The sequence below is a fragment of the Ictalurus punctatus genome, chromosome 18 (genome assembly GCF_001660625.3).
Source record: "Ictalurus punctatus breed USDA103 chromosome 18, Coco_2.0, whole genome shotgun sequence".
Lineage (NCBI taxonomy): Eukaryota > Metazoa > Chordata > Actinopteri > Siluriformes > Ictaluridae > Ictalurus > Ictalurus punctatus.
In genome coordinates, this window is record NC_030433.2 from 19,544,979 (window position 1) to 19,617,067 (window position 72,089).

General features: G+C 38.8%; 3 protein-coding genes across 6 annotated transcripts in view; 1 reads left to right on the forward strand and 2 right to left on the reverse strand.

Annotated features, from left to right (window-relative positions):
* Positions 1 to 8,538: 8,538 nt before the first annotated feature.
* On the reverse strand, positions 8,539 to 47,559 carry si:dkey-1d7.3 (transmembrane protein 132D). The gene is made up of 9 exons (XM_053687973.1): positions 47,550 to 47,559; positions 46,027 to 46,885; positions 26,568 to 26,714; positions 19,939 to 20,113; positions 17,573 to 17,716; positions 15,336 to 15,544; positions 13,961 to 14,231; positions 11,815 to 12,006; positions 8,539 to 10,944 (listed from the first exon to the last, which is right to left on the reverse strand). The coding sequence occupies exons 1-9, from the start codon at positions 47,557 to 47,559 to the stop codon at positions 9,694 to 9,696; spliced, it is 3,258 nt and encodes a 1,085-aa protein (XP_053543948.1). The 3' UTR covers positions 8,539 to 9,693.
* Positions 47,560 to 67,364: 19,805 nt separating this feature from the next.
* Positions 67,365 to 72,089, reverse strand: part of rimbp2a (RIMS binding protein 2a) — a 20,336-nt gene continuing 15,611 nt past the window's right edge. For all 4 annotated transcript variants that reach the window (XM_053687823.1, XM_053687822.1, XM_053687821.1 and 1 more), the window contains 5 exons: positions 71,848 to 72,017; positions 71,579 to 71,747; positions 70,453 to 70,553; positions 70,254 to 70,325; positions 67,365 to 68,107 (listed from right to left, as the gene is read on the reverse strand). In XM_053687823.1, coding sequence (XP_053543798.1) covers positions 67,937 to 68,107; positions 70,254 to 70,325; positions 70,453 to 70,553; positions 71,579 to 71,747; positions 71,848 to 72,017 — 683 coding nt within the window. In that variant the 3' untranslated portion in view covers positions 67,365 to 67,936. The remainder of the gene's footprint in view (positions 68,108 to 70,253; positions 70,326 to 70,452; positions 70,554 to 71,578; positions 71,748 to 71,847; positions 72,018 to 72,089) is intronic.
* rpl17 (ribosomal protein L17) overlaps positions 67,947 to 72,089 on the forward strand; it is a 214,496-nt gene continuing 210,353 nt past the window's right edge. The window contains exon 1 of the mRNA XM_053687612.1: positions 67,947 to 67,950. The gene's annotated coding sequence lies outside the window, so the exon portion shown is untranslated. The remainder of the gene's footprint in view (positions 67,951 to 72,089) is intronic.

Below are 72,089 nucleotides of genomic sequence, written 5' to 3' on the forward strand. Positions count from 1 at the left end.
CGAGCTACTTTCAAAAATGCTGTTAGATAAATTTAGCCCTATTGTAAAAATCTATTTAGAATCTATCTTCTATTTAAAATCAATTACATTTATTTAATAGATATACTAAGGAATTTATTGAAGGATTTCATGCTTCAGCATGCAAATTGTTTTGATTGAACAGCAGGTCTGTATGCTGGAAGATTGTGATTAGACAGTACAGCTTGAGTATGTACTGTACAGTGTGTTTGCATTATTCATGTATTTGACTCAACCATAAACATCTCGCTAACATAGCAGTCCTGAAAACAATGAGCTTTACAGAATGTGTTCTGATCTGCTTTTCCCCTGCAGCACCTGGCATTGATCTTCAAGAGGACGTGCTGGTTCTGGTCAGTGACCTCTGACCCCTCTTCTCCTCACAGAACACGTTTGCTTGTTCATTATTCTCACTCACAGCCTTTACTCAATACTGTTTCACTGCTTCCTCTTAAAAAAATCAATGGTTTTCGTCTTCCTCCATGTTCACCACTTACCTTTAACCCTGGACTGATTTGTGAGCAAAGAGTCTGGTCACAGGGACTTGTATAGTGAACAGTACACATAAACAGATATTTTAAAAAACATGTGTAATTGTTGATACATTTATTTAACGTTTAAGGAAGGAGACTCCAGTGTCAGCATTTTGGAACAGTCAGAAGTAAAGCTGTAACTTTATGTTTTATGGCATGCACTGAATATATTGGAGTAAGACCAGACTAGCCACAGTTCACCAGGAAATGGATTTAAGTTCTTTTTTTCCCCAGCATTTTAAACAAATCCCCTAAGTCTTGTGTTTTAGTTGCATTATTTGCTTTACATTTTAGGGCTGTCTCACTCTCTGCCTCATAATTCAGTATTATAGCTTTCTGCATGCTCTTAGCCAGATGTCTTATTTTACTTAAGGGGAAATATGCTACCCCTCAATCTTATGATTTCTGGCCTGCTGAAGTGGCACGTTTTCTCTATTTGGAGGATTGTATTGTATTGTATCATCATATGGATACTCATATAAAGATACGTTTCTTCACCATTTTTTGGTGTCACTGTGTGTACACTGTGTGTACATATATATATATATATATATATATATATATATATATATATATATATATATATATATATATATATATAAATATAAAATATTGTTTTGCAGTATACCAGCATTTGAAAAATCTGCCCAAATCAAGCAAGAAATTAGAGAAAATGTGAGTTAGGTGTGCGTTAAGTGAGGTGAGATGAAAATGGTTTGACATGGAACTGGGGAAGAAGATATCTGCACTGACCCCAGTTGACCATGGACACCAACCACCTCACACAAGGGATGTGCTGTGTTTAATTGTGTCTTGGCGACTGTTAATCATAAGTCTCAAGTGCTGCAGCTTTCTTCAATCTTTCACCACCTTCCACAATTCTGTCCTAAAAATGCCAGAGGGCATGTGCCAAAAGACAACCTGATGTATTCAAGAAGTAGCCTGATGATGGCATTCACCACACTAGAGAGTATACCGCTCATAGCAGGTTGAAACATACCAAATCAGTCACTTATTTTTCTTTGAAATGTGCCAGTAGCAAGAAATCCCAGCACTGACAAAACTTGGGCACTTGGGGAGAAACCTGGGGAGAAAAGTATATCTACATTAAACCCAGGTGTTCATGGACACCAGGCACCTCACTCAGGGAACATGCTGTGTCTAATATACTGCAGGTAATTTAATATAAGTCAATTTATCTAATACTTCACATTGAGATTATTCTATAACCAGATTATTTCTAGATGAATTTCAAGTTTGAAATAGTTTTATGTTATTGGCATTTTTCTTATATAACTTTGCTTGTTTTTAAGCAAAATGATGTATTTGTATTTTAAAAAATTATATACCAGTAAAGACTATTTTAAGCTGATAAAAAAAAATTAAAATAGCATTTAAGAAATACATGCCTGTAGGTATAAAGAGTCATTTTATATTTGTGTTATAGTAATGTCATAATCAGAAAAATCAGATAAATTCACCTGTATTCGAGATATTTTTTGTGAATATTTAGTATACTCACATAAGACTCATAACCGTATTATTACTAGTATATCTAAAAGTAAACTGTTAGGTCAATTCTCTCCAAATGTACACTTGTGTAAACTTAAATAAATATTTCATTCATCCATCCATTATCCTTACTGGGTCGTGGGGAACCTGGAGCCTTTCCACACCCTGGACGGGGTGCCGATCCATTGCAAGGCGTAAACATTTCATTATTTTATTATTAATGTATTAATTAATGTGCTGAATTAAATGCTTAATCTTTGGTAGACCAAGTGATGTCATTTCCTGGACTGATGAGTGTCACGATTCCCCCTTGAAGCAGCATGCTCTAAGCGCGAATGCGCGAGCACCTGCTTTTCCGTTGTTGACCGTAGTCACATCTGGACACGTGTGTTTTGTTTGTGTTTCTATCATGTCTCCTCCCTGTTCTGTCATTGGCTGGGATTTCACGTGGGTCTGTATTGCTCTCAGCTGCTAGCAGTTTAGACGCTGATTATGTCCGCATATATACCGCCCGCCTCCCAGCACACAACGCGGAAGATTAATACTTTAGAGCTAGTTTAACGCGTATCACAGTCACAGTCACAGTCACGGTCCATGTTTAGAGTTAGTTCGCGCTGGATTATCCGCTTCCAGCCCCTCGTCATAGTTTGTTTCTTGTTTTGTTTATTGACCTAGATTCCTGCCTTGCCTGGTGTATGCCTGTTTGCCAATTGCCTGACCTCTTGCATGTTTGTGGATTACGTTTTGGATCACGTTTTGGATTTGTCTGCCTGTCTGTCTTTCAAATAAACAACTGTTCATCCTGCACTTGCATCCGTCCTACCTCTGCTCCGTCACGATTTGTGACAGAATCTTCCGCCAAAACATGGATGCAGCAGGAGAACGGAGGAGACGCAGAACCCGGAGGTCGACGCCAACCGTCCCCGCTATGGACTCCATCCACTTCCTACAATGGACATTTATGGAGCTTCCTGATCCATTTGACAGATTTTTCGGTGCCCCTGAATATTTTCTGGTAGACTGTCAATACTATTTCGCCAGCCTGTTAGACCCTAAGCCAGAGGAGAAGCAATGGCTCCGATTCATGTGGTCCCGGTTCTTTGGACCGGCCCGTCAATGGGTGCAGCTCAAACTGGATAAGCACTGTAAGAACCTGGACAGTGTAGAACAGTTTGTGGGGGAATTCATGATGCGATTCGGGAGTCCGGAGGTGAAGGACGAGCTAGAACAACTTCTCAGGGGGGTAAGTCTGGCAGGCGAACCTGCCCTGCTGTTTACCCACTACTGCAGGCAACTTCATGCAGAGCTCAACTCTGAAATCCAAGTCAAGTCTCAAGTCCCTAAGGTCCAAGTCCAAGTCAAGCCACCAGTCCCTGAGGTCCAAGTCAAGCCTCCAGGCTCTGAAGCCCACGTCAAGCCTCCAGGCTCTGAAGCCCAAGTCAAGCCTCCAGGCTCTGAGATCCAAGTCAAGCCTCCAGTCCCTGAGATCCAAGTCAAGCCTCCAGTCCCTGAGATCCAAGTCAAGCCTCCAGTCCCTGACGTCCGAGCCAAGCCTCCAGTCCCTGACGTCCTAGCCAAGCCTCCAGTCTCTGACGTCCGAGCCAAGCCTCCAGTCTCTGACGTCCGAGCCAAGTCTCCAGTCTCTGAGGTCCGAGCCAAGTCTCCAGTCTCTGAGGTCCTAGCCAAGCCTCCAGTCTCTGAGGTCCGAGCCAAGCCTCCAGTCTCTGAGGTCCGAGCCAAGCCTCCAGTCTCTGAGGTCCGAGCCAAGCCTCCAGTCTCTGAGGTCCGAGCCAAGCCTCCAGTCTCTGAGGTCTGAGCCAATTCTCCAGTCTCTGACGTCCGAGCCAAGCCTCACGTCCCTGAGGTCCGAGCCAAGCCTCACGTCCCTGAGGTCCGAGCCAAGCCTCACGTCCCTGAGGTCCGAGCCAAGCCTCACGTCCCTGAGGTCCGAGCCAAGTCTCACGTCCCTGATGTCCGAGCCAAGTCTCACGTCCCTGAGGTCCGAGCCAAGTCTCACGTCCCTGAGGTCCAAGTCAAGCCTCCAGGCTCTGAAGTCCAAGTCAAGCCTCACGTCCCTGAGCTCACGTTCAAGCCTGCTGATCCAGTTGCCCAAGCTCTGCTAATATCTAAGCCTAACGACCAAGCTCTGCTCACGCCCCAGTCTGCTGACACGCCCCGCCAAGCTCTGCTCATGCCCGAGTCTGCTGACATGGCCACCCAAGTTCTGCTCGCGCCCGAGTCTGCTGACATGGCCACCCAAGTTCCGCCCACGCCAGAGTCTGCTGACACGGCCAGCCAAGCTCCGCCCGCGCCCGAGTCTGCTGACAACGGCCAGCCAAGCTCCGCCCGTGCCACAGTCCGCTGACACGGCCAGCCAACCTCCGCCCACGCCACAGTCTGCTGACACGGCCAGCCAAGCTCTGCCCATGCCCAAGGTTCACCTGGTGACCTCAGAGCCTCAGCCCGCCTGTTCAGCTGAGGACGTCGCTCAGCCCACCTGTTCAGCTGAGGTCGTCGCTCAGCCCGCCTGTTCAGCTGAGGTCGTCGCTCAGCCCGCCTGTTCAGCTGAGGTCGTCGCTCAGCCCGTCTGTTCAGCTGAGGTCGTCGCTCAGCCCCCCTGCCCAGCTGTGGTCGTCACTCAGCCCCCCTGTTCAGCTGAGGTCGTCACTCAGCCTTCCGGCTCCATGGCAAACGTCGTTCCCACCTACTGCTTCAAGGAGACCCACGCTCCTCTCCCTGGCCGCACGGAGACCCACGCTCCTCTCCCTGGCCTTACAGGGGACTTCGCTCCGCCTTCCAGTTCAGCTGGGGTCGTCGCTCCGCTTTCATGCTCTGCTGAGGACTTCGCTCAGCCTGCCTGCCCGGCTGTGTTGGTCGCTCTGCCTTCATGCTCCGCCGAGGACTTCGCTCATTCTGCCTGCCCTGCTGTGGTCGTTGCTCTGCCTTCATGCTCCGCCGAGGACTTCGCTCAGCCTGCCTGCCCGGCTGTGGATGTCGCTCTGCCTTCATGCTCCGCCGAGGACGTCGCTCTGCCTTCATGCTCTGCCGAGGACGTCGCTCAGCCTGCCTGCCCTGCTGTGGACACGTGTCCACAGCAGGGCACGTGTGGACACGTGTGTTTTGTTTATGTTTCTGTCATGTCTCCTCCCTGTTCTGTCATTGGCTGGGATTTCACCTGGGTCTGTATTGCTCTCAGCTGCTAGCAGTTTAGACGCTGATTATGTCCGTATATATACCGCGTGCCTCCCAGCACACAACGCGGAAGATTAATACTTTAGAGCTAGTTTAACGCGTATCATAGTCACAGTCACGGTCCATGTTTAGAGTTAGTTCGCGCTGGATTATCCGCTTCCAGCCCTTCGTCATAGTTCGTTTCTTGTTTTGTTTATTGACCTAGATTCCTGCCTTGCCCCGTGTATGCCTGTTTGCCAATCGCCTGACCTCTTGCATGTTTGTGGATTACGTTTTGGATCACGTTTTGGATTTGTCTGCCTGTCTGTCTTTCAAATAAACAACTGTTCATCCTGCACTTGCATCCGTCCTATCTCTGCTCCGTCACGATTTGTGACAATGAGATCATCGTTAAGGTGACAAATTGCTGAATTTGTGAAGTTTCTTCTGCATGTCTCAGTTTTAAAGTTTTCTCCTCAAGGTTCTTCTTTTCTCTCGATCAAAGCTTCATGGGTGGGGGATGTAGCACAGCACTGCACAGGGAGTCCACATCGAGCCGTGTTTACATCCACTGATGTTCGTGTTTTCTGTCCGTCGGGACTGCGTGTGGTCCTTCATCTCGCCTCAGAGCTCCACACTGTGATATTTGCCTCCCGGCTTCTCTTTGTTCTACACTGCTTTGTGTTGTCGACATGGAAGAATGCCTGCAGTGTCACTGCTGTTAGCACAACCTCTGATGCAGCAATGCTTCGATTAAAACTTCAGACAAATAAAAAAAATATTTTTAACCAGGAATATAAATAGAAACAGATATACTGGGCACTTCTTTCCCTTGAGAAATCTGAAATGCATGTGTGTGTGTGTGTGTGTGTGTGTTGGGAGGTTCATATACAAATGTATAGTAAACCAGCTAAATCATGAACTAGCATAACAGTTAACAGGCTAGGGATTATTATGGCTCATGGTATGTTGAGACATCTCTCTTTGAAGCATTCTTGTAACAAGAAATCCAAGCATTGACAAAACTTGGACATGCACAGGAATGTCACACGATTGTTATATACCTGAATTAATGGTGGTTTTATTTGTCTTAATGAATGGATTTGTTCTGGCATGGTTTCTTTATTTATTCATATTTTTCCATGTTTAACATTGAATTAATTAATTGCATTAATATGAAATGACTGAGTTACACAAATTTTGTTTTATTAAATCCATATGTGCAATTGAAATAAATAAGCTTGACAGTATAATCCGTATATAAGCTTGCAGTAACCCATGCTACTCATATGATTTAAAGCTGATCAATCCCCCAAGGTTCACTTTAGTGAGTCTCTTTATACAAGGACCCTTGAAGTGGGAATGCGGAATGATAATAATAATAACATATAGATCAACAAAAAAAGAAAGAAGCAAACTTTTACATTTTGTATTCTGAGTAGTTTGTATGTCAGAGATAGTATAGTATAGTTCTTCTTATACCACAGTAATTTGCCAATAATTACAATTTTTAAATTATGAACAACATATTGCGTTATGGAAAGTACACAAGACTCAAATCTTAGGGACAAATGAGATTGTGCTTTCTGGTTTCTCAATAACATGACAAGCTGTGTTTTCTTGTCTCAAAAAAGAGGCAGATGAGGCAACGACTGTATAACAGCAGCTAGCTTCTGTGTCAGAAACTTAGTGACTTGTACAAAATTCCTACATTTTAGACTCCCACTTCCATTGCCTAAATTTTTAACAAATTACCTAAAAGAAAACGATGACATATTAATGATTATACACTTTTCTTTGTTGAACAACGTGATTAACATGTTTTATTCCATGTATTAGGCTATTAGACTTGTATGGAGCACCTACCATACAAGTCCCTGTGAATAAGCTGGAACATGAACTGAATCTCAAGAAAAAAGTGGGTCATGCATCAAGACAGTGGCCCTATTTTGGAATGGTCAAGTCAAGGTCCTGACCTTAATCCAGTAGAAATGTTGTGGAAGGACCTGAAGGAGGCAGATCATGAGAGGAAACCCACCAACATCCCAGATTTTAAGCTGTTCTGTACTGAGGAACGGGCTAAAATTCCTCCAATCCGATGTCCAGGACTGATCAACAGTTACCGCAAATGTTTAGTTACAGTTATTGCTGCACAAGGGGGTCACACCAGATACTGAAAGCATTGGTACCAAGGTTCACATACTTTTGCCACTCACAGATATCTAATATTATATCATTTTCCTCAATAAATAAATGACCAAGTATAATATTTTTGTCTCATTTGTTTCATTGGGTTCTCTTTATCTACTTTTAGGACTGATGATGTTTTAGGTCATATTTATGCAGAAATATAGAAAATTCTAAAGGGTTCACAAACGTTCTTATGGAAATCTTAAACACATCAACAATTACACACATTTTTTAATCCATATATGTGGAAGATACACAATAAAGGTCCCTGTGAATGATCTGCTACTATAGAAACAATAGTGTATTATAGCGAGTGCATTAATATAAACCTGTGATTTGCAGCTGCACCACTGTCAGAGCTGCTGGTATAGAATATTAATTAACACATTCTGGCCAATCAGAATCCAGAATTCCACATCATAGCTGTATAAATGCCCATAATGCAGTCAAAAGTGTTCTGACTTTATAGTTAAGTGTGGGCTCCACTTCACATATTGCTGTGAGTTTGCCACAAACAGGAGAAACTTTTTGGATAGCCTGACTACTTTGAGGAACTCCGGAGATCTCTCCAGAGAAGATGCCATTTCTTCCTGTATTAAATCCACAGATCCAGCGCATCAGATTACCTCGACTGAATGGGTGCTTGACTGAAACCGCCGCTGTTTTTTTACCCATACTGCTGGAATGCAATTTAACAATGCGACAACACTGCATCTCCAACTGGAGGAGAGTTATCTTTACTCCTCTCCTGTGGACGACAGAAGCTGCCTTTCCCCATCCTGGGATTCTCATACTATCAGGATAATGGAGAAGTGTGTGCAGTAGAGATTGCTCTCCTTCCACTCACAGACATCAGAGAAGAAGCAAAAAATGTAGCAAGGTGAGATAAACTCCTCAACACTGGGATGCAATCAACAGACATGAGGTGTGAAGCAAAGAGCTCTTGTTTTTAAAGCCAGGATTTCAACATGCCCCACAAAATCTGAAACGAATCAGAATTTATTGAAAGAAAAATAACAACATGGATATAAGTGCTGAAACATAGTTTATTTAATGTTGTGACAATAAAATGTTACTCTTAAGATGATATTGTTTCTCAGAAGTAGGCCCTGAGTCCTTCAGCCAAGAAGTGTTTGGGGGCTGTAGTCTTCTTATTTTGAACTAACAGTAAATGCAATGATGTCATGTTTTAACGGCATAAATGTAACAGTATATGTAACATTGTAATGGCATAAAGGTCATCATAAATGTAACAGTGTAATATCATAACCACTGTTGGGTAAGATAGTCAAAAAAACAGTAATCCACTACAGATTACTAATTACTACTTTAAAATTGTAATCTGATTACGTTACTGATTACTGCACGTAAAAAGAAATCAGATTACTAATTACTTTACTTTCAACCTACTTTCAAAACCTACAAATCAAACCTACAAAAATACACTACAAAGTGAAACTCATAGTTCATTCAGTACTTTTAGTGTGCATCAATGTATGACATGATCAGAAAAAGTTGGATTTATCATCAAACATGCCTCAGGTGTTTGTAGGACTACCAGACCAATAAAATATAAAACGTTTCTAATTAGGCTAGTTTGGTGTTGCTTGCCAAGGGGAGGCACAGCTTAGCTATTATTGAATGGGTTGCAAAGTGCATTATCTTCCTTATGCTCTGCTCATATCATGTTCACGTAAACTGGAACTCATATAGACATGTAAACACCTGTTTTCCTGCTGAGCATCAGAGGATGTTAGTGTTTCAGTTTCCCCTTTACTGGTTTAAAAATAAATAACTAAATAAAAAATCACCATATATACATTTTTCCTCACACTGACTGTGAGCTAGCGTTTGGCGGAATCGAGAGACTGTCAGCCAATAAGACATGAGTGTTTCCAAGTATTTTCCTGTAAACCCGGTCTGATTGGTCTCGCCTCCGTTCACTGAAGATATAAAATTACAGGCTTTTATTCTTTTACGTCAGTTACATAGTGACAAAGTGAAGAATTAATCGGGGCTAAAGAATAAAATCTTCGGGGCAAAACGTGATTTATTTTACTTAATATTGTTTTCTTAACAATAAATTTGTAACACAAGTAACGTAATTTTGTTGACTAATCAAATTACATAAAGTTAAAATGTAATGCATTACATTACTGTGTTATCAGAAAAACTCATTAGATTACAGTAATGCGTTACACCCAACTCTGATTCTTTGAATTTTTTAAATAAGTTCTGATTGTAGAGAAATATATGCACACATATATGCTCATTTCCCCTGTTCCACTGGTTTTACCACTGGCCATGGAATTTCAGAAAGACCTTCAGTCTCAGGACGCTCTACACATTGACTGGCTGCCCCATTCACACTGAACGGATCTCCCTGATTAGTTGCTTGATTTGCTCCTTGGTTGGTCCAGCTAAAATCCAACCAGTTCCTCTTGAGCGCTGCTAAGTGCTTGATGTCGAGAGTGGTGAAGGTCGTGAACTGGACCTGGTTCCTCTTGCTGGTCGGGGAGTGAAGTGGTTCATTCCGTGCTGGCTTTGCCAGTGGACCGGCTGATTTGAGTAGCAAAGTAGGGTTGGTTTTCAGAGGCAGAGTGCTGCACCTTCTCCCCAGGGTTGCAGTCTTTTCTGTGGGGTTCTCCATAGCAGGGCTTGGTCCTTCCACTTCTATACTTGGCACCTTTTGCTTCTGGTTGCTTGTAGTGGTGATTGGTACATCACTGGATTGTTCCACAGCCATGCCCAGGCGCACCCAGTGATGCCTGTGCTCATCAGGGCCTTGGCACTGCATGAACGAATTCCTACCACGCGATCTAGCATTCTGTGTGCCACAGTTAATCAAGAAGATGATGATCGCCAAGCAGGAGAGTCCCAATAACAAGTAGATGCAGACCTCAACATGTGTAAAGATACCAAATGTCCACACCAAATCTTGCTCATGTATAGGCACTTCCTGTTTGGGATGGGATGGGAAGTCTGAGATGTTAATCAAAACTTTAGCTGGATTGACTGTAGTAAGAAATTTTTCAGTGTCAGGCTTTGTAGCAATCATACCCTTGATGCTGTTGATCACCCTGATGGTGGAGAGAGCCCCTCCCATTGCCTCTTGCAGCCTGGACTTGGCTGATGTTGTAGAGATATCTCTTGTGGTGTTCTCTTGCATGCCAGTAGTTGAGTCCCTCCAGAGTAGACCTTGAAAGGGGGTCAGTTTGGCTTCAGTTTGTGTCCTTTTATGCTCAGACGAAAGGAATTTGACCCTCACGTTGCCGGCAACAACAGCGAGCTTACTCTTGCGTTTGGACTTCTGACAGGCTTCACAGATGGCAAGCTCAGCTCTGAACAGCAAGCCCCATCCCTCTGACTCGGCCACCATGACAGGGCCTGGGACTTTTCTTATGGACACCACCCTGTTATCCAGCGAGGAGACTATGAGCTTGTAGCTGCTGGGATCAAACAAGTTGAGATGAGCCTGTGAGCCGTCACTGAAGTGCAGCCAACATGCAACCACTGCCTCCTGCAATACAACACAGATAAACTCATTTTTAAAGCTTCTTGGAAATGTGAATTTCCCTCACCATTTGTGCATTCCTTTGTCCCTTCACCATTTGTGCATTTACATACCTTCCTGTTTCATGCAATTATACCCTTCCACTTAACCAATCAATAGTTAACCCATTGTCCCTGTCGTGTGTCAAGCCTGATATATACTCTGCCTTTCTTTGAATAAAATCAGACATCTTGCAATTTGACCTTTGTGTGTCTGTGTGTCATTTGGCAAACTTTTCCAAACTCTTTGTGTGGGAAGTGTTTAGTGAGGCGAGGGCGCCTTCTTTCTTGTGTATTTTCGCTTTCTCTCTTCTTAAGAATCATAACCCGGAGGTTCTCTAGCTTCAAATCCATGAAAAACATTTACTAATTAGCGGAGTCTGGATGTCAGCAGTGAGTTCCACATAACCAGAAGGATCAATATTTATGTACAGTAAAATCCATCTGAGCTCCAGAGGACAGCGAGAAGAGTAATCAGAGTAACGAGATGTTAAGTGAACACCCACATCTGCTTGATGAGCAATCACCACCACAGGCTACCCTATATTATGCATAGCCTGTGGAGATACACCACCAGCTTAGTGGATGACGCCTCTCACTGAGATCTAATAGCCCAATATTGATTTGGTTAAGCAAACATAAATGCACGGATGCTGAACTGGCTGTCATCCTAATTAACTTAGATTATCTAATGCCTAAACCTTTCGTATAACAGCACGTAATGCACAAATGCTATTAATCTTTGAATGTTATTGCATTCCCAATGTGTTCTGTTATGTATATATGAAGAAATATGAAGAAATAAAAACGGATTATTTCTCTGCCACTTGATGATGACCTGTTTGGGGTTGTGCATGGTGTCCTGAGTGGTGGCTATGGCTGCGATGGCCCGGTTGCTGCCCGGACTGAGCTGCAGTGACAGTGAGAGACCTGACACCAGCTGCACGCTGAGATCTGTGATGCTCACTTTATCATCTAGCACTTGCACAGTCCTCTCCCCCAGGACCAAGTCAGACAGGGGGGACATCACCTGAGTGACAGGAAATAAAAACATGGATGAAAAAGGGTTGGGATTTTTTTTTTTTTGTATTTATTATGGCTACATAATAATGACTTAAATGGTAATCACACTTATTTCACTGAATTCTTCAGCCAGCTTTGGAACTTAATACTTTCATGTTATCAGCTGAAATCAAAAGAACCTAGGCTTTTCTTTTACATTATACATTTTACAGCATATCCTTTTCCAATTATCCTTAATGTCTCTTAATCAGAATATTGTGATAATAATAATGATAAGTCAATGTAAAAGTTGATCACTGTCAATGCATATAAAGATATGCAAATATCTGATATGCATATGCAAACAAACAAATATGCAAACATATAGTAAATCTGGAACATTTTTTTAAAACTTGAATACAAGCAAATCTGTCAAATATTTCACATTATGAGTACATTTACTAATTTTTAAATAAATATAATTGTGTAAACATTTACAATAATTTAAGTTAATTTAGTTAAGTATTTTTTGGTTCAAGTTTGGTTCAAGCTGACAGTAAGTTAAATAACCACTATTGACAATTGTGGTGAGCAGAAAAGCATCTCAGAATGCACAACATGAACAACATGAACCTTGAGGTGGATGGGCTACAAGAGCAGAAGACCACACTGGGTTCCACTCTTGTCATCCAAGAACAGGAATGCTGTGACATGCAGATGGTAAGGTCCGAATTTGGCATTTGGCATGTCATGAATTCAGGCAAGTAGTGGTGGTATAATCGTGTGGGGAAGGTTTTCTTGCCACACGTTGGGATACCAATCAAGCACAGTACCAATCAGTGTCACAGCCACTATGTAGGACTTGTTTTACTGATTTACCTACAAGATGTTTTCACTTGCTAATATTAATTTATGTAGACTAGTTTGTGGTTTAATGTATAATTTTTTTTTTTACCCTTATATTTAATGTTAGCAGATCAGATCTAACCTTACAGATTGCAAGGTTGTGTATTCAAATCCCAGCACCGCCAAACTGCCATGCTTGGGTCCTTGAGCAAGACCCGTAACCTTTAGCTCAGTAGTATCACGCATCAATTGTCACTTTTATTTTAAAAAATCAGCCAAATGAGGAAATGTACTGGATTATGTGTTATTTTACTATGTAAGATATAATAATACATTCCTGTAAATATGTTTTACAGTTGTTTACTGCTAATTTTACAGTACAATGTCGCTATACTACTGTAGCTATATAAATACAGCAGCTTTACTCAGTCTTTCCTTCATGAGCTTCTCTTTTTTCTCTTGAAGTTAATGAGACTTCTTCAAACCACAAACTGCAAACTTTTCTATCCTGAAGACTTTCCCTTAAAGGAAAACTTCAAATGAAAGCTTTACCACTGACCATTACAAAGCGCTGACACTAGAGACTCCTTTCATAGATGTTACATAAATGTCTCTTTACAGAAAAGTTCAGCATATCAATGATTACACACATTTTTAAAAAGCTCTATGTGGTGTGTCTGCAATTCAAGTCCCTCTGAATTAGCTGTTACTATAGAAACGATAACGGCCAGAATCCAGAACTCAACAGCGCTGTGGTGTAACTATATTTGATAAACTTGGGGGTGGCATTGGAGACTTGGCGGTTAAGGCTCTGGGTTAATGATTGGAAGGTTGGGGGTTCAAGCCCCAGCACTGCAAAGCTACCACTGTTGGGCCCTTGAGCAACCCTTTCTGCTCCAGGGTCATTGTATCATGGCTGACCCTCAACTCTGACCCCAGCTTCCTGACATGCTGGGGTATGTGAAGAAAAGAATTTCACTGTGCTGTAATGTATATGTGATTAATAAAGACTCATTATCACATATTCGCTACCATCTATAAATGTACCTACACTTTTTCTATTTAATTAAGAGCTTTCATTCAGTGATGTGCATCGTTGTAAATGAATAAAGGAGGCAAATTAGTGAGAGTTGGACCTGGACAGTGGTGACTCCAGGAGCTCTGCCACTGAGCACGGTTTCTCTGTGCAGCTGAGCGATGCTTGTGTCCACAACCTTCAGAGAGTAGCGGACCAGCCGAGTCACATCCACCAGCCACTCAGGACCCAGGAAGTGCATAGGAGAGGAAGCACTTGAGTCCGACACCTCTGTCATGAAGGCTGTGAGTACTTGGATCTGGCTGTGTTGATACTGCACCGTGCAGCCTCTGCCTTTCTTCTCATTATCCTCCTCACTGTCCCAACTCAGTCTTCGAGATACACAAAGAAAATGAATTCAATACAATGAACTTTCAGCTCTCCTCTTTCCTGCAGTCCTTCTGCTCTACGCACTGTCAGAAGAAAAGGATATTATACTGTACTATCACTGGGGTGATATCCTCAAGTGTACATCTTTTTACCTTTTATGTTTGTTTCACCTGTAAATGTTCATACAGTTACATCTTTAAATGATTTTGGGTACATGGATTACTAATTAATTTGTAGAAGAAATATTTAAAAGTATTATACATGTACCTTTATAGAAGACATATAGCCTAATAAAGGTAGGATATGTATCTTATTTTTAATTTTTTCTTTCATTTTTGATAAAAAAAAACAAACAAAAAACTGTGGTGAGCAAAAAAAGAAACCTTCCCATGACAAGGTAAGGTACAGTTTGGTTCTATTTTGAGTGTGTGCGAGTGTAAACAAACATAGGAAACAAGTTTGTGTTCATTCAGTAAAAGTAAACCCAAGCAGCACTCACTGGTGGACTCCAGGGAAAAAGGATGTTCTTTAATCAAGTAGCTCAATTTTGTAAAGAATAATGATTTATTAAATAAAACCTTGACATTATGACAATAGGTCTAATGGCATTATTCCATAATTACAATGAAGCCAGAAAGACAAGAGTTCTATAAGAATATCTCTAAACTTTTTTTTTTTTTACTGACACTGAAAATATCTGTATGTGTCTTTGCATAATTTGGCATGACATCAAATTAATTAAATTTGTATTACTTAATTAAGAACTTAAATACACCCTGCCAGTCAAAAGTTTTTAAGCCCGTGGAGTTTTTTTTTTTGTGTGTGTGTTTTATTATAGTTTAATGACTATTATAGCCACAGACCAAACACAATGGTATAGAATAGTCATTAAATTAAAGAAACTAAAGGAAAGCAAAATCGTGGTGGAACTTATTAACTCACTCTCATATCCTAATGGAATTCTAAATGAGAGATTTATTAAAGGAAACTGAAAACAAACTTGAGGGTAATACTGTTAAGCCTGTAGATAAAAGACTCGTAGACAGTCAGGCAGTCGGAGTGTGTACCTCAGGATTGGGAATAATTTGATCCGAGTATTGTCTAACCTATGGTTGCCTCCGGAGACGGGGACCCTCCATCCCTTGATTTGGCTGAGCTTGGGGTCGGCCATGTTGATCTGCAGTGGGAGGCGGGGCATCCACACACTCACCTCCAGCTGGGCGCTCAGGTAGCTGTAAGTGAAGTTCAGCATCATCCTCATCCTCCCTCTTGTCTCTTTCCCGTTCACATACACATAGTCGCAGCTCTCAGACACCTGTGTGTGTGTATGTGTGTGTGTGAATTACAGAAGGAAAAAAATAATTAGCATGATTGGGATATTAGACTTTTATATATAAATATATATATATATATATATATATATATATATATATATATATATATATATATATATATATATACACACACACACACACACACACACACACACATATATATATATATATATATACTCAATTATATATATATATATATATATATATATATATATATATATATATATATATATATATATATATATATATACTCAATTTTTCTCCACACATTTCATATTAACATGTAATTTGGTAAGTCAATTATAGTATCTACTTTATTTCCATAAGAGGTCATTTAAAAAAAAAATAGTTAAGACACAGATTTATTTTAGCACACACACATATATATATATATATATATATATATATATATATATGTGTGTGCTAAAATAAATCTGTGTCTTAACTATTTTTTTTTAAAACTATTTTTTAACTATTTTTTATTTAAAAAAAAAATAGTTAAGACACAGATTTATTTTAGCACACACACACATATATATATATATATATATATATATATATATATATATATATATATATATATATATATATATATATATATATATATATGTGTGTGTGTGCTAAAATAAATCTGTGTCTTAACTATTTTTTTTTTAAATGACCTCTTATGGAAATAAAGTAGATACTATAATTGACTTACCAAATTACATGTTAATATGAAATGTGTGGAGAAAAATTGAGTTTGAATGTCTTTAGCCTAGGTGTATATAAGCTTTTGGCCTCAACTATATATTATTTATTATCAATTATTATGAATAATAATTAATTATTCGTTTTAGTTTGGAGTGTAGTGATATCATCCCCCTGTTGTTCTATCTACAAATGTCATTTGAGGAAAGTTTGTAACGCATTTGAGTGAGATACTATATCATTAAATCAGTAACTTCAATGGAAAACTAAACTTCAGACAGCAAACATGTCTCAGCCCATCAACTCATTTTATTTTCTCTCTGAATATATCTTAAGAGGAGTAAAAAGGTTTTTTAAAGATGCTTCATAAAGGTGACTATGATGCTGTTAAGCAGCCGGTAAATTGGAGAATTATTCTGAAATCACACTAATAAACGAGTAGCCAAAAACGTAGCCTGAAACTCTTCACAGACAAAGATTGTGACAGTTTTACATAATATAATATAATATAATATATCAGTGAAAGGTGCTGTAATGGAGTGAGAATAGCTCTGTATGGCTGCAGTGTCTCATTTAGGAAATGTATGAGTGCAGTTAGCTGGCGGTCTCAGCTCCATGCTTCAGCGAGTGTCAAATTCTCAAACAAGTCAGTGCACTATGTCTCTCTCCAGTCATAATAGTCATTAAAAAATCATCACTCACTCCCTATAGGAGAGCACTGTACAGCGGGTGTGTGTCTTCATAATATAGTTGAGTTATCATCGCTGGTCGGTTGACCTCTATCACTGACTCTGTGGTTTTTAGTTTCTCAGTTAGAGCTGAAATAATCTGCAAAAAATAGATTCTTCTTTAGCCCTGACCCTGTAAGTCGCTTTAAACCTTTAGCTAAAGAGCAGCTCAGGAGAATGATCCAATAATAACTGGATAAAGGTCTCAACTCTTGGTAGTAAATGCACAAAAGACAGCAAGTGCGTATTCCGGGTGTGATAAAAGCCCAGCTATATACTCTGTGTCAGTCTCCCAATATTCATCCTCTCTCTCTCTCTCTCTCTCTCTCTCTCTCTCTCTCTCTCTCTCTCTCTCTCTCTCTCTCTCTGTCTCTCTCTCTCTCTCTCTCAGGTCTGGTGTGAGCTTTTCAGCTCTCTAATCTGTAAAAAGCAGCCGGGCAGCAGCAGGTCTTGTCACTTATCCTGCTCTCTGTGTTCTCAGCACTGCCATGTGTAATGGAGATGTCACCGAGTGCGAGTGTTTGGCCGGTAACAAGTAGGGCATGGTGGAGAGTGTAATTGCCGGAGCAGTGGGCAGCAGTGATGTAGGACCTTAAGAGTGTCTTGGTCTGTGGATGAGCAGCGAGTTGAGTTTGTAATGTCACTGATGGAGCCGTCTGTCTCCACTCCCAACACCTTCACCGGCACGGACACCATCTTACCATTCAGCACCGCCGTGTTGAGGAGGTTCGAGTTCTGGGCAGGGATAAACACAAAACTATATAAAGGAATGCTTATTAACGACAGATTAACAATGTGAAGCCCAAGATTGGGTGGAGGAGTGGGTAATGTTTTATATGAGCATAGCTAAAAATGTTCTACATATTGTTTAACTACAAAAAAGTATGAAGGAAGATAAAGGAAGCAATTGCTGGGCCAGAGGGAGCCCCTGAATGGTTTGGCCAAAGGAAGGTCCTGCTTAACCAGAGGAAAGTTTTTTTTTTTTTGTTGGGGGGGTTCAGTATCAGCCTAATTCGATTTAGTTGTTGTTCTCCAGTCTAGCTGAACATGACATTTTTGACACAGCATATATTACTAAAGTTTTACCGTTTTTTTTTTTTTTTCCATGAGACTACTTGTTAATACAGAGCCCTCCACTAATATTGGCACCCTTGGTAAATATGAGCAAAGAAGGCTGGGAAAAATTGTCTTTATTGTTTAACCTTTTGATCCTTTGTTAACAAAATTCACAAAAATATTCTCATGGATATCAAACAATTGCCAACACAACACAGGTTTATCCAAAAAAAATATATCTTTGTTAAATATAGGTGTGCAACAACTATTGGCACTCCTATGAATTCATATGAGAAAAATATATTTGAAGTATATTCCCATTGATATTTTACATTGGTGACTAGGAACAGGAAATTTTTCAACCACAACTTCCTGTTTCACAGTGGTATAAATGAGGTAACACATAGGTCAAATTCCCTTAGTCATTCATAACAATGGGTTAGACCAAAGAATACTGCTGTGATGTGTGGCCTAAGGTTGAGCTTCACAAAATGGGAAGTAGCTATAAGAAAGTAGCACAAGCATTGAAAATGCCCATTTCCACCATCAGGACAATAATTAAGTTCCAGTCAACTGGAAATGTTATGAATCAGTCTGGAACTGGACATGTGTCTATATCGTCTCAACACACTGTGAAGAGGATGGTTCGAGCGGCCAAAAAATCTCCACGGGTCACAGCTGGAGAATTGCAGGAGTTAGTTGCATCTTGGGGTCAGAAAGTCTCCAAAACTACAATCCGAAGTCACCTACATCACTACAAGTTGTTTGGACGGATTTCAAGAAAAAAGCCTCTACTCTCACCCAAAAACAAACTCGAGCGTCTTCAGTTTGCCAGACACTACTGGAACTTCAAATGGGATCGGCTTCTATGGTCAGATGAAACCAATGTAGAGCTTTTTGGCAATAAACACCAGAGGAGGTTTTGGTGCACACAGAGAGGTAGCTATATGGAAACGTACTTCATGCCCACGGTTAAGTATGGTGGTGGCTCTTTAATGTTTTGGGGCTCTTTTTCTGTCAGAGAACCTGGACATTTTGTTAGTATAAATGGTATCATGGACTCTATCAAATATCTACAGATATTAAATGAAAACCTGACTGTCTCTGCCAGAAAGCTTAAAATGGGCTGTGGTTGGATCTTCCAGCAGGACAATGATCCAAACAATACATCAAAATCTGGATCTGGAGAGATTCTGTATGGAGGAATGATCTCAGATCCCTTGCCATGTATTCTCCAACTTCATCAGGCATTATCGGAGAAAACTCAGAGCTGTTATCTTGGCAAAGGGAGGTAGCACAAAATATTGACTAAAAGGGTGCCAATAATTATTGCACGCCTATTTTTAACAAAGATATTTTTTAAAGATATATTTAAACCTGTATTGTGTTCGCAATTTTTTTTATATCCATGAGAGCAGAGTGAACATTTTTGTGAATTTTTTAAACAAAAGATCAAACGGTTAAACAACAAAGACAATGTTTCACAGCCTTCGTTGCTGATAGTGGAGGGCACTGTGTAGTCTTCACCATGATATAAACACATACACACACAAACACACACACACACACACACACACAAACGCATGCTTCACTGAGAGCTATGAATCATTGATGTGGTTATTGTACTTTTAGAGGTCAAGGCATCTTTTCAGAGGTTCAAAATGAAAATGAAAACATCTGGGCTTTGTATATTCCAAGTACAAACTTCCACTTTAAGCATTTAAGCATATTGCAGTGCAGTGAAGATACACGGATGAACTTTATAGGACGAAACTAATAGACATGCATATTTCCTCTCTCTCTGCCTTTCACTCACTCTCTCTCTCTCTCTCTCTCTCTCTCTCTCACACACACACACACACACACACACACACACACACACACACACACACAGAGCTCACCATAATAAGTGGTGCAATGCCCACATAGTCTCTCTGCAGCATGTAAATCCTCATCGTTCCTTCATCCCTGATCGGATTTCCAGGCCGTTCCAGACGCCACGTGATTGTCTGGATCTGTGCCGGGTCATCCTGCTCACGTGCGTCAAAGTCCAGCTGCAGGACCTCCAGCAGTCCCCTGAGAACCAAGCACCAGCATCATCATCATCATAATCAATATGGCCTAGATTCACACAGCACACACACACACACACACACACACACACACACACACACACACACACACACATTAACTCGAACAAACCAGGCAGTTTAATACCAGTGTTTACAGAAAGATAATGAGAGTGAGTCAATAGAGAGGCATAACACAAATAATAAAAGCCACACAAATCAGGACAAACATCAGACAACAGTGACAATGTTATAATGAATGTTGATGTTGATGCTGATGTTCATGCACCACATTCACCATCACTGTTTACAGCTTTAGTTGACTTACAGAGACACGTTTATTATTACATCTGTTACATTACATTATAAAAGACAAAAAATATCATAGAAAGGTATTTGTATGTTAGTGTCCATGGTGCACGGTGGCTTAGTGGTTACCCCGTGACCCTGAAAAAGTATAATCGGTATAGAAGATGGATGGATGGATGTTAGTGTCTCCTTTCTCTTTATGGATGGATGTTAGTGTCTCCTTTCCCCTGAAAAGGATAAAGCGGTATTGAAGATGGATGGATGTTAGTGTCTCTATATTATTATATGAGAGTCCATCCATCTTCTACCTTTTTCAAGGGTCGTTGGGGAACCTGGAGCCCAGGGAGCATTGGGCACAAGGCGGGGTACACCCTGGACAGGGTGCCAGTCCATCGCAGGGCACAATCACATACACACTCATTCATACACTATGGACACTTTAGACACGCCAATCAGCATGTCTTTGGACTGGAAACCAGAGTACCCGGAGGATACCCCTGCAGCACAGGGAGAACATGCAAACTCCACACACATTCCCCACCAGGAATCGAACCCCAGACCCTGGAGGTGTGAGGCGAACGTGCTAACCACTAAGCCACAGCGACCTGACCATCACACCCATACAGTATGTGGATTTTCCCCAAACTGCTGTCACAAAGTTGGAAGCACACAGTTGTGTGAGTGAACTGCACAGAGCCCTGACCTCAACCTCAGTGAAAATACCTTTGGGATGAACTGGAACACCGAATGTGCACTATGTCTCTATGCCTCCACCCAACATCAGTGCCTGATCTCACTAATCCTCTTATAGCTGTATGGGTAAATCCCCACATCCATCCTCCAAAATCTAGTGGAAAGCCTTCCCAGAAGAGTGGAGGTTATTATAACAGCAAAAGGGGACTAAATGTATAATACTTTGGTCCACAAGCACATACTGTATGAGTGTGATTGGACAGGAGTGCACATACTTTAGACAACACAGTATACATCTAGGACTGGATAACAAGGCAAATATAATACATCACAATACTTGAAGAGATCAAAATATAAAGCAATAGTGTTATCTACAAAATAGCTTATGAACAGTAAAAACTACAAATAAATAATATATAAAATAACATTTTTATATAAAATATATTTAAAAAACTAAAGCACTGAACGAAAGGTTAACACATAAACACACGCGCACACACACACACACACACACACACACACACACACACACACACACACACACACACACACACACACATGCACACTACCTGCTCTATGATGCCCTGACAATTTATAATTTTGTTAGTCATATTTGTGCAGTCCTTCATTTACATTAAGAGAAAAAAAAACAGATTTCACTAATCTTTCACACTAAATTATTCATTTTATGATCTCAACACTGATAAAAACATTAACTTCACATTAACTTACAAAACACAGACTCTCTCTCTCTCTCTCTCTCTCTCTCTCTCTCTCTCTCTCTCTCTCTCTCTCTCTTTCACACACACACACACACACACACACACACACACACACACACACACCCAATGCTCTATGATGTCCTGACAATTTTATTATTATTTTTTAAATAAAGTAGCATAACAGGCTAAAATTCATTAGCAACATCTTGTTATACAGTTCAGATTAGGATGATGTGACATCACTTGTTATTTTAATCTGTGCAAATGTGTTTTTATGTTACATTTAAACAACTGAAGGGTTTATTACGACTAACAACATGTGCGATACAAATTTATTGCGATGTTATTTATCGCAATATATCAGCACATCCAAGTCTGCAATTAAGTATAAGAAACTGAAAATAAGTATTTTGCTTATCATTGGAGTATTTTTCATCCTTTCTTTCATCCCATCATCTTCTGCCATGTATTATGATGAATCCTCCCAGGTTTCCTGTTCGGTGGTTAATATCAGGGTTAAGACATGAGATCTTGGCTCTAATCTCATGCTAAATGTACCGGGTAAATGCACAGATATATCAGGGACGATTAGAGAGAAGTGGGTCATCCTGCGAGGTGGGGGGATGGGGGAGAGGATAGTGCAGGGACTGATGGGTAACTGGTGCCAAAGACTGAATGAGGTGTGTAAAGATGTGATAAATATCCAGGATTCAATGTTGTGCATCGAAGAGGGTCCAAGAGCCTCTCCAAACTCAGTGCTGTTGTTCTTTCCAGTGGACATATTATTATTATTATGGGGCTGCCAACATTTTTGCAACTCACAAAAAAGGTATTGCTCAGAGGTTGCTTTTCTTAGTCTTAATGGTGATTCTCAGATATCTCTCATGTTAGTATCAACACGTCTCAGATTTTTCTCCTAAAATTCCTTAGGAGCAATAAAAGTAGACACAGATGAGACATGAGAAAGTTTTGAGAGAAAAGTAGTCAAAACTGAGAATGTGTTGTGAGAAACATGGGCGATCTCTTTATTGTCTTGCTGTCTCTTTCAAGACTCCATGTTAGGAACATCCTATTGCTCAGAGGTTGCTCTTTCAAAGCTCAGGATATGAAGTTGTGATTCTCTTACAGTATGTGCCTCATTCAGATATCAATTTTGTCTTCACATGTTTACCCTAAAATAAAATATGAAATAAAATATAAAAATAGACACAAATAAGACACGAAAAAATTCTGAGAGAAAAGGAGTCCACCCATCCATTTCCTGTACCGCATATCCTACACAGGGTCACTGGGTAGCCTGGAGGCTAGCCCAGGGAACTCGGGGCGTGAGGCATGGGACATCCTAGATGGGATGCAAAACCAATGCACGACACAATTGCACGCACTTACACACTACAGACAATTTACAAGTGCCAATCAGCCTACAATATATGTCTTTGGACTTAGGAATCCAGAGTACCTGGAGGAAACGTCTGAAGAACGAGAGAACATGCTAAATTTTCCTAGGGTATAAGAGGAATAAAACACTTGGGTGTGTAGCTATAGGAAAATAATTTTGGTGTGGCAACAGTAACTCTGTCATGTTTTATTTCTCTGTCTTTGTCCTCAGCTATGATGTTCATATCAACCTAAATAATGACATTTTGCTTTATGATAAATGAGAACAAGATTATACATGGATTAGCATGTTTTTTTTTTTTTTAGATATTTCTTCAAGTGATAACAGACCGAGGAGACTGTATTATGAATATGTAATGCTAATTAATGTTATTTATGACACGTAACAAAAAAGCTTGCTTGATATAGTTATATAGAACTTATTTAACCCCATCACATAGTCTTCATGCAGAACTCACACTCTGAGCTGTCATGGAGAAAACAGGTTTCCCCAACATCGGGTCCAATAAGATGCACTATCAAGCTTTATCAAACAGAAATGTGGAGCATTTTTCTTTCATTATTATTATTTTACTCTGTTTTACAGTCTATTTCTCAGTTCACTCGACTACAGAAGAACACTCTTATGGCAGCAGTGTTCTTAAGCTCAAGCAGAGATCTCACTCCACTGGTTCGATAAAACTGCGAATTCGAGTCCTTTTGGAAGCCTACAGAGTCACTAGTGGAATTAGTCATCATTACGATGTAAAATCAGACTGGTTTCACTGTGAAATGAACTGCCAGCGCTATTCTCTCTGCAGATTGTCTTACAAATCTTTAACAAACTCATGTGGACTTATGTGGACATGTTAGCATAGAGCACTTTATTATGAACACAGAAAAACTTTCTCTCTCTAAGTCCTAATGATGAAAAAAATATTTTTTAATAATGAACTGCCAATTTCACTACCAGTGGAATTTAATTGCATTAGCTATCTAAAACTGAGTTTGTTTAATTTCCTGAATGATTCATTTTCATCTTTCATGCCAATTAGTGCACAAACTAGTTGACTCTTCGAGACGGCGTATTTCAGTGATCTCGGAGATCTGATTCACATTTCTGAAGAGTCAAGAGAAATGGATCAAGTGATGCTTTCACTGATCAGTATTCAGTATTCTTAGTTGTGTAATGCTGTTAACAGCAGACTGTAATCAAGAGTCCAAATAATCCAGTAAATCTTATAAACAACTGAGTCGTTGGTACAATGACCATATTGAGCATAACAAATTAGAGCCGGTTTAAGTCAGTCATCGTTGGTTTACTGATTTGGATTTATTCAGTTTAGTGAATAAATTTAGTGGTTGAGTGATTTGGATTTATTTATTAATATTCAGTACACAATGTGAAACATTTGTTTAGGATAAGTTTCTTCTTTCTCACTTCAAGCTGATGTTTGGGTCATTTTAAAATTCACTCACAGCTTTCTCATGTTCGTTTCTCCCCATTTTTCTTCTGTAGACTTCAGGTACATGTACAGTTGCGATCAATGTTATTTAACCCACATTTGTAATAAAAACAGGTTTACTGTCAAATTTAAAGACTTTCAGCTGTTATGACGAACAAATCAAACAAAAGCAATTGAGTTGTTCCAAACAATGAATGCTTCTAGTGGTTTCTCCAAATTCAACTGAAAATGCAGCTTAGAATGACTTCTCCAGTCTCAAAGTTATTCAACCCCCTGAATAGAACACCTCACAATAGCACAAATATACATTACTTGCACCAGGTGTGCTTGAGCTGGAACACAGGAAATACCTGAACTGGCTAGGGGTAGAAAATGTATGAAATACCTGGACTGGGCAGAAAAGGGAAGCAACCAGATTTCTGAGAAGGCAGGTTGTGAAAAAGTTGTGTAGAGGGACTGCAAAAGACCTGCAGCAAGACTTGGTGGCACTGAGATTTCAGTGAACACAGTAAGGCGCGTACTAAACGCAAAAAGTTTCCACGCCAGAACTCCAAGACGTACACCACGACTGTCCCAAAAGAACAAGAAAAGTCAGTTCAAACTCATATAAATAAGCCACAGAAGTTTTAGGATTCTGTTCTGTGGAGTGATGAAAAAAACTGGAACTTTTCGGCAAGATGGATCTGCGGTATGTTTGAGGGAAGAAGAATGAAGAAAGAACACTCTGTTCACAGTCAAGCATGGTGGTGGCTCGGTGATGCTCTGGGGCTGCTTTGCATCCTCTGGCACTAGAAACCTGCAACGTGTGGAAGGCGAGATGGATTCATTGAAGTATCAGGAAATCCTAAAAGAAAACGTCATGCTGTCTGTGAGGAAGCTGAAGCTTGGGCATCATCGGACATTCCAACAGCACAATGATCCCAAGCATAGCAAGCATCCCATGCACTAGCCAATGAGAATAAATCACTGTTAAGCCCGCCCACACAAGAGGTTTGGGCCAATTTGGCGAACATAAACTTGTGGAGTGTAAACAAAACACAAAAAATTGCCACTGAGTTCACAGTTTTCATTTTCAGTGTTTTTCTTCTTTCCCATTGTTGTTCATTTCTTGAAAAATTAAGTCCAATACTTTTGGCACAAATTTAATTCCATATTCTGGCACCTAGGTTGTGGAATGAACTTCCCCTAGATATCCAAATAACTGAGTCACTGGCAGTCTTCAAACAAAGTCTAAAGACCTACCTCTTGCAGACGTAGCCCTTTAAAAATAAATAAATAAATAAATTGTGTTGTCTGTGTGCTCTTCTGACTATATCACCTCCCCAACAGAGTTTTCAGACTGATGGTATTCTTAGTCTGTGACCTAGTCAACCAGTATCAGAATGTATTTATTTATAGAGACTACAAAGCACTTCTGTAAGTCGCTCTGGATAAGGGTTTATGCCAAATGCCATAAATGTAAATGAAATATAGTGTGACTAACCATAAAACTGTAACAGCAACATAAAAACAAGTCTGGCATAAATAGGGAAAAAGGGAAGGAGGAGTCTGGAGGAATGAAAACATGGCTAGCCTCAACTTTCTTTATTTAAAAACTTTTCATTTTTCACTACTGTTGTCTGCATCCAATACATTCATAACAGTGACGGGACCTTGGTCTTATGTAAAACACAATAAACGGCAATATCACCATGTTAAATTTTTCTTTAAAAAAACCTCATCAGGTTTGGTCACATGTAATTTGTAATGCACAAAGTAAGTCTCAAAATCAGATTGAAAAGTTTAGCAGCAGTCATCTCCATTAACAGCGCTGTGTTCACACTTTATGTCACATTGTGGAAAAAATCAATAAAGGAAAACAATGAAAACAGTCTAGAGAAAAGTGAAGGCTTGCCTTTTTGCAGTGATGGTGCTCTTCCTTTGACAGGTCACAAACACAATTTGGGTCTTGTCTGGTTTTCCAGGATCCAAGGTGATGTCCCATAGCTGAGTATCACTGGGTCTCGCGGTACTGAAAGACAAGCCTCTATGTACTGTGGCTCTGTAACACACACACACACACACACACACACACACACACACACACACACACACACACACACACACACACACACACACACACACACACACACACACACACACACACACACACACACACACACACAATCATTATTTTTAAACAGTAGTGTTACAAGTCTCAAAAAGTGACCTGCATATGCAGTATGCTCCAGTGGTGTGTTCAAAAAAGAAGTTTAAGTTTGCTTTAAGTGGTCAAAGTCATGAGAACGCTGTTCCTAAGAAAACTGGAAATTTATTTGCTGGAATAGAGGTTAATGATTCAGCTAGCTAGCACAGAAATGTCATAAATAACGACATTACTTCAGACATAAAAAACGTGAAAGTGTATTTCCACATGTTATGCCCTGACATTGCCAGGTGAATAATACATGATCATAAAACCACAGGTCCTCCATCTGAAAACGTTTGGGTTATGCATGTAAGCCTCTTCCCTGAGAATGGAATGACCGGTATCTGTCTATCGGTATCTCTTAGGTTGTTGTTCATACAGACAACCGACATGTGGCTTCGCTGAAGACAAATGAGCTGCTGACGTGGTTTACAGGCTCCGTTTTATAGCCACGCGACACACAAAATGTCACGTCCCCTGACCACGGCAGGCCTATAAATAGGCGTGATTTTACACAGACTTCAGATACTGGTCACGTGCGAGGGCGCTTCCCACAGCGTGAAGCTCACACAACGTTGAGTTCCGTTTGCAAGGGGAAAAAAATTGCATGTGAAAATAAATGAATCATTTAAGAAAAACCACAGTTGAAAATAAATTAGTAATAGAGTATGTGATATATGAAAATAAATTAATCATGTGTAAAAATCATCTGAAAATGAATCATGTGTAAAATTCTGATGTGAAAAGAAATGAATAATATTTTTTAAATCCCGTGTGAAAAGAAATGAATTGTCTGTAAATAATCAACTGGAAAATGAATCATGTGTAAAGAAATCAAATATTGTAAAAAAAATAAATAAATAAATTAGAAGTGAAAATAAGTTAATTGTTTATAAATAATCAAATAAAAAATGAATCGTGTTAAAATTAAATGAAAAATGAATCGTGTAAAAAAAAAACCAACAACAATAAAAAAGCATGTGAAAATAAATGAATCTTTTTTTAAAAAAAAAAAAAAAACAACAACATAAAAAAGGTGAAAATAAAGGAATCATGCAAAGAAAATGATGTGAAAATAAATAAATCATGTAAAAATCACGTATGAAAATAAATGAATCGTGTAAATTAACCAACTATAAATGAATCATATAAATAAATAACGTGAAAATGACTTGTGTAAATAATAATAATAATAATCAAGTGAGAAAGAATGAAAAAATCATGTGAATATATATATTCATATAAAAATCATGTGAAAATAAAGGAATTATCTGTAAAGTAAACAAGCAGAAATTAAAAGCACATGTCTTGCAAGTGTCTAAAACCACATGTGAAAATTTGACATCATTGCATCATGTCACATGACAAGTCAAGTGTGATTTTGCTCTGTAAGTGCTGGAATCTTTAAACTTATCTTAAAATCTTTAAACTTTAAAAGTGGGACATCAGTTAGAGAAACATCCTGAATCCGGGTCAGAAAGGCTGGACTTCTGCGTGCTGGTGTCTTGTTGCAGCACAACAACGCTCGGAGTGATTTCCTTGTTTTTAGACTACTAAAGAAGGCATTAGGCAGAAAGACCTTCTGCTCGGATAAAGAAGTGTAACAGATGGTACATCAGTGCACACGCAAACGAAAACCATTTTTTCTAGAGGAATCCAGACACTTGTTAAGTGCTGGAACACTTGCATTGAGCCAAATGGAGATTATGTAGAAATCTCATGTTCTATTTTGTACAAAAGTCTTATGTGCCAAATTCTTTTATTAGAACTTTTCTTATAGATATTTGTTTTATGACTTTTTCATCACTGAGTCAGTACAAAAGCACTTTGCATTTCCAACCAATACAACAAAAATGAAGTGTTACAGACAAATGCTTGTATGTCAGTAAAGAAAACAACATGAAAAAAAGAAGCAAGTGAAAAACCAAAGTCTCCAGAAGAGCTGAGATAGAATCTCCAAGATGCTCAGTAAAATTAGCTGAGATTGAGAAACCGAGATTGTAACAAATACAGATTTTCTCAAAACAGATTTGTAGATCTCATTGTACAGTTTGCTTCTTCAGATTTGCACTGGAGCTACACGGCTAATGTAGGAAACAAGTAATGGAAGAAAGACCTCCAATTTAGCAACATGTAAACTATATGTCTAAATCATCACACACATCAGCTGCAGGCAGTGAGCCGCATGATACGCTGAGGCAATTACACACTTAATAATAAACACAGGACAAAAAAATAAATAAAAAATCGTCTGACAGCAAGACAAGGGAATGGTAAGAATTCACCGGATGAGAGCGACAGCATGGTATAGGAACTAGTAGCCACAAAAAGCAGGTGTTGGGTAATTAGAAGGCTGACGATGGTGAAATCTGATTGGGTGCTTTAGTGCTTTGAGACAACAGCTTGATTAGATGGGGATTTGGGACTCTTATTTGCATATCATCATAATAGCTGAGGCCGGAAAGAATTAGAGTTACACTGTGAGCATATTGGTTTATGCTAAACGTGTTACTCTTAATTAAATGCAAAATATTTGCAAAGGGGATTTATGAGTAAGGATACACTGATTCTGATAGTTGTCTCGGGATCGGTCCGATACCTTGCTCATTTAATCATTTTCATTAAAAATAATGTGAAAGCATGTAATTGCATGTGATATACAGTATGTCAATGAACAAACCGCACGAAATGACCGCGATCTGCATGTATTTCATGTTTAATTACGGCGATCAAAGCAAAGCAGACTGCAAATGCAAATTGTGCTCCGAGAAAATATCAAGAGGATGAACTCCAGCATCTTCCTACAATACAAGTAACATTCCGAGTTAGCACTTCAGTTCTGCAAGCTCTGAGATATGCTTCCTGCACTTTCCCCTCACTTTCCTGGCATCTTGCATTCATTTTTAATGTCCACACTGGCTGATACTGCTCTGCACATATCAGGTCGCCTGTCCTAGCAGTTATTTTATGCTTAGCAAGAAGAAACTTCCATAAATGCACATGTAATAATAATGTTTTTACAGTTTGTTTGTTTGTTTGTTTTAAACTAGATTGAACCTTCAAACTTATTATTTTATTGATTGATTTTATTTTCATATTTGTTCTGTTTAATTCATCTTTTGTCCTGGTGTATTATACACACCACAGAATACAATACATTATACACAGTATATTATGCATTATCACACATCATGTTGGATTCTGGTCCAAACATGTTGATTCATTTTCCACAACAGAAGTTCAGACTATAGTACAGCTGCATAGTACAGTTCATTCAAAGGGGCTTGTAGGGTTGATGCACCACAAAACCAATTCAAAATTGTGTGTAATCTTTGATAGGGTGACATTTTCTATGAAGCAATTTATTGGTCACTTATGGAAGGAATCTCCAGTGTCAGCGCTTTGTAACAGCCAGAGGTACAGCTATAACGTAATCAATCAACAAATTCGGACTAATCAGATTCCCGAATGTATACGTTTCCCAACATAGGAAAGTCTTCAGGACGAGTAACCTCAAGAGAGAAACAAAGGGAAGCTGGTGAAGGAACGACTGTTTATAGCTGCTACAACATAATAGATAACAGGAATTAACTTGTATTGCATTCATCCCACAACATTAAAAGGAACTATAAATACATCATACATTCGATCTTTCATAATAACAATTATAAATGCTGATAAAATTGCTGTTGTTTAAAAGGAATAAATCATTTGGGGATGTGCTATAGGGAAATAATCAGATTACTTATTCATTTACTGTAACAACACACCCTCTCATGTTATATTTATATTTATATTAAGTTCTCCATGTTGGGGGTGTGTCTAATTCTTTTTCTTGCCACCACAAGGGTTTGTTTTCTGAATCCACACATAAATATATTTGCAGAAAACTTTGATTAGTTTCAGACGTCTTTGTAAATGCATGTACACTTTTGATTTATATTGATGAGAGGGTTTATTGACAGCGTGAAAAACGTGTGTAGTGTTATAGTGAGTTCGGTGAGGTAAGGATGATGTCTCACAGACAAGTGAAAGATGTTAGCCTCCGACAGTTGACGTGTCTTATTTATTTCCATCAGTGTATCTCGACTCTGAGAAACCTTTACCATTTACTCGGCTGCTTTAGACACATCCACACACACACACACACACACACACACACACACACACACACACACACACACAAACACACTCAGGAATCCAGAGTTTTCTAGAAGTTTAGTCAAACACATCTGTTTCCCCAGCGTTTTTGAGCACTGGGTGCTCATGGGTACACTGAGTTTCTCCTCTCCGCGTGTGGTAGTGAGAGAATGAGATTGTGTTCATGCACCATTTCACTCAGAGCCGTAATCGCTGTGGGCCGTGCAGCTCAGAGGAGCATTAATCTGACTGTGCCTCACAGCCTCAGCCTCCTCTCCAGTCTTAACATGCACTTTTTTTAGCTTTATCCACCAACCAGCCAGACACTTTGCCTGTACCCGCTGTCCAGTGCACAGAAATGGAAAGTGAGACGTGTGCCAGCATGAAAACTCCTCCGGAACTTATGGAGTGCAGCAGGAGAGCAGACAGCGAAACGGCTAAAGTGGGAAGGAGGAACGAGCACAGCCAACAGCACTCTGACAAGCTCTGCTATCATCTCTCTTCCGCTCTGTCTCTCTCTCTGTCCATACCACTTCATTAAAATCATCTACACAGTCATGCTGTTTATTTCTTTCTTTCTTTATTTTTTGCAATGTGGCTCTACACACATTGATGAGCAACAAATATAACCCCTGGCAACCATTATGGAATCAGCACACTTAGAGATTGCTCACCCGGCTTTTTTACTTTGTAGCAGATAAACAAATCACAGATATGACACAAAACAATTTGTGTTTAATAGCTGAACATTCTGGCTTCATGAAAAATACCTCAAACAAATTAAAGTAAATTGTTTTAATTAATTTTTTTTCCAGATAAAATAGAGGAAAAAATTATGGAATCATCAACAACAACAAAAATCGCAATTAGTACTTTGTTGCTTGTCTTCAGGTTTTTTATGATGGCTTGAACTCACTGATGTATGCACTAATGAAAAACAATATTCTCCATCAAGCTGGTTCCAACTTTCTTGACTAGCGGTTGACAGATCTGCTTTGCAGTATGGAGCCTTGTCATGGATTTCTATCCGGACTGTTTGCTGGCTATGTCACTGAGTTGATCTGCCTGCCCTGAAGATAAGCTTTAAAACTTTCTGCTCTGTGGCAAGATACATTATCATCCTGAACAATGACTTCATCATCACCAAACCTATTTTCTGTTGATAGAATGAGAAAAGTGTCCAAAATTTCAACGTACACCTGTTCATTGACTGTTGAGGTCTCTCCGGGTCCTTTACATAAAACCCCATATCCTTTACATAAAACCCCATATGCAGTTTTGTACTTGGGTCTCCTAGTACAACAAACAGACTTCATATTAAACCACAATGAACTTTCTTATACATTTACATGATCTGTTGTTGCCCAGATGAGGACGGGTTCCCTTCTGAGTCTGGTTCCTCTCAATGCTTCTTCCTCTTAACATCATCTAATCATCAGTTTTTCCTCGCCACAGTCGCCACTGGCTTGCTCAATTGGGATAAATTCACACATTTAAAATCTGTATCCCGTGTTTATATATTTCTGTAAAGCTGCTTTGAGACAATGAAAATTGTAAAAATTGCTATACAAATAAAAATTAATTGAATTGAATATCATAAATGAGTGAGTGATTGTTTTCTTCACGCAGTCATCTTTATATGTTTCATTAGAACAGCACCAGAAAAAAGTTCCAGCATCAGCTCCTTGGCCAATGAAGCTTCGTGATTCATCACTGAATATAATTTTATCCAATCACCCTACTCCATGATTGCTTCTTTTTAGCCCACTCGAACCTTCTTTTCTTCTGTTTAGCTGTTAGTGCTGCTTTTTGTTTGGCTTTTCTAAATGTAAATCCCAGTTCATTCAGCGATTTCTTACAGTTACTATCACAAACATTGACTCCTGTTTCCACCCATCTGATTTTCTTTTCTTTTGTTGTGCATTTTCTATTTTCAATGCATATCGTGTTTGTTTTCTATCCTGCCGCTTCGACGTCTTCCTTGTTCGACTCGTATGTTTTCCTTTTATAACCTTCCCATTTTGTTTATACTTGCACCAAATTCGATGTTCAGCTATTAAACAAAAAAAATGATCAAAACCACTTCTTTCAGGCCGAGTATTAATGTATGGTTTTTTTGGGGGGATTGGATGCTGGTTCTGACACCAAAATGAGTAACCTACTTATTATTGAGCAATCACAACAGTCACAGATAATTTTATTTAGCGCTGTGTACAGTGTATTGATTGCTGCCATGTGCTGCTAGCAATGAACTCCTCGTGCTGAGTTTTACATCTAAGATGTTATGGCATTTAAACAGTATTTATAATAGAGAGTAGTACAGCAGAGCAGTATCGGCGAGTATCAAGTCTGTTAAAATAGACTTGCGGCTATAAAAAAAAAAATCATTTGTTTATACTGATTGAAATTGTCCGATAAGTCAGTTTCCATTCCGCTGACAGAATGGAAGGCCTATGTACTGCGAGAAAAGGTTACGTTTTATTCATTTATTTATTTTGTGTGTTACTATTTTGAAATGTTACTGTGAACAAACCACATTTGTAATGAGCATTTTGCTAAGCTATAACTAAAAATCATTCCTGTTTTGTGTTCATACTGTACGAACGTCCTCAAGTTTTTAGACTAATAATGATAATGAGTCTTTATTGATCACATACATTTCAGCACAGTGGAATTCTTTTCTTCACATACCCCAGCATGTCAGGGAGCTGGGGTGAGAGCGCAGGGTCAGCCATGATACAGCGCCCCCTTGAGCAGAGAGGGTTAAGGGCCTTTCTCAAGGGCCCAAGAGTGGCAGCTTGGCAGTGCTCAGGCTTGAACCCCTGACCTTCCAATCAGTAACCCAGAGCCTTAAACACCAAGTCACCACCGCCCCCCCAATGGTACTCTTAATCCCTGACTTAGTAAACTAGCATAAGGATATGTTTTTCTGCAAGTCACTTTGGTTAAGTCTGCTAAATGCTGTAAATGTAAATGTTAAATATAGAGTGTATGTGTTATTTTAGTTTTTTTTTGCTATCCTGATAAGCTGCACTAATGTAGGAGAAAAATATACACATTTCTCCATTCATTTACTGCTTCTGCTAGTTCCTAGACAACACAATGACTCTGACTCACTGGAGCATCAGAAAATGCACAGAACATTTGCCAAAATATTGAATATGGATTTACATGCCTGACTAATAAATAGGCAAAGCTTGCTGTGTTAGAAATTTTGAAATGTCAATTTGAGGTTGTTTGCCCAAGAAGTCTGGGAACCCCAGGTGTAGATGTTGACGAGCAGTGGGAAAGGAAGTGCATGTGTCTGAGTGCTCGGTGCTCAGAGAACTGAAGTGCTCTCACGTGATACAGTTTCTCTGCATGCTTTCTTCACTGGTACGCCTCGCTTGTGAATGCCTTTGTGTGTGTAATTCATGGCACCTTGCGCTCATTTCTTATAGCTCTGCTCGCTGATACTGCTCTGGACACACAAGGTGAGCAATACTAACAGGATTAAATGTGATCCGATCTTAATTTTAAACTACAATTAGAGACCAACACTATATGCTTAAAGTATTGACAAACTTGTTCTTGTTAAAACTGAATATAACATTTATATTAACCTCTTGGTAATGAATCATTGGCCAACTGGTGTTCCAGTTAATGAGATGTGAACAGGAGTAAATACAATCTACAGAGGGCCTTAGAAGGAGAATTATAGGCCCCAAGAGAAACAGGACAAGACCTACAGAAATTATCTGTTCAAGTCTCCACTGTTCAGCGTTTTGGCAGAAACATACAATGCATTCTGACAATTATGTGATAAAATCTTCCACCGAAACTGCTGTCTGTCCAGTGACTATTCTGAGATAGAAAAGGTTTGTTGAATGGTGCGACACAAGCCATCTTACTTTGAATGTCAGGAAGGCAGAGGAGATGTTTTTGATTCAAAAGGAATTGGTGATCACAGGCCACACCTTCCTGAAAGAAAGCTTGCAGTCAAGATTATGCTTCCTGTAAAGACTGCAGATTTTTGGAGTGAAGCAGAAGCTGATGATTTTGGTTTTATAATGCAATATAATGTGAGATTGGTTTGGTAATCTGATTTGGGAAGATTTAGATCTCTTTATAAGCATTCCATTTATGTTCTGCATTCAGAATACCAGCTCTTCATCTGGGCAGTGAATTTAGGCTAAAACGAATTTTTTATTATATACAGTCAGGTGAAAAAATAAGTACAACCTGTGGAAATTTTTGTCATATTTGGACATGCAAACATTTGATCATCTTTGAAACAGTGCCTATTAATGGAGTTTATATACATGAACAAAAAATACAATGAAAAATAGCTTTTTTTAAATTGTGTATTTAAAAGAAACATCAATAGATGTGATATTCTTCTTTGGAAAAAGTAAGTACACCCTTGGCCTCAGAAGCTATTATTGCCCCCTTAGTCAGAAATAATTTTCGACCACTCTTCCATGCAGTATTCTTTCAGCTACAAGATATCTGAGGGTTTTCTTGCATGTACTGCCCATTTAAAACCCCCACAATGGGATTCAAATCTGGACTTTGAGTAGGACATTTCATAACCTTCCATTTCTATTTTTTGAGCCATTCCTTGTGGATGTGCTAGTGTGCTTAGGATCATTATAATGTTTAAATGTCTGCTTTCGGTTGATGGCCTCACGTTATCTTCAAGCACTCTTTGATATCATGCAGAATGCATAGTTGAATCAGCGAATGCACGCTGTCCAGTCCCTGAGGCAGTGAAGCAACCCCAAACCATAACCTTTCCACCACCATCCTTCACAGTTGGTATGAGGTGTTTCTCTTGAAAAGATGTCTTTGGTCTATGCCAAACATGTCTGCTGTCACTGTGGCCAAACAACTCTATCTTTGATTCGACTGTCCAAAGCACATTATTCCAAAAGGCCTGCTCTTTGCCTATATGCTCACTGGTAAACTGTAGTCTTGCTCTAATGTTCTTTTTAGATAGCAAAGTATTTTACCTGGCACGCCTCCCATGCAGGTCAAATTTGTGCGATCTCTTTCTGATTGTAGAAGCATGCACTTTGACACAAACAGTTGCAAGACTTACTAGCAGATCCTGTGATGAAATTTTGGGGTTCTTGGAGACTTCTTTTTGCATCAGACAGTCTGGTCTTGGGCTGAATTTGCAGGGACAGCCAGTCCTTGACAAATTGACAGTCGTTTTAAATCTGTGCCATTTGTAGATTATTTTCCTTACAGTGGAATGATGTATTTCAAATCATTTGGAGATTTTTTAAAACCCCTTGACAGACTCATAGGCAGCCACAACCTCTTTTCTGAAGGCCTTACAGAACTCTTTAGATTTTGGCATGATGATACCATCCATCCATCCATCCATCTTCTACTGCTTACTCCTTCTTCAGGGTCGCGGGGGAACCTGGAGCCAATCCCAGGGAGCATCGGGCACAAGGCGGGGTACACCCTGGACAGGGTGCCAGTCCACAATCACATACACACTCATTCATACACTACGGACACTTTAGACTCACTGATCAGCCTACCATGCATGTCTTTGGACTGAGGGAGGAAACCGGAGTACCCGGAGGAAACCCCCGCAGCACGGGGAGAACATGCAAACTCTGCACACACAGGGTCCCGGCGGGAATCGAACCCCGGACCCTGAAGGTGTGAGGCGAATGAGAGGGGTGTAAATAACACAGGCTCCTCCTGCACTCCCTAAGCAGGTTCTAATCACTGGCACCCAATCTTCAACATCTGATTCTAATTTTATGGATTTGAATGTGTGATGAATGTGGGGGTGTACTTACTTTTTCCATGTGACTGATCTGTTTTTTTGTTCATTTAAATTGTGAAAATTACCACAAAATGTCAATTTTATGTCTTAATCATGAATGTAGATGTCATATCATGTTTCTGATTGCCTGGTGATGGTGAAATAAATCACTCTGTGCAACAGAGATTTGATCAGTGATCGCTTTACGCACTACAAGTTACGAAATACCTTCTGTGTCTGTGGTGCTACCGAAATTCCACACTGTGCCAGTTTTAAATTGCTCTCATCAGTGATTTAGGACTGACTTTACATCCTGACTTACAAGCAAATTTATGTTCAATTGGAACAATCACACACTCTATGAGAGAAATGAAGAAATCATGTCAACTTTTTAATGTGAATATTCAGGTTCTGACTTTAAAGTAATAAAGCATTATTTTATAAAGCTTATAGATTATAAATCAAGATTCTGAACTTCAACATGCTGTCAGAGGATAAGGACCTATCCACTGTTTCTCAGCAACAGATTGGAATCAAAAGAGCTTATAATTGCAACATCATCCAAATGGTCACGTCGCCACACTCAGCATGTGTTCACTTTGCAGTCTGTACACGCACACATTCTGCTATAGAGTGAATTTTTTTGCAGTCACACTGATGAGTTACTCAGTTAGACAAGCCGGAATAGAGCAAGGGAAGCCGGGAGGACTAGAGACAAAAAGAGAGAGAGGGAGAAAGAGTGAGGGAGTGCATCTATACGTGTGGCTTATTTTCAGCCCAAAGAACAAGCCTCGGATGATAAGTCGAGTGAGGCTTTGGCTGAATAGGAAATGAGGATCGTGTTGGAAGAAATCCCCAATATAAATCAACGACTACTACAATTACAGTGGAACCGTGATGGTACTGCTGGTGGATCTAGACTAGAATAGACTAGAAAAGAATTCATAATGGATACATTCATTTTGATTAAGTATTATATTATGTGGATTTACATTAAGGGATTACATTCTGCATCATCACAAACCCTACTCCGGCACTGAAAAGAAGTAAAAATAAATCAATAAATACTGAACAAAACAGAAAATTGGTGTTTATGTTGCAAAAAAAAATAATAATAATAATAATAAAAATCCACTTTGCTAGCTAACCTTTGAGTTATTAGTATTAAAATTGTTGTTAGTTCCCTTTATTTAATGTTGGTGAAAGCAACACTAATTGAGGCAGATGTCTTTTTCTTTTGTTAATCTTTCTTGTACATTTACTTGCATAATTTAAATAAAATTAAGACTTTGTACTTTTCTAATTGAACTCAAGCGGGAAATCCAAGGACGTCATTACATTCTTTTGGGGGGGGGGATCAATTCTCCTGTTGAAACCTAACTATTGAGCTGCTTTCAATCAAAAAGTATATAATTTATAAATAATAAAAATATTTTTTTTTTATTCAGTCACCGCCACCACTTGAGCTTTGTGTGAGTTTAATTCTTCAATTCAATCAATGAGTTTTTAATTCCATTATTTCCTTATTACTCTGTAATTCTGCACTAAAGTATACTAGGCATTATCAGGGAAAATAGTAATTTATACATTTTGTATGCTTGACTAAACAGGGTTATCATTATTGCATTGGGGCTCCAGAGTGATGCAATCAAAAACCATTTCATTATTGTCAGTAGATTGTGAGTTCAAATCCCAAAGATGACACAGCTGTTTGTGACTGGGAGTCCAAGAAAGCATAAATGGAGGGATGGTATTACACACAAGGTGGAATTGATGCCGATGATAACATCATTCCTTGTAAGTAATAGACCATTGTGTGTGTTGTTGTTCTAGTAAAATACTGAGTAATGTTGTGGTTTGATGAAACAGAGTTATTGTTACCACCTTGAGGTTTAAGATTATTTTAAGTTTAAGATTATTTTCCCATAACATCATGTTCCCAAGTGTTTTATTTGTCTTACACCACAGCAATTTGCCAAGAATTACAATTTATTATTTATATGTCATACATTTTATGTGTTTATAGTTATATTAGATTTTGTGGAATGTCCAGGAAATAAGTTCCTGTTATCATACAATCATACAAGTATTGGAACAGTAAGGCCAATTCTTTTGTTTTTTTTCTATACACTGAAGATATATGGGTTTGAGATGAAAAATTGAATATGAGACGACAGATCAGAATTACAGCTTTCATTCATTTCTCTGCAGCACTCCATACAGGGGAGACTGATAACAAGTGAGGGATGGAAGAATGCAGCCGAATACAGGAACATCCTTGAGAAAAAAAACCTCCTCCAGAGTGCACATAAATGCAGATTGGGGCAATAGTTCACCTTACAACAAACGATGACGCTAAGCATGCAGACAAAACAATACTGGAGTGGCTTTGGGGCAAATCTCTGAATGTCCTTGAGTGGCCCAGCAAAAGCTCAGACTTAAAGCCCATCGAACATCTGTGAAAAGACCTGATGATGGCAGTTCACAGATGCTCGCTATCCAATCTGACAGAGCTTGAGAGGATCTGCAATCAAGAATGAGATAAGCTGCACATATACAGGTGTGCAAAGCTTGTGGAGACGTATCCAAGAATACTTGTAGCTGTAATTGCTGCCAAAGGAGTTTCTAAAATGTTTTGAATAAGGGCCTGAATCGTCATTATGGGCGATTAAATGTAGTGTGATGTTTAAAAATTACAATTATATCCATTCAAAATCAAATCCACAACACAATAAAGTGTGCAACAAGGAAAATTACTCTCAGAATTACTCTCAGAACTGTGACTGAATTCCAGTTACAGAAAATGAATCAACATCTACTGACCAATCAGAATCCAGAATTCAACAGAGTTGTGGAGTAATTATAGCTTTATAAATATACAGTCTGCTTTCTCTGCTGTGATTTGTGTAGGAGTAAAGTCACTTACACGGTCTATTCAGGACCTCACACTGTTCCCAAGCAACCAGGATGATCTTAACCAAATTAAACATGCATTTGTTTCCCATTGCACTTTGTGTAGTAGGTGTGTTTCTTATTTAGTTAATTAGCATACATATTCACCATCTTAAAATGGTGATGCACACACTTTGAAGTCCTACTCCGGTGTTTTTTTCCACCCAATTTCTCCCTACTGAATATGTAGTGTGTGATTACGACAGATTAGAATTTTAACTTGTTTTCCTGCAATGAGGAAAAAAAACACAGAAATCCTGTTTACACTAAACGCATGAAGTCTGAGGATAGCAGTTGAAAAATATTGATAAATGATCATTTTAATAAAATTTATTTTGCTCTAATTCTTCAGTTTATGGTATTATATTACTATTTATTCATTTATTCATTTACTTTACTACTTGGTTGTACAGCTTCTCTGTGTATTATTATTATTATTGTTATTATTATTAATAATAATAATAATAATAATAATAATAATAATAATAATAATAATAACCTGTTATTAAAAAATCAAATTAAAAGCTGTATTAAAAATAAACCACCTGCCACTTTGGGGAAGAATTAAGACTTTATGTATTATATTTTATTCATGTTTTTAGATGTGTTGTACTTTGTATTTAAAGGTTAGTACAGGTGAGTGGTGGGTGCAGAACATGGAGAGATTATTAAGCTGTTAAAGTTGCTGCAATTGTTGGACTTTTGAAGTAGGGATGGCATTTGAGAGCTGTACTGATGAAGGTTATGTCTGAGATTTTATTGCACAGTGCCTGTTCCGTATCTAGCCAAATCTCATTTATCTGACTGGACTTTATCCCTTTGATTATATGTTGGTGTACATTAGTGAGTTAATATTGTTGAAAGTTCGGTGCATGAAGTCCTCCCTGATATTTGCGTCGTTGCAAAGTGGTTAGTTTGATTCTTTGAGGTTTGTTTTTCCAGTAAAATTTAGTGCCACAGGAGTTGAGTGATTTGAACCGAGAGGGGGGAGGTTGAACTGAAAATAAGTAATTAATTTTGGGTAGTATCGTCATTTTTATGGATGCTATTCTGACAATGAGAGAAAGGGGGAGCTTTATCCAGCATTGGATATCATTATTTATGGTGTTCAATAAAGGGTTATGATTGAGTTCATGCCAGTCTGACTGCTTGGTGGATATTTTGTGCTTAAGGGGATAGGTAGAGATTGTATTGTAGTTTCGGGGCGTTTCATGTTGAGAGGGAGCATCGATGATTTGTTTCAGTTAATTGAGTAATTTGAAAGTTTGGAATATTTTTCGATAGTGTGAATAGTTTCTTGTACTGATTCCAGGTTATAGGTTTTTGTAAGAAGAGTATAGCATATAAGCATATAAGCTGATTTTGTGTCCTTTGTTTGCTGTCTGGATCCCATGGATATTTACATTTTGTCTTATTGCTGTGGCTAATGATTCTATAAAAATGGCAAACAGGGATGGAGAGAATGGGCATCCTTGATAAAGCTATCAAATTCCGGATCTCTGTGGTGTTAAAGCGCCATCTAAAAACTGTCTTCTAAAGGTGACTTCTATTTCTAGAAATGCTCAGGTTGTGTGTATTTCTTTACTGACATGACTACATTTACCATGCTGAAGATATTCAAATAGGTACGTTCAACTCTAATATGATCAACTACTAAAGTAACCACTATATTTTGTTGCATTTTTGGTATATTTTTAAACGGTCACAAGTCTACAACTGCCATCTCGCAGCATCTTGCCTTAGTCCCAGCTGAGGAGAAAAAGTTTGGCAAGTATTAAGAGCTCAACAAATTTTCATCCAGCCCTCAGATTATCCATCATAACCCCGGAGGTCTGGACTCAATCTTGGAGAGAGGAGTGAAGTGGACCAGAGAGTTTTCCCAGGATCAAATCAATCTTGGTGAGAAACTGGGTTGCACTCATGCTTAACCCCACTCTGAACAGTGATGTCCATTGAAGAGGGAAGAGGGATATTGAGGCTAGAGTTTCAGTCCTTCTCAGATTCATATCTGGCAAATAAGTGGGCTTCATAGCTTTATAACACTGTTGGCAACAAACAGTGCCTCAAATCTGTCAAGTGTTTTTAGGAAGAGAGTGCAAACTTGGATTTTTCCTGTACTGTTTTGGAAGATCAGTCCATGGACAAACTTCTATATTGACTTTAAAAGCCTCTCTGCTTCTTTTTTCTCTTTTATGTGATTATAACACAGTCCCATGTAAGTAATAAACTACTCTGATTGCTGCTGTTGTAGTAAAATACTGAGTGACAGGGTGTCGTGATGAAGTGGAGTTACTGTTACCACCCCGATGCTGATTACTTACTGAAAGCTTCACCATATCAACCTCTACAATTAATTACAATTAAAAACAATTCATTTAAATGGAGCATCTGTCATACAAGTCCCTGTGTAAGTCATTGCTATTAAAAATGGTAATGCATTATTAACGCATTATGTCAGAGCTGCTGTTATAGAAAATTAAACACCTTCTGACCAATCAAACTAGAGAATTCAACAACAGTGTGGTGTAATTAAAAATTAGATTACAGAATTTATATACATTAACCTCACAGCTCTGGGGCAAAACTTAAGAAGCACTTCAGTTACCAAATATGCTTTGGCTGATCAGCTGCATTTGAGGAATAAGGGACATTATGGGACATGAGGTAGAACATAGAAATTAATTACAAGTTCTTGTTATTAAATAGACTAGAAAGATCCTCATAAACCAACAACTGTTTTTATTTGTTTTAATCTATAAAAATAAAACGGTTTGCACTCATCAGTGTCTGTGTGCTGGGGTTCAGGGAACAGAACCCAATCTCTGCCCCAAGTCATCTCTGCCCAAAGGAGTCGAGCAATTATTGGCTATTTGTTTCCTTGCTCCATTAAGTTAATGCATTATTTATGCACACAACCCACACACACAGCGAGATTAATGAAATGTTATGAAATAAAGTGCTGCCAAATAATTTTCTCCATTATTTTCCTTTGCATGGAATGGTGACTTTTAAAATTTTTTGTTAGAAAAATGAATTGGGCCGGAATTAATGTGTTGAGATTTGTGTTTAGGATGGAAACAAAAGATGCTCTCTGTTATAAAGTGGAGTGGCTGTAGGAAGCCATATTTAGGACATACAGTCCCCTCTGAAAGTATCAGAATTATGGAAGCCCTAAGCAGCCATGCATTATTAATTTTGATTCGTGATCTCAACTTCATTTTCTCATGATCTCGACATAACAAAAGTTGTGTTCTTGTGATCTCGAATTTTTCTGTGTACTCGACATCCATCATCCCAAAGTCAATGTCCTTATTGAATTGGTTTTTGGTTAAATGACTGAAATAAGGTCTGTGGTTAACACAATCTCAAGATATGTTCACATTTTATACTGTCTTGAAAAAGATAGTCGCTAACAAGTGACTAAATGAGACTACAGAGGTTGTCGGGTACATTAAACATCATCACGTCAAACAGGAAAACTTCTATGCGACGAGAGATCGGCATTTCAGCTTTCATTTCTTGATATTTACATGTACAGTGCTTAGAACATGGCGCCTTTGGTGAGCAAAAGTATTGGAACCGATAGTCTTAAAGTAAATTAAAGCAAAAAACAATTAATATTTGGTTGAATATCCCTTGCTTGCAATAACTATGTCAAGCTGTTGACTCACTGACCAATCATCAAAATGCTTTTCCAGGCTTGTACCACAGCTTCTTTTTGTTGTTGTTTGTTTTGAAGGGTTTCTGTCTTCAGTCTCCTCGGTTAAGGACTTGGCTGGTCTAAAACCTTCCACTTTTCCCCCAATGAAGTTTCTTTGTTGTATTAGCAGTGTGTTTAGGTCATTGTCTTGCTGCATGATGAAGTTCCTCCCAAAAGTTCCTTCCCAATGGAAAGTTCCTCCCAATAAGATTGGATGCATTTCTCTGTAAACTGGCAGACAGAATGTTTCTATAGACTTATGAATTCATTATGCTGCTACCATCATGAGTTATGTCATCAATAAAGTTTAGTGAGCCTGTACCAGAAACATCCATGCAAGCCTAAGCTATCACACACCCTTTACCATGCTTGACTGATGAACTTGTATGTTTTGGATCATGAGCAGATTCTTTCTTTCTCCACACTTTGCTAGAAGCTAATCTAACAGAACTTCTGTGGCTCATCTCTGTATTTCTTTGTGAATCCCAGTCTGGCTTTCCGATTCTTACTGCTGATGAGTGGTTTGCATCTTGTGGTATGTCATCTATATTTCTGCTCTTTGAAGTCTTCTTCAAATGGTGGATTGTGATACCATCACCAAAGCACTATGGAGGCTTTTGATGATACCAATGATTTTTGTTTTTGGGTTTTTCTTCACCGCTCTCACAATATTTCTGTCATCCACTGCTGTTGTTTTCCTTAGCTGATCTGTTCAATGTTTGGTTGTTAGTATACCAGTGGTTTCTTTCTTTTTCAGGACATTCCAAATTGTTGTATATGCCCAATGCTTGTGGAATGGCTCTGATTGATTTTCCCTCTTTTCTCAGCTTCAAAATTGCTTGCCTTTCTCCCATGGACAGCTCTCTGATCTTCATGTTGATTTATCATTTTTAACAACAAATGCATTATTCACAGATAAAACCCCTGGTTCAAATCAAGAGTAGACATTCAGAGCTATTAAAGTTTAAACGATCAATTTAATACAGCACACCTGGGCAACAAGAAACACCTGTCAGTCCCATGTTACAATATTTATGATCACTTGGGTAGAAATGGGTGGGGTCAAACAAAAGGTGCCTTTTTGATCTCAAACCTAAATGACTTCGGTGTATAGCAAAACAAAAGAATTGACCTTGGTGTTCCAGTACTTTCAGAGGGGATTGTAAATCACAATTACTACTTAATAATATCATTCAGGCCTGACCAAACCTTTCCCAAAATACAGCTAGTAACACTTTCAGAAATACTACACATGGTATGTTCTATTTGATCAAATATTCTAATTAATTAATCATTATGTAATTTGCAGGTGAATTAGGCAGAACACAAATGCGGGTGACCGGCAAATGTTTTATTAAGGGCAATCCATGGATTATCAGTGCTATAGTAGAGGTCAAAATACAGGCAGAGCTGAACAGGGATTATCCATAATGCAAATGAGAGAAATAGGTGATGGTCAAAACCAGGAAGTATGTACTTTAGACAAACAGAGCTCAGAAAACAAGGCAAAGAAATGCACAACAACAATGAACAAGACTTTCCATGTAAATAATGAAACAGTGGGGTATATATAGACAAAGTAATAAATGAGCTAGAACAAGTGTACACAGTAGAAGACTAAATGAATGGCGGGACAGGGATAGAGACCAAAACACAAGCACATAGCTTTTATCACCATGGGAACCAGTAGTGTCATTCCACTGGTAGGGGTTACCATGCCAACCGGCTGAGAAATTCAGCCCAGATTTCTGAGGGGTCCCCAGACATTCCCAAGCCAAATGTGAGACATAAAGATTTACAGCAGGTACTGGGTCTCCCTCAGGGTCTCTGTCCAGTGGGAAATGCCTGGAGAGTTTTATGGGCTCCAAAACGCCCCTTTTATAACCATGTCAACTGGCTCATCTCAATTCAGAGGAACAGAGCCTCTACTCTGACGCTCTCCCAGGTTGTTTTAGTGCTCACCCTACCACAGAGAGTTAACCCAGCAACCTTGCAGAGGAATCTAGCTTTTGCCACCTGTACAATTCATTAGGGCATGACCAAAGGTGAGGATAAGGACATAGATTGATTGTTAAACCGAGTGATTAATCTGAAAACTAAGCTTCTGCTTCTCTACCACAGACCGGTACAGTGACCACAACACTGCTGCTCCCGACCAGATCTGCCACTCTTTTCCATCATTCGTGACAATTGTTTAATTGTAACGGATTTAAGATCATCACTGTGCAGCATATGGACAAACTTGAACTAAAAGAATCCACATATTTCCTTGATTCTGTACTACATTGCTAAAGTAGGTATCAGGTCCAATTTCTATATAGAGCTTCTTTTTTTTTTTTTTTTTTACCTTGGTTTCTATGTTCAGTGTATTGTCCCCATCCTACCCAGACCATCAATGAAAAGTGACCATCATAGGAGCATGTCAGGCCAGCTCTGGAGGGTGCACCATTCTCAGCACAGCAGTGGCACTGATATAATAGTTTTAGTGGTGTTTGAACAACTATTTGAGGTTTGTAAGCACCTCAGTGTCACCACTGAGTTGAAAAACATTCCCCAACCAGCCAACAGTATCAACCAACAGCTGTCTTGTAGTAAAAAGTTCTCACCTGAGAATGAAACGATCTACCTGGGAAGTACTGGACAAAAAGACATAGAATGTGGCTGTGTCTGTGGTCTTCAGAGGTTTAGAAGAGGTCTGGATGATCACAGCACCACCCAGACGCAGGCGCATGAACATAGGGTTCCCTGGAGGTGATCGCAAGAGATTTATGTAGCCAACTTTCTTCAGGATGGATCCAGATTGCTGTCCACTGATCTCCTCCTGAGTTGGACTATGCCACTGCTTGCTGTCTTGAGGGATACACTGGTTGGTGGGACTGGGTGTGGTCTGATAGTAAAGCTCCACAACAGTCCCTTGTGAAGAAGCTCTGTGCTCCTTGCTGGATCTGGCGCTCCTTGGGCTGAACCACGTTGGCTCAGGCCTTAACTGGGCTAAACAGAAGCCTCCATTTTCAGAAATGGAGCAGGTACCTCTGATCTCTTGAGATTTCCAGAAGGCGTGTGCTGTAACACATATGTACCCCTTGTCACTCTGCCCTGGACTGACTTGACCTGGCAAATCCATCATGTCATCTATCTTGTTTGTTGCATAAAACAACAATTGTATAATGGGGGATGCAGAACGCACCTGACGAGCCAGTATGAAAGCTCTGACCCTGGGACCAGTGTTAATCAATTCTAGAGGGATAGCCTGTTCTACAGATATAGGCCCAAAACTGATCTTGATGGTAGGCTTCCCAGTGAGCCCAGTGATGATGAAGGGTTGTTTCTGTGACTGTTGGGTAAAGTTTGTCATCAAGGCCTGACTGGTGTCTTTCAGAAAGAAATGATCTGCATTGATGATCTGGTAGGTCAGTTCTGGTGAAGAGTTTCTTAGGTCTTCTGATAGCTCCTCCACCTTTGCTCCTACAGGAGACCATGAATTAGGTTCAGTCAACAAATATTGTTGGATATTTCTGGGGATAAAATGATAGCATACATATATTGCATTGGTAAATACTGCTGTACAGGGACATTTCTGTACTCCATGGTACCAAAAAACAATGGCATTTAAGGTCAAAAGATGTAATATTAAATAACATTCAGATTCCACCATATACACCGAAAACAAATTTCGCGACCACCGACCACTTACAGTAATGTACACTCACCAACCAATTTATTAGGGACCCTAGTACATCTGCTCATTCATGCAAATATGTATCTATTCAATCAGTAATGAAACATGCATAAAATCATGTAGTTAATGCTCACATCAAACATCAGGATGGGGGAAAATATGATCTCAGTGACTTTGACCATGGCATGGTTGTTGGTGCCAGACAGGGTGATTTGAGTAGTTCAGAAACTGATGATTTCCTTGGATTTTCATGCACAACAGACTCAAGCATTTATGCAGAATGGTGGGGGAAAACAAAAACCAATTAACTGTCAGGTCTGTCAGGTCTGTAAGTAGAAAAACCTTGTTAATTAGTGGAGAATGGTCAGACAGGAAGGTTACAGTGACTTAATTAACCATTCTTTACAAAAGATGCCTTTTGACTCCTTGTTCTTTGCTGTATAGGCTCACTTTCTGTCATGGCTAGCTAAATGCAAACCAGCTACTAGTCTTTCACTTTCAGTACTAGTCACTGACTATCAGTGGCTACTACTTACAGCTTACATTAAGTTATAGCTGCTAGCTAGATAGCCTGAGGCTAAATGGGGACATGACAGCTCTTACTGCTTATGAAAAGCTTCAGTTTTATAGTGAGGTTTCATGAAAATATTCAATGACTTTCAGAATGAACTGTAACAAAAAAAATATGCAACTGTATCGCCTAATAATGTCATTTATGTAGCCAGTTGTGGTTTAACTTGTTAGATTTGGATATTGTGGCTAATACAGCCAAATTACATCACCTTAGCTACATTTTGTCTGTTTGTTTATTTTGTTGTGTTATTTCTGTTTCACATTGCTTTTATTTACAGGAGCCAAACAGAAATAACCAATAGTGTTAGATTACTAGTGGGGTCTCTGAGGTGCAGGATTTCCCAGCCACTTGGTGTCATCAAAGGCAAAAAAGTGCACAGGCTAAAATAAGTCACAAAACTGGCCAGGCCAGTTTCTCCCGACTCTCCCAATGGCCAATCCGGGCCTGTGCTATTGTATTGCACTTGTGCCATCTGAATCACTTCTGATAATGTGTTATGGATGGGAAGGTGAAACAGAACGTGTCCTAATACAGGAACAATCCAGAGGGTGTTTCACCAAGTATAATCACTTGACATGACTGTCAGCAATAGGCTGTGTGAATCTATAGTCTGTGAATCTACAGAAAGGAAACTCACCGTCTACTTCATATTATTCTGCATGTTTTATTTAAGATTGTTGAAAAAAGGCACTTAGCTCTGCTAGCCCATTTATACCAACTGGCCCCATAAATATTACACACACAACTTGGGAAAAAAGACTAGGGCAATAAACATAGCTGCTGGAAAAATGACTAATCAAAAGGATTGTGCAGGTGGGAGTATGCAGGTGTTTTGTGTTCACCATAAGTATAAGAAAGTGTTTTATATGACTGTCACTGAAATAATACTAAATTAACAGCAATTAAAAGTGATAATGTTAGATTTTATGTAATATTCATGGCAAAGTCCAATTAAAGTTTGCCTGTCACTCCAGGAAGGAGACATGTCCTCTGTGCTTGTAAAGGAGCCCCAGTAAAGGAGGCCTGGCCTTTGTGCCTTTCACTTTCAGAAATGGAGATGGGCCTTTGTGTCTTTAAGTCTTACTGAAAGAGGTGTGGCCTTGTTACGTCAGTCTCAGTAAATAAAGTGCAGCTTATGTGCCAGTCTAGTAAAGAAGGCATGGATTCTGTGCCTGTCAGTCGCAGTGAAGGAAGTGTGTCATTTTTCACAGTCTCTTCATGATGCTTTATTCAATCATCTCAACTGTAAACAGTTAAATTTATCAAAGGGTAAAAAATTTTTTATTCCCTTATAACACAAACACCAGACTCTTCCCAGAGCCTCACTCTGGAACTGTGAAAGTGGATTTCCTCATAGCAGCCCCCTCAGAGAGCAGCAGGAAAAGGAGTCATAAATGCTCTCATCAGGTGTTCACTGCCTCAAGACAAGCAACGTGTCAAATCCTTCCTTGAGCAGATTCTTACCCAGAGACACTGAGGGTTCATCTTGACACTTTGCGCTTCTTTGGAATTGTGTTGTTGTTTTTTTTCCAAAAAGACGTTCCCATGTGTTATACAAAGCATCGAAATATATTACGCATTGTTTTTGTGTCTTTTTGTCATCACTTCTCAGAAAACCCCAGGCACCAAAAAGTGTTCATGAGCATCGCATACAGATGCAGATTATCAACTGTGCACTGATTTACAAAGGACACGTTTTAATACGTTTTTCGCACTATGTCGCTGGCTCCCTATTAATCTGATATTATCTAGCATACATATTGAATTTAGGGTTACAGCAAAGAACCAAAAAGTCCTTTTGGACAGAGAAACGCCATAAAGTCTTTATCAGTGCTGGACAGACAACTTGAATTTCCACTCTATTATTCAGGTTATCTCTAAACCAACACAGCCACGCACCTCAATGACATGCTGCTAATCCATTTGATGAACCTTCCTACTGGCTTCATATTGATTTTAATGCTATGAGGTTAACAAATAAACCCCGTGTCTAAGCTGGGGCTGGAAATCCCATGGGGACTCAAAGTAGGTTAATGGCTACAGCTGCAGGGAGAAGTACACTAACTAGTGCGTACAAGGTTGTCCGAGTATATTAGGCCAACAGTCAAGTTCCAACTGCATCTAATTATCACCATGATCAATGGCTGGTCTTTTTATGTTTGTGATGCGTTACAATGCCATGAGTCAGAGTCACAATTTTTTACACTCATGTAGGATAATACCTACAGTATAACCCCATTTCTAAACATTTATGGTAGGTTTTTATGTATTATTTAGAAATATGTGTATGGGCAGGTTTTTCTGAAAATATTTAAACCTTTAGTTTAAAATCTTCTTTTGTCAGAAGATTTTTTACACGTGTTTACAAGGAAGTTTTTACATAACATTTTAAGACTTTTTTATGGTAATTTTTATTTATTTATTTTTTTAATGCAAAAATGCCAAACATTTTTATGGACATAATGTTTATAAACAATTAAGGTTTGTAAGTAACATTTATAAACATGTTTTGAGAAGATTTTTATTGAACCTTGTTTTGAAGGTTTTTACATAATGTTTATAACCTTGATTTGACAAATATTTTGCATAATGTTCATGAACATTTTTATTTGTGTTATGTAATATTGATAAACAGGTTCTGAGAAGGTTTTTATGTAACATTTATGTTTTAACAATTTTTATGCAACAGATTTAATAAACATTTTCATGATTTTTTTAATGTAACATTTATGAACATGTTTTGAAAACATCCATCCATCTTCTATACCGTTTTATCCTTTTCAGGGTCACGGGGAAACCTGGAGCCTATCCCAGGGAGCATCGGGCACAAGGCGGGATACACCCTGGACAGGGTGCCAATCCATCGCAGGGCAGTTTTGAAAACATTTTTAAAATAATTATTATTAATATGTTTTGGGAAGGTTTTTATGTAATATTTGTAAACATTTTTGAGAAGGCGTTTACGCAACATTAGTAGGGGTCATTTACATTCCACAAAGGAGCTTCAGTTTACTTTCTGTAATTGTTTCTGTTATATGGTTGTTGGACTTCCACATTTATTCCACAGTTTATTTAATTATTTATCAATATTTTTTTGGACATTTGTACAATTTCTACAAAGTATGACGGTCCAACTGATTCAATCTCCATCCTAAAGTTTCAGCCCAGTGGATTTGAGTTTGTGTTCAGTAGGGATATGCTAAAATGCAGGATCAGGTGAAGTTCAGCATGGAGCGGGTGAAAGAAATAAACTGTGTCCCTTAACATAATGGTTCCTATATACAGATACCTAAATAAAAATCCGGTTTAGTTATTGAATAAATGCATTTATATTGCTTGTTTTATAGTGCCTTAATTTGAATATGTACAATTGAAATGTAATAGCACTAACTATAAGTCACAATCAGTTTAATATCAATTTGTAAAGGAAACTCTTACCTTTTATTAAAGGAGCAAGACACATGGCCATGGCAATTTGCAGCATCCTCACAGGTAAAAACTCTGTACTTAACATCACTAAAAACTCCAAATGCACATAAATTAAAAGCAGGCACCATGAAGCTCACTTGCTCCTAAAACTCAACAAGGCCATTGTGCAGATGGAGGACAGTCCAGTGCTCTCTTAGTCCTGTGGAGCCAAATATTCCGTTTCAGGATTACTTTAGGCTGAACGCGTCTGTGGAATCACATGATCTGGAACTCATAGAAGAGAAAAGTACTGTAATACAATAGCTGCAATACCAACAACAACACCAACAACAACAACAATAATAATAATAAGAAGAAGAAGAAGAATACTTATTATATTATTAATATTATTAGTATTGTTGCTGTCATTGCTATTATTAAATACATAATACATGTGTTTACATAATGTAATAATAACTATGTAGCACCTTTCATACATTTAAAATTGTATAAAACTGTATTTGAAATAAAAATAATAAAATAGGCAAATAATAAACGTGAACTAAATAATAGCAGTGATAGAAAGAAAAAAAACTGTGGGAATTTTTTTGTTATATTTTATAACATACTAATAAAATTGCACAAATGTTGATTAATAACAAGTCTAATATCTCCCTCCTCCTGGTGAATGGCATTAAATTATATGAGTAAATTCCCATTTTATTTCAGCTCTTTCTTTACATGTGGAACATTAGAGTAGTAGAAAATAAGAGTAGAAGAAAATTCTTTAGTGGTGTTTTTGTGTTCTGGTTCTCTGTGAGCAGGGCACCACCACAATTCACTTATAGACTCTTTATTTCCTGTAAGCCCCAATTATAAGTACATAGATGTGAATTAAAGGAGCCATAAATTAAAATGAAATGAAATCTAGTTATCATGAACAGGGACCGTAACCTTTTCTTTTCTCTTTATCAACTGGCTTCCTGATCAAAAATAGGTGCTCAAAAAAAAAAAGGAAAACACACCTGAAGCACAGCTGACATGAAATCTAATACTATGTTACAGTAAGACAAGTGCGCCCCCTACTGAATGTGGTTATAAAGGGTCTAAAATTGCATTCCTGCCTAAATACACATAGCCTATTATTGTCTTTGTTAAATGTTTATTATTTCATATTTTTATAACTCAGTACTTGGCAATAAGCATGTGTGAGATTTAGCAAAAGAAATCATTATAGGGACGAAATATATTTTCTACCTCAATAGAACTGCATGTACAGTGAGGTGTAATAGTTTGCATTTCGAACAAAACAAGCAAAAATTAAACTAAGTAATGTATCTTATCCCAACACATTTATTCTTCATTACATAATGATGAAGTTGAGATATATGTAAAGAAGTAATGAAAAAAAGTCAGAGTTTATTTTGATGTCTCGTTCTTTTAACATGTGTAATCTTACAAAATATGCAACTTTTGATTCGTTTGATTCATTAGCCATAGCAGCACACAGAAACACTGCAAATACACAAATATCCTCTTGATTAGGATTAGAATTTATTATTGGTGTGTAAATATAGAAAAACCATCGCTCAAAGGAGTCATTCAAAGAGAAAGAATCACTGACAAATCACGTAATTGGCCGGTTGGTTAATTTGGTATCCTTTATCAGTCAGTTAGAAATGTAATACTCATGTGGGGGTTGAATGGATCCTCAAAATGTGACTCATCACAGCTTTAGTGTAGTGATCAAGGTCACTGTGAGAATGAGGAGACACTGAACAAGCTAAAACAGGCCTCATCAATCATCTGTCAGTTAGGAGACACAAGCAGGCCTGTCTCCTTGTCTCTCTGGCCCTCTTTGACATCCCTGCTGTCAGATCTGTGCATGACAAAGCATGGCTTAATGTCCTGCTGTTTGATAAGGACATGCACTGGCCATTAATATGTAGAATAAATCAGACTGAAGTGTCTCCTGTGGCCTCCAGTGTTTAACATCACAGAGCTTTTCAATGTGGCCTTTCACAATGCTAAATTAAATGCTTATGAAAAGCTTATTTGTAAATGAAAAGGACACTTCTAGCCACACCTGTGTGTGAAAACTCTCCTTAATCTAAAAACATGCTTGGAGTCTATGTTTCACCGAAAAGATGGTGATCAGAAGAAAAGAAGCCACCGGAGCTGACGGTGACATCAATGGATCTGATCTGAAAAGTTTTATTTTTAACATTCAAAGCCTCTGTTGGAGGCAAATCATTGTGCATGCTGGAATGCAGGGAATTAATTAATGTGGTTTATTTAGGATTTGGCTGCTGCCAGTCATTAAAGCTGTGATCACACAATTTGCAAATCAACGGCATTGCATTACTCACGTCTGGGAAAAGATCCAGATCTTAGCAACAATCCAGGCCAGAGATGTAAGAGACAGTACCTTGCGATTTTGATTTTTGGTATTTATGCATGACAATAATACCGCATGGCACTGATCCAGTGGGTAAAGTTTAAAATAAAATAAAAAAAATTTTTAAAAAAAGGAAATATCAGTTATCGGTTAAATTTACAGTGCTTAAGGACAGACAAAATAGGTTGGAAGATAAATGAATGCACTGAGTTGGACAAATGAAAATAAAATAACAAGTAAGTTGCATCTTAAAGAAATTAATCACAGAGTACTGTTTTCTCATAATGAAATGCATTCATTTATATAACATATGCACTATATCTTCCCATGGGGATTAATATCTAAAGACTAAAACACAATGGTCTCTATGGTCCCCAAGCATATTATTCCTCTTATATACCACAACAATCTGCCGATAATGTATTATTTTTTAATTAAAGAATTATTTTTTTATCCGTCTATAGTTACAGTTAACATTGTGGAACATCTGTGAAACAAGTTCCTGTTATCATTTACATTATAGCAGCTATAAACAGTCATTCCCTCACCAGCCTCTCTTTTAAGTCTCTTGAAATGCATCTTTTCATGTTACCAAAAAAAATAATAAAACTCCTCTGTCTTGAAGACTTTGCATATAACTTATAGATTCTGGCTACTGATTGGTCAGAAAGTGCTGATGACTTTTCTGTAACATGTTTATATTAATGCACTTGTTCTATTGTTATCATTTCTATATAACAGAATAAACAGAATAAACCTGTGTAAATGTTTATATGGTGCCGTTTTCCAGAAGATGTTTATTTAACATTCATGGAATGATTCTATGGTCTCTGGTGAGCACTTTGTAAAGCCAGATGTAAAGCATTAAGATTAAGTGTTCTGACAGCAAATTTCTTCAGGGCGGAAGAGATTATACTTGTTTACACCAACTAAGTCTACTGCATCGCACACAGTGGTTTATTATTTACTTATTACAGTGGTGGCATGTTTCCTAAAGTTCCTCATGATTGTAAGTATCATCACAGTGTGTATATACAGTGGTGCTTGAACGTTTCTGAACGCTTTAGAATTTTCTATATTTTGTGCATAAATATGACCTAAAACATTCCTCAATAAATAAGTGGCCAAGTATAATATTTTCGTCTCATTTGTTTAACATGGTCTACTTTTAGGACTTGTGTGAAAATCTGATGATGTTTTGGGTCATATTTATTCAGATATATGGAACATTTTTACAAACTTTCAAGCGTCACTGTAAATCGATGCAAAATTGTATTATCAGTAAACAATTCAAAGAAAGTACATATGGTACAGTTTGTCACCATATAAAGACAGATGACTTCAGCTAAATAATGTGGACCACAGCCTGACATTTCATTCAGATCATCATCTAATGCAGTAGCTCTGTGATCCCCACAAGCACTCTTGAATGATCTAATAGCTACAGTATGATGTGTGTATTGAGTAAGTAATAGATTGTTTGGTTTCCAGTCTGACCAGTGTAAGGCTCGAGTGAAGAAGCGCGGTCTGTGTTGCTCAGTCAAAGCCTTGTGACAGTGATGTATGGGCAGGTCGGCCGGTGTTGAACCCGCTCTCGGTGTTCTGCGATAGGTGATGAATGAATGTGCCTCTCCAAGCGTGTTGTGGATGTATATCACCTTAGTCCCCTCAGGACAAGAAGATCAGTTAAAGCCAGGCTGTGATGTCGCCCCACCTTCATCTTGATAGAATGAGAAGAAAAGTCTAAGGACTTTCCCCTCCCCCCACCGTACTTTTAAAAACATGAAATGGCCCAAACAGATGCAAGCAGAACTCTGGGTTCTGGCACAACCAACTAGAGGGACATGATGACAGTAAAAGCGACTGACTGCATCGTCACTACAGCGTCCAAACACATCATTCAGTCCAACATGGAGAAAGTGCTCAGTTTCTTTGTCAGATCTGCACTTTGATTAAACAGCTTATATTGTTTTGGTATCATCAACAACAAAGAAAAGGAGAAAAAATTCAAGCATGGCAAAAGCAATGGTGTGATATTTATTGATTCTAACAGGAGATGCTTGTGACTATAGATTTTTAGGATAATCAGCCAACAACACATGTCTTTGGACTGGGGGAGGCAACCGGAAACCCGGGAGAACATGCAAACTCTGTGAACACAGAGGCAGAGGCAGGAATCGAACCCCCAATCGTGGAGGTGCAAGACAAACGTGCTAACCACTAAACATTAATGTAGTTAATGTAATTAATGTAGTGTAGTATTTTTGTATTTAATATATGCCATTGAATGGCATTCAGTAGTTTTACAACCAAGCAGGAATTTTAGCACAACATATTTTTCTGTTGAGCTACACATGATTTTATGGAGATACCAGTGGTCCTGATCCTTTCTGCTCAACGGACCTGCGTGATCTGTTCGGATGCCCTACTGTATCTCTGGATGGAGCTCTCATCAACTGGAGGCTACAGCCTCGAGATTGCTTAGGATGGTACCGCTTGAAGTAACATGGAAATGGTTTTGGAGCTCAATTCCACATGGACATTCTCACTGTGGTTGCTGGGACTACGGTTGCTGCTATGGCCTTGGGACTGAAATTACTACATGCAGTTTTGCACTCGGGTCTCCTTTGGTGAACAGTGGACTAGTTCAACAAAGACTTCAGGTACAAACCATAATGAACTTTCTTTTACTTTCACACTATCCGATATTACCCAGATGAGGATGGGTTCCCTTCTGAGTCTGGTTTCTCTCGAGGTTTCTTCCTCATATCGTCTTGGGGATTTTTTCCTCGCCACCGTCGCCACTGTCACTCAATTGTCGCTCAATAGGGATAAATTCACACACTTAAAATCTGTATCCTGTGTTTATATTTCTGTAAAGCTGCTTTGAGACAATGACCATTGTAAAAAGCACTATACAAATAAAACTGAATTAAATTGAAAAAAGTTGCACTGGGCTTAACACTGCTCTTTGCTCAAGCTGATATCATGCAAGAAAAATGAGTTTAGGTCCATGGCCAAAGTTTAGACAAACTCTACTCCATGTGCGTAACTCTGGCCTAGCTTCTGAATAGCACTTATGTCTATATTTATGTCTGAGGTCATATGCAATTCGGGTATTAAATCCCAGTATTAAAACTCTGAATATGGCCCATCATACGTAATGTTTGTGGACAATTCTTGATGTTTCTGCTAACACATTGTGCTATGGACTGTAGAGAACTGTTTACAAAGCTCCACTGCCCTGAGTATGTTCACCACCTGGGGCACTAACTCAGACAACATGGCCATCAGTATATCCGCATTTAATAGCTATCTGCTTCATATTATGGCTCATTAAAGGAGAACACAACCCTGGGGAACGATTATGTTCAAAGAACCCAGACGTTTCATCATAGAAATGGATATTAGAAAAGAAAATGGTGTCCTATCCTGTCCAGCTCAGTCTGTGTCCTTTATGAGCATTCTGCTATTGAATATTCACAGAGACGCAGCCAGACAAACAAATTCTTGCGTCCTCACTCAGGGCTATTCTTAAAAGTAGGCATTGATTGAGAGGTCAAAGCCAGAGAGAAGTTTGAACATCCGCTGGCCCACAGCCACACAGGATCATTATGGCTCACTACTGACTGGTTGGAGAACAGGGCTGAGAGCCAGAGAAACTCAATGATATATGAGCATAATTATCTCCGTCCAGTCATCTCTCGGGGCAGGGCTATCCCTTGGCTCAGCCTCGTCCTGCATTCCAACGTTGTCCTGCACCATTGCTTCTGCTTGGGCGATTATTCAGACGCGTAGCTCAGCCAGTGCAATCAGCAATTTATGTGAGCGGTGACAACAACAGTCCTGAGAGCATTTTGATAAAATAATGATTAGCACTTACCGCCGTGTAGGCTATATACAGGGCTTGCATGGGACTTGCTTCCAGATAACAAAACACCTCCCAAAAAACCCCATACATTCAACAACTTAGTGGATAAGCAGGCTCACTCAAACTAGCATTACAGTAAACAGGTTCACTCAAACTAGCATTATAATACCCTAAACATGCTAACTCAAACTATCATGATAGTAAACAGGATTAACTAACTTATTATATAACACTAAAATAAATATACTCATCCAATAATTATTGTGGTGACCATGATAAAATACAGACTATGATTATAATAAACCGGCTAGCTCATGAACAAGCATTGTGCTTAACAGGCTAAATCATGAAATGAAGTATATTAATCGGGCTAATTTATCAACTAGCATTATAGTAAACGTGCTAATTCAAGAAATAGGATTATAGTAATCATGCTAATTCAAGAACAAGTATTCTAATAATCATTCTAATTCATGAACTAGCATTGTGGTAAACAGGATAGCCCATGAACTAGCATTAAAATGAGTTTATTTAGAGTATTTTATCCACTTGGTAAGTGAGCTTGTTAATAAAGACTTTCTAATTTGCCATCCATGACCTAGAGCCAGATTCCTGTCTCCACCCTGTGAGTTTGCATGTTCTCCCCATGTTTCGGGGGTTTCCTCCCCCAGTCCAAAGACATGTGTTGTAGGCTGATTGGCGTCCCTATATTGTCCATAGTGTGTGAAAGAGTGTGTGAATGTGTGTGCGATTGTGCCCTGCGATGGATTGGCACCCTGTCCAGGCTGTCCCCAGCCTTGTGCCCGGAGTCCCCTCGGAGCCACGCCCACTCAGAGATACTCGTTTGCATCACTCATTGTCTCTGATAAGCAAGTAGGTGACAGTGTATTCATGTCAGAGTTCAAATATAGGTTAATACTGCCCTCTTGTGGTCATGCAGTATGACACCCTACTGATCAAATTACAGACTTCGCACAAACAAGTGTAAAAAATATTAGATTTATTTCCTTTAGAAAAAAATGTGTACATGACACATGCACAGTCACACCTTAGTCATGAACATAGCTTTTCTCTTTTTCCTTTAATTCATCAAGTGAACACGACTGTAGACTTTTTTTTTTTGGAGAGACACCATGAATAATGTTTGCACTGTTTAATATGAAATTTCAACACATTTAAAAAAAAAAAAAAAAAAAAAAAAAGTATAAACATTTATAAATTATCTACAAATGGAGAAAAGTACAAAAGAGTAAAAGCATAGTGACATCAAACACGTCTAAACACGACCAAATATTTAGATTGACCATTTCACTTTAGTTATATCTATCATTATAAAGATTTTTTTTCTATTTATACAGTATATTTATAATTATTAATATGATTAAAACAAAAATAGACTTGATTTCTTTTTTCTTCTCTCTCTTTTTTTTTGACAGAACATTGAGAGTACAGACATCTTGTATATTCCTTTGTGGTAGTCGAGCTTTCCTCCTTTAAAAAAAGGAATAATATAAATAAAATAAAATAAAATAGAACATCTAATTTATTTGGCACAATACAATCTTCACACATTATATGATATGATATGATATGATAGATATGATATGATATGATATGATATTATATACCCTGGATCAAACCAAGCACAAGTGCAATCTAAACCAGTGGATGTGCTCAAACACTACCTTACCACACCTTTAATTTGCATTTAAATTAATAATGAATAATCAAATAAAAAAATAAATGTACACAATGTACCCTTCACCCCAAATGTACTCAATCAGCCAAAACATGTTTGACATAAAATAAATGTGCTTTTTTTAAGTTTTGCACTGGCGCTACAAGCCTAACATAACTAACAAGTAATGGAAAATTATGGCCACAAGTTTAGCATTGTGCAGTAAATGTGCATGTGAAAATCATCACTTAGTCACAAAAGACACTGTCTCAATAACTCCATATAGACAAAAAGTGTTTCATATAATACAAATACGTCTGTATTTAAAATATATAATGAATCAAACTAGAACTATTTTATCATCCCAATCACTTCTATCATTTAGCTCCACCTTCAAAATGTAAGCCGCACCCCCATCTGAGTCTGAGTGGCAGCAGACCCTTAGGTGAAAGGGAGAAATTTAAGATTATACTACTCCTTTAAAGTTACAGTCAAATCCATAATTATTGACACCCTTCCTGACACTGTGTTAACTGTGATATTTTGATCTTAAACAGATGGGGGCGCTATATATTTTTACTTTAAAATAATATTTTCAAACACTACTACTTACTTTCTTAAAGCTGCAGTATGGAACTTTTTTTTTTGATTAAAAATGAGCAAAAGTCAATTATTGAGCAAGTACGTACAAAATCAATGTTCAAAACTGTCTCCTTACCTTACCCTGATTTGCAACGGTAAGCTTATAATAATGATGTTAGAATTTGAGCTGTCGGGTCAGATTTCGCGGAAACGACAGTTTGACGTCATTCACCGTTGCATGGTTACGTCACATATGTAAACAGAGCTAGCTACTATATTGCGTGTGTGGGGGCTGAGGATGGTGGAGTGTTTGTAGCTTGTTCTTACAACAGTTGCTTAGAATTTCAACTAGTCATCTAGATGGCTGCTTTTAATAAGGCTAGTTCTAAACTGCAATCATCGTTGACATCTGGGGAATCAGTTGTTGTCAAAACCAAAAAGTCTCGAACTGCAGAGCCTGCAGTCACAAAGGAAATGCGACAGAGCCCATCCTGGAACGAGAATAAATATCACCATGGCTTTTGAGGGGTGGCGAAAACACTGAGATCTGAAGGGATTGAAGACTGATGCAGAGAGACTTTTTTCTGCTGAACAGGTAAGACATTTCAGTGGCTCAACAGGTAGCTAGCTAACATTAGCGCACTTCTTCGCTTGATTCAGCTAGGTATCGAGTTGCCTATGTTTTTTTTTCTTGTTCTTGGTTCTTGAGTTCTAAATGATTATATTAAATTCTAGTTAAATTCTAAATGATTGCATTGTATATTTATTTCATACAATCCTGTTATTTAGGCAGATTTGGGGCACTTAACTGGTGGCTATATGTTTCAGTAGCGCCAGAGCAAAACTAAAGAAGCAAACTTCAACACAGAACACGTCTCAACTGATGGACTACGGTTTTGTTGTGGTAAGGGGACATTGTGATTGAAGGCGTCGTTGTTTCTCCAACACTGTTTTATCAGGTAATAGCATATATTTTTTATTGCACGCATGAAAACACTTAAGAGAACTTAAAACACACCACAACATTTCAGATTAAACTCTGTTTTTTCGTAGAAGGACAGAGCTTGCAAAAACAACAACAACAACAACAACAACAACAACAAAAACAAACCACTGTGTAGTATAGCAGCATGGCTCAATCACATGACTACAATTTTTTCAACAGGGAGAGACAGAGAGATGGAGCGAAAGATAAAGGAGGATGAAAGAGAGAGAGAGAGAGAGAGAGAGAGAGAGAGAGAGAGAGAGAGAGAGAGAGAGAGAGAGAGAGATTAACGACCTCTTGACAAAAATGATGGGGCTTGTTGAGTTGTTGATGAAGGTTACTTCATTATGTTTCCTTGTTCTCTACAGTCCCCTCTGAAAGCATTAGAGCAGCAAGACCAATACTTTTTTTTTGCTATACAATTAAGACATTTGGGTTTGAGGTCAAAAGATAAATATGAGGTGATAGATCAGAATTTCAACTTTCAGTTTCTGATATTTACATCCAGATGTGTTAAAGAACTTACAACATGGCACCTTTGGTGCAAGACCACCCAATTTTTTAGGTGAACAAAAGTATTGGAACAGATAGTCTTAAAGCAAGTTAAAGTAAATTACACCGGCAACTGATTGACATCATCAAACCGTTGCATTCTTTTTTTTGTGATGCTTTTCCAGGCTTGTGCCAGAGATTTGTTCTTCAGTCTCCTCTTCAGGAGGTGAAATGAATGTTCAATTGGGTTCATGTCTGGTGATTAAATTGGCCAGTCTAAAACCTTCCACTTTTTCCACCAATGAAGTTTTTTGTTGGGTTGGCAGTGTGTTCGGGTCATTGTCTTCCCGCATGATAAATTTCCTCCCAATAAGATTGGATGCATGTCTGTGTTATCCTTTTTAACAACAAATGCAGCATTCACAGGAGAAATCCAGGGCTCAAACCAAGAGTAGACGTTCAGATATATTTAATTGTTTAAACAATAAATCTAACAGGACAAACCTAGTTAATGAGAAACACCTGTCAGTCACATTTTGCAATAGTTTTGATCACTCAAAAATGTGTTGGTTCAAAGCAAAGGTGCCATGTTCTAAGTTGCTTAACACAAACTGAAATTCTGATCTGTCATCTCATTTCATTTTTTATCTCAAACCAAAATGTCTTCAGTGTATAGCAAAAAAAAACAAACATAAGAATTGGCCTTGCTGTTCCAATACTTTTAGAGGGGACTGTAACTCTTCCTGTTGGTTATGCTCTGATACCTGACCTACTTAGTGACATCATTCTAGAACCCTTAAGCGTTGTTAGTTTGTCTATGTGGGTGAACCCTTAAAAGTTCTATCTAGAGCCCTAAAACACAGATTATCTTTAGGTGTTTTAGAGTCTAAAGATCCCTTAATTAGCCAACAAACCCTTACAGAAACCTTGAAGAACCCTAAGAGTGTACCAAGTACCAGGAGCTAATGCCCAACAGGTTCTAGGCATTAGGAAGAAAATACTGTGCAATAATTTGGAGTTTGTACCACACACTTACCCAGTTAATATATACATTCTTAGAAGAAAAAAGTGTTCGTAAGGGGTTCTTTAATGGTTTGTTGGATAATTTCTAAAAGTGTACAATATATAATACAGACTTACATTATAAACTTTTTTTATACACTCTCCATAAGGGTTCTTAGCTTCCTAAAAGAAATTTTTTACTTTAAAACTTCTATGAAAGCGAAATGGTCTGTGGTCCGGTACACTCTTTAAAAATGATTATTTAAGGATGCATTAGGTAAATGAGCATTCCTAGCTTTAAAAAGGGTTCTACGTAAAACCTTTTCTGATAGCAAAACACCTTGTTATAGGTTTCTACACAGGGTATATAGTACAGACATACAATACATACTTACGTAATACACTACAAAAACAGAGTTCTACACTGAACAATTTCTGATAGGAAAATACTCTGTTGTAAGGCTCTACATAGAACCGGTAAGGATTCCCTTAAGGGTTCTAAATGTTTGAGCGTAAGTGTACAGTATACAGTTTATATAGTACATACTTACAGTAAAGATTTATTTAATACACTCAGAAAAGGGTTCCATAAGGGGTCCTTAGATTTTTTTTTTTTTTTAAAGTTCTTTTAACTTTAAAACCTCCCTGAATGGTAAAATTTTATTGTATTGTATTAAAATGGGTTTTTAAGGGTTCATTGGATAATTAAGGATTCTTAGCTTCCAAAAATTATTATAGAGAAACACACAGTTGTAGGATTCTACACAGGAATTTTAAGCATTTTACATTTTTAAGAGCTCAGCTTTTCTCTAATTTGGCTTTGAATATTCTTACATTTTGGATTTATTTAACAACACCAGGTGAATGTGAGTGTATGTTATTATTTCTGTATTTAAATATAATTAAGGATTAATAATGACTGGACATGTTGTACACTTCCATATTCTACATCACAGAAGCTTTGACTCATTTATTAAGAGACAATAAACCGATCAGCCATAACATTAAAACCACTGGCAGGTGACATGAATAACATTAATTATCTCGATACAATGGCACCTGTCAAGGCGTGGCTGCAAGTGAATAGTCAGTTCTTGAAGTTGATGTGTTGGAAGCAGGAAAAATGGGCAAGCATACGGACCTTAACGACTTTGTCAAGGGCCAAATTGTGATGGCTAGACGACTGGGTCAGAGCATCTCCAAAATGACAGGTCTTGTGGGGTTTTCCTGGTATGCAGTGGTTAGTATCTACCAAAAGTGTTCCAAGGAAGGACAATCAGTGAACTGTCGACAGGGTCATGGACACCCAAGGCTCACTGATGTGCGTTGGGATCGAAGGCTAGCCTGTCTGGTCTGAGCTCACAGATGAGCTACTATACTACAAACTGATAAAGAAGTTAATACTGGCTATGATAGAAAGGTGTCAGAACACAGTGCATCGCAGCTTGCTGTGTAGCAACAGACCGGCTGTACATGTCTAAAGCACTGATGGTGAAAGAATGCCCATGATGACCCCTGTCCACTGCCAAACATGCCTACAGTGTGCATGTGAGCATCACAACTGGTCCATGGAGAAATGGGAGAAGGTGACCTGGTCTGATGAATCGTGTTTTCTTTTACATCGTGTGGCTGGCCCGGTGTATGTGCGTCACTTACCTGAGAAAGCGATGGCACCAGGATGCACTATGGGAAGAGGGCAGCAGAGGCAGTGTGATGCTCTGGGCAATGTTCTGCTGGGAAATCTTGGATCCTGGCATTCATATGGATGTTACATTGACACATACCATGTATCTAAACATTGTTACAGACCAAGCACACTCCATCATGACAACGATATTCCCTAATGGCTGTGGACTCTTTCAGCAAGATAATTTCCCCTGCTACAATGGTTTGAGGAATGTGAGAAAGAGTTCAAGGTGTTGACTCGACCTCCATAACTCCTCAGATCTCTATCTGATCGAGCATCTGTGGGATGTGCTGGACAAACAAGTCAAATTCATGTGGGTACCACCTCGAAACTTACAGGATTTAACCTTTAAGTTAGATACCACAGGACACTTTGAGAGGTCTCGTGGAGTCCATGCCTCGAAGGGTCAGAGCTGTTTTGGGGACATAAGGGGAACCTACACAATATTAGGCAGGCTTTAATGTTATGGCTGATCGGCATATATTACGTTGCCAGTTTATCACGCCCACCTATCACACAGGTCACTTTATAGGTGTATATTTATTGACCATAGTCCACCTGCTGCTCTGTCCAAAGTATTGGCACACCGTCCACCAGATGAAAGGAACCACCACAGCACCATCACTGAGAAGATATTATTTAAATGGTGGTTTTATTTTTGGTGATACTGACGGTGTGTGTGTGTGTGTGTGTGTGTGTGTGTGTGTGTGTGTGTGTGTGTGTGTGTGTGTGTTTGTGTGTGTGTGTGTGTGTGTGTGTGTGTGTGTGTGTGTGTGTGTGTGTGTGTGTGCGTGTTGGGGGGGGGGGCAGATATGAGTGCCATTTTTGAAAATCTATCATTCTACACTATCAAAAATAAAGGTGCCAAAAAAAGGCCCTATCAAGCCATGGGGTGGAAGTGGGGTCCATGAAGTCAGTGGGACTTGATACTTATTAGCCTAAAAACAAGTATGTACAACTTGAATCTAATGATAACTTGAATACAAATGTGTTATGTAAGTGGAAAGTTCAGGAATAAAAAAATAAGTAGTTCAAATAACATAACGTTTTTTTTTTGTTTTTTTTTACAGTAATATTGAATGCAAAAAGTTTGAGAACCCCTGCTTTAGAGCAATACCTTAAATGTTTTGATCTAAACCTTTGATGTTTTTTGCTGTCTTTCTTTACACCGTAAAGGTTCATAAATAGGTTTTCAGATACAGTGGGAAGGTTGTTCTAGCTCTTTGTGGAATCAGTATTAATTGTTGAAGATTCATTAATCAAAGGGACCATTCTGAATCGCAGCAAATTTGATGAAATTTTGGTTCATGTGCTATTTGGTTTGGTTTCACACTGTACATAATTAAACAAATCAAAAGGCAAACAATATTATCTGAGGGGTCTGTAGAGCTGAAAATTTCATCAAACACTTTAAATGATTGGTCAGAAATACGACGACGGAAAAAGTTCAACAAACAAGTATGTGTAGAAATCACATGGACAACATGAAGTTGGTGATATAGAATTATACAAATAACTAGCTTAAAACATTTGTGTATTGCATCCAGTGTTTTAGTAGCTTGCATCTATGGAAAATAGATGCAAGCTGTTAAAACGCACACACTGCATATGCGAGAGCTCCTAAGTGACCTGTGTGCAAGGTGTACCTGATAAACTGGCAGCTCTAATATTCACTACAGGCCAGTGGAAGCAAACAAGTGATATTTTAAGCAAATTTATTGACATCTAGTTTAACCAAAGATGTTTTATGTAGAATGTTCCATGGGAAAATGAGCCATACACTCCTAATATAACATACCAGATAAAGTGTACAAGATGTACTCCACATTTTGATGAAAAATGCAAAAACAAATGAATAATCTATGAATGATTTCTTTTTTTCCTGAATAAATGAACTCATTACCAGCCATGATCATGTAGAAAAAAATCCACAAGTTGCTTCCTAATTTCTGGCCTGTACTGCATGTTTTTGGCACATAAATATGAACATGGCTGTAGATTTTCTTGAAAACATGAGCATGTGGCCCTTTTTTGATCGTGTATAGCATCAACTTTTACTTTGAGAACTTCTTGAGCAGATTCTTCCCCTTGGAGAGCAGTCCTTTCTTCTTTTTCAGGTCTCTCGGCCCCCTGGCAGGACTAAGGGGATAAGTGGGGCCCAGAGGGAGCAGAGGACGCACAATCGGGGACGCAGGTCTTCCCAGGACGGGCGCTGGAACCGTGTTTTCCACTGGCACCTAATGAGAGAGCCATCAGGAGGGGGGACAGGGAAGGGAATTAAACACATCTATCTTCAGTTGCCAATAGCTCACCAGAAAAGGAAACTGGCACAGTACTGCTTTATATTAATGCACTCATTCTAATATGTTATTGTTTCCATAGTAATAGGTCATTCATAGGGCTTTGTATGGAGGGTGTGCCAGATCTTTTTTTTTTTTTTTTTTAGTGCATAATCTTTGGTAACATCCTTGGTAAGCATGGTGGGGGAAGTGTGATGATGTAGGGATGCTTTGTTGCTTCAGGGCCTGGGCAACGTGCAATAATTAAGGGAAACATGAATTCTGCTCTCTAAGAAAATCCTAAAGGAGAATGTCTGGTCGTCAGTCCATAAGTTGAAATTCAAGCACAACTGGATTATGCAGCAAGACAATGATCCAAAGCATAGGAGTAAATCCACCTCTGAATGGCTCAAAAAAGTTTTGGAGTGGCCTAGTCAAAGTCCTGAACCAATTGAGATGCTGTGGCAGGACCTTAAATGGGAAGTTCATGCTCGAAAACCCTACAGTGAGTCTGAACTAAAGCAATTCAACAAAGAAGAGCGGACCAAAATTCTACCACAGCACTGTGAAAGACTGATCTCCGGTTATCGGAAGCGTTTGGTTGCAGTCATTGCCACTAAAGGTAGCACAACCAGATTTTAAGTTTAAAGCGGCAGTTAGTTTTTCACATTGGTTATAGGTGTTGGATAACTTTTTTCTTCTTCTTCTTCAATAAAATAAATAAATAAATAAATAAAAACTGTCTCTTGTGTTTACTCAGGTTGCCGTTTTTTTATGTTTATTTTATTTGAAGATCTAAAACTATTTAATATGAGACATACACAAAAACAAAAGAAATCAGGATGGGGTAAATACTTTTTCACAGCACTGTATATCGTGACAGACCTAGGTGTAAGAAGAATAAAACATGATGGGATGTGCTGATTTAGGAATATAATATAATAATAATAATAATAATATATAATATTATTATAATATAATAATAATATAAACAACTTTGTGGTGGTCAACAGTAACTTTTCTTTTTATCCCAGTTTATCACGCCATCCCAAACGACTGCATTTTGGGTCAAACTATCATTTTGTTCATTTACACAGCAGAAACAAGAAACCTGCTTAGATGGAAAATGAGCTTCCTCTACTGTTTTTAGCCAAGCAGGTGAGGAAAAAGAAGGAAGTAAAGCAGAATACAGCGACATTATTTCAGTACCATTCACATCAAACATGAGAAATGAAATCAATAAGTAAATAAATAAATAAATAAAAGACACGACACATAAATGAACACAGACATCCACCGATATGGCGTCATGACATTTTGCTTCAGCGTTGCGTTTATTTCTGCTGATTATGGCATTACAGTGAAGTAATGTGTTGTTTTAGTTCAGTTTTTTTTTTTTTTATGTGCATGTTCTCAGAGCAGAATTTGGATGAAGGTGTGATACACAAAAAAAGAAACAAAGCCTCTTTAATGGAACACAACACAACACACACAGGCCAATGTGTACTGTTTGTATATAAAAAAAGGTAATAAAGTTCATTTTGAAAAAGGCATGCTTGTCTAATGACCTGGTCATTTTAACTGAGTTTCAAAGCACAAACCCAGCTTTAGAGTCTCATTCTCTTTTTTTTTTCCGCTGCAGGAATGAGATGCAGTCTTTCGTCATATCGTTGCCAATATCCCCCAGTGTATGCGCTAGTTGTGCTGTCTGTCTCAGTTCACGGTGGGCTTTGCTTCTTCCATTCCAAAAAAAGCAAGACCGGAAGCCACGACTGCACGTTCACCACCACACAAAACAAACAAGCACAAGAAGAAAAAAGAAAAAAAACATAGAGACGGCGAGTGGAGGGAACTCAAACGGAGGATGGATGGACACAGGGCCTAGCGCTGAGAACGGCGATGGTGTACCCGTTTAGGCTCCGGGCGCGGCGCCGGCACTGGCTCTTCCTGCTCATGGTGGGACGGAGTCTCTGTGAGATAGACCTCCACGTCATCAGGCACTTCTTCTAGAAAGTTGGAGGGAACCAGACCGCGATGTCCATTAATCTCACCCTTTGAAACAAAACATGAGCCGTGAGAACCACACAGGACATGAGGTCAAACTCAATAAGGCCACATGCTCCACTGAACTCATTATGATGACTATTATTGATATTAGCTGTGAGCGCTAAAATCTGATATCTATCAATAGCTTGATTATTAAAATATTAGTGTTGAGCAACACATTATATCACAAGGTCTCAGTGATGGTATAATTTGAACGAACTGGGGAAAACTATTACATACAGACAGTTAAAGACGGATGCAACTGCATTCATGATTTCTAATCTACAGGGTGTCCCAAAAGTGTCCATACATAAGGGAAATGAGCACTTTTTACAAAATGTCTTCCAACATTTTTAATGTTGTTAATTTAGTTAATTTTTTTTCAGACAGACTTTAAGAATGCCTTGAACGTATTAAAATCAGTCTCATGGCTAGATCGGGAAACTTTCGCAAGATTGTGATGGACTTTAACAGGAAACATGGCAAGCACATCACACACGACACTGTCGCCAAACTTATTACCAAATTCAAAAAAGACTGGAAGTGTTGTGGACCAACCGAGAAGTAGACCTCCACGAGCATCCACTGACGAAGGCACAACCGACGCGGTGCTGCTGTACATAGTCCCCTATGTATGGATACGTTTGGGACACCGTGTATTTGAAGTGTTTCACATTCGTACTGCTCGACTGGTTTCCTGCCATGTTTTCTCTGAATACCAAACAAGGTTAAATGAAAAGCTGTAACCCTTTCAATCAAACCAAAAACACTAAATTTACAGTTCTGGCATCTGTCCTTTTGTGTTATTTGTACCAGGATTAGACAATGTGCGTTTCGAGGGTCAGGTATTTCCCCCTCCGGCACTCAGCATGCTTAAACTGCCTGTAGTGCGATAGCGCGAGCTTCAGGGTTGACATGACTTTGTTTATTTATTGTGTGTTTTTTGTTTTGGTTTATGTCCTGTCTCTGTCTCCTGTCAATGGCTGTCTCCTTCATGTGTCACACCTGCTTTCAATTTCCCGTTGATTAGTTTGTATATTTAGTAGAATTTGTCCTGTGTGAAGTATTGTTTCAGTATTTGTCACCTGACCATTACCAATCCATTTCCCAGCTGACAAGAAAAGGTCCCCAGGACATCCCCTAAATGACCTCTACGCACGTCCGCCGAACGTCCATGTGTAGGGTCCCCTTGATGTCCTACAGATGTTCAAGGGGATGTTTACAGGACGTCCAGTGGCCATTCGGGACACTTAGGGGACTTTCGCTGAAATGAACACATTCAGTAGTGTTATGATTTGATATCCTCTGATGTCCTTGGAACGTCTGCCAGCAGGCGTTATAAACCGGACCGAATGCGGACCTAAGTGGACGTTCGCAGCATCTGGGGGGCGTCCCCTGTTTGCTGAGTTGTCCAATGTTTCTTGTTCCATTTTTTTTTTTTTTTTACTTCTGGCCTCTTTCTTGTTTCTTGGTTCCAAAAAAGTCCAAGTTCTTAATGCTTAATCTGAAGTGATGCCAAAGAAGAAAGGGTATGTTGATATATATATATTTTTTTAATCTTTGAAAGGAGGTTAGCCATGTTAACACATTTCACTGGAAAACAATCACCACTTTTCACTCATGTATGTGTTTGGTTCATAAATATTCTGCCTTGGATCTATTTGAATCTAATGACCACTTTTTTAAACATACAAATTGTTTTTGAAATGTTTTAGATTGAGGCAAGCCAATGTGACGGACTCAGCTGTATGTTTAATTTAGAGCCCTAAAGTGCTCTTTGGTTGTTCCTCTGGGAGAACCCTTGAAGATTCTGTGACTTTCTCACTAGCATTCTCCAGAGTTCTACCACAAACTCTGACCTGAATTTCATGTTCATGTCCTCATTTCCTTATATTACGCTGATGGTTTTTAGTAGTTAATTACAAAGTCTTGCTAATTCTCTAATTGCACAAGTGTCTGAATCTGTCTAGATCCTTTGCCTGTTCATTTGACTGATCTTATTATCTGATTATCCTGATAATCCTTTGCTTCTCTTGTGTGTGTTTGATGCCAGATCATGTTTTGGCCTTTGCCTGCTAAGAAAATTTTACCACCATAAGAACCCTTAAAGACCCCTGGAAGGTTTCTTTCTTTCTAAGAATCAGTAACTTACATAGTAGAAACCGTCTTCATCTATCTCCCCAAATACAGCGATGATATCACCAGCACAGAACGTCAGCTCCGCCTGTATCACAGAGCATCATATGTGTTAGCAAAGTGAAAGACTGAGAATGTGTTTGATGTGTGTCTGTGTGTGCGTGTGTGTGTGTGTGTGTGTGTGTGTGTGTGTGTGTGTGTGTGTGTGTGTACACCTCAACATCTGCATTTGGTGAACTCTCCCTGGGGTCATAGTCATAAAGAGCAACCATTCTTCTAGTAGCCACAGGGTGCCGGCCGCCTTTTCGACTGTGCTCTACAGAAAAGAAGCAATGAGAGTATCTCTTATTTGTGAAAGTCTTGAAGTAATAGAAGGTCAGGGTATAGGTTCATTCAGGACCATGGCAGGAATAACTGGACACAAAGTGGGCAAACACTCTGCCTATGCCAGTTAGTCTCTCAGTTGATCTGCTACTGGGTGGTGGAAGTAAAACTAGAGGAACCAAAGGAACCCATATGAACAAGGAAGAACATGCCAAGCACAGACAGGAACCAGAGTTCAGGCACTTTGTTGTCAATTTGCCCTAAAAGACGTGTGAACATCCTGCAGAGACCAATGTGGGTGCAAGATTGGTTATGAAGCACATGACAAGAGCAGAAATATTAAGAATTTCTCAACTTTATCCAAAAAATCTAATATTGCCAGGAGGCGGCCAATCAAATTGTTTTATGTGGTGTGGGTCTTGAGCCATGCCTACGGTGATGTTCAAACCAAACACTCAGATCAGTGCCACGCCGGCAGCTAAAAGTGCTTGTTTTTTAGTGGAATGAAACTGAAGTGGCCAATGATTTGCAAAGGAAGTGCTGCATGATGCAATGAAAGCAACTTAGAAATATCTGGGTGGTACTGTGGGTAGTGTTGCTGCCTGAAAAAAATCCGCCTTAAAGGGTCCATGGTTCAATCTTGGGCCTGGTTTACTGCTTGTGAGTTTACTGTTTGTGGCTGCTACTGAGTTTCCCACTGAGTTGGCGTGGGTTCTCCACCGGGTTCTCTAGTTTCCTCCCACCCTTCTCCCTTCCAAAAACATATCAGTAGATGGATTGGATACTCTCAATTGCTCCTAGGTGTGAAACAATGTCTCAGTGTATTTGTGCATGGTGCCCTGTGTTGGACTGGTGTCCCAAAAAGGGTGTATTCCCACCTCACAACCATTGTTCCCAGGATAGACTTTGGATCCACCACCACCTTGACTAGGATGATGAATTTACTGAAAATGAAAGAATGAATAGAAATATCTGCAAAAGAAAGAGTCAAACTGTGGATGTTTGAAGATGCACTACCTATTCTATCCACTGGGGTATTTAAGGGTAGAAAGCCCTGCTTCATGAGCTGATCCATAGTCTCCTCATCCTCAGCTTGTATCTCTGACACCATGTTACAGGGAATGAGGCCAGACCGGCCATGGATCGCTCCCCGATAAAACCCATCCGTGTCTTTGTCCCCATACACCTGTAAGAGAGGTTGGAGTAGAACAGCAAGGAAGATCTTAATTACAATGGCTGGATGATCAAATATCATCAGCTGTGACTCTCTAGTCTTGACGCCTCACCTTGATGATCTGTCCTTCTTTAAAAGGAAGCTCTTCATCAGCAGCATCTGGGTTTGGGGACATGGAGAGAGGGTCATACTCGAACAATGCTACAAAGATACGGAAGGGGTCTTCAGATTCGGACTCATCGTAGTGTGGAGGAGACCGCCGTCCTCGGTCCCTGTAACCTCCTGAGAAATGATGGATAGAAGACTGAAAAATGTTGGTGAGGTCATGTTTGGTTATTTCCAGAATTTTGTTTC

Bases quoted from the DNA above. Each gene is read 5' to 3' on its own strand.
- si:dkey-1d7.3 (XM_053687973.1), bottom strand. The intron at 20,114-26,567 runs GCAAGCCTTCAC...CTTGGTTCTCAG, and splicing joins AGCACCATCACTGCAAAAAG to GGGACTGCTGGAGGTCCTGC. The intron at 17,717-19,938 runs GTGAGCTCTGTG...ATCCCTGCCCAG, and splicing joins GCATTGCACCACTTATTATG to AACTCGAACCTCCTCAACAC.